Source organism: Spinacia oleracea, chromosome 5 (assembly GCF_020520425.1).
Source record: "Spinacia oleracea cultivar Varoflay chromosome 5, BTI_SOV_V1, whole genome shotgun sequence".
NCBI classification, from domain to species: Eukaryota; Viridiplantae; Streptophyta; class Magnoliopsida; order Caryophyllales; family Amaranthaceae; genus Spinacia; species Spinacia oleracea.
Genome location: NC_079491.1, coordinates 17,944,775 through 18,016,863, shown reverse-complemented (window position 1 = coordinate 18,016,863; position 72,089 = coordinate 17,944,775). Strand labels below are relative to the sequence as shown.

General features: G+C 37.2%; 5 protein-coding genes across 7 annotated transcripts in view; 2 read left to right on the top strand and 3 right to left on the bottom strand.

The window, feature by feature from the left end:
- The window catches only part of LOC110787293 (uncharacterized), a 12,105-nt gene extending 51 nt beyond the window's left edge, over positions 1-12,054 (bottom strand). Inside the window, exons 1-6 of the mRNA XM_021991901.2 lie at positions 11,856-12,054; positions 6,527-6,572; positions 3,947-4,043; positions 3,646-3,722; positions 603-706; positions 1-227 (exon numbers count right to left, since the gene is read on the bottom strand). The exon at positions 1-227 is cut by the window's left edge and continues 51 nt beyond it. Of these exons, the coding sequence (XP_021847593.2) occupies positions 189-227; positions 603-706; positions 3,646-3,722; positions 3,947-4,043; positions 6,527-6,572; positions 11,856-11,993 (501 nt within the window). The 5' untranslated portion in view covers positions 11,994-12,054 and the 3' untranslated portion in view covers positions 1-188. The remainder of the gene's footprint in view (positions 228-602; positions 707-3,645; positions 3,723-3,946; positions 4,044-6,526; positions 6,573-11,855) is intronic.
- Positions 12,055-19,585: 7,531 nt separating this feature from the next.
- LOC110787292 (SNF1-related protein kinase regulatory subunit gamma-1) lies at positions 19,586-24,277 on the top strand. Its single transcript, XM_021991900.2, has 6 exons — positions 19,586-20,033; positions 21,755-21,924; positions 22,612-22,797; positions 22,881-23,150; positions 23,238-23,401; positions 23,619-24,277. The coding sequence occupies exons 1-6, from the start codon at positions 19,808-19,810 to the stop codon at positions 23,917-23,919; spliced, it is 1,317 nt and encodes a 438-aa protein (XP_021847592.1). The 5' UTR covers positions 19,586-19,807; the 3' UTR covers positions 23,920-24,277.
- Positions 24,278-26,716: 2,439 nt separating this feature from the next.
- Positions 26,717-29,233, bottom strand: LOC110787291 (exocyst complex component EXO70B1). Its single transcript, XM_021991899.2, has one exon. The coding sequence runs from the start codon at positions 28,956-28,958 to the stop codon at positions 26,997-26,999; it is 1,962 nt and encodes a 653-aa protein (XP_021847591.2). The 5' UTR covers positions 28,959-29,233; the 3' UTR covers positions 26,717-26,996.
- A 19,012-nt stretch (positions 29,234-48,245) lies between these two features.
- Positions 48,246-60,264, top strand: LOC110787290 (uncharacterized). Its single transcript, XM_021991897.2, has 7 exons — positions 48,246-48,702; positions 49,660-49,843; positions 49,922-50,172; positions 50,303-50,417; positions 51,170-51,262; positions 56,051-56,194; positions 59,767-60,264. Exons 1-7 carry the CDS (start codon positions 48,317-48,319, stop codon positions 59,875-59,877), a joined length of 1,284 nt encoding a protein of 427 aa, XP_021847589.1. The 5' UTR covers positions 48,246-48,316; the 3' UTR covers positions 59,878-60,264.
- A 9,103-nt stretch (positions 60,265-69,367) lies between these two features.
- LOC110787289 (cytosolic Fe-S cluster assembly factor NBP35) overlaps positions 69,368-72,089 on the bottom strand; it is an 8,243-nt gene continuing 5,521 nt past the window's right edge. For all 3 annotated transcript variants that reach the window (XM_021991894.2, XM_021991893.2, XM_021991895.2), the window contains one exon: positions 69,368-70,456. In XM_021991894.2, the coding sequence (XP_021847586.1) occupies positions 69,540-70,456 (917 nt within the window). In that variant the 3' untranslated portion in view covers positions 69,368-69,539. The remainder of the gene's footprint in view (positions 70,457-72,089) is intronic.

Below are 72,089 nucleotides of genomic sequence, written 5' to 3'. Positions count from 1 at the left end.
CAAAAGTTGTGACATTACACTAGCATCAGTAATACAAGATATATGCACCAAATAAACAAAATACTACACCAAGAATGTAAACTACGACCAACTTCATTAAATTAAATTTGCACTGTCCATGAACTCCCCTGGCAGTCTAGCACCTGCGTATTCAATCGTACTTCCCTCTTCTAATCAGCATATTTAAATCATTTACTTGAATTCCGAAGGCGTTCAATCAGCTCATCCTACATAAAAATAAAAATAAAAAAAGGTGACAATCTCAGCATGCATAACATAAACAGACAAACTTCACTCATCAGTACCTGATGATCAAACTCACCGTAATGCACAAAAGAAGACAACCAATTTCCCAACAGAAGCAACTTGCTCAATTTAGTTAGAAGCCCAAGGCTACAATACAAGGTTAAAGTAAAAGAAAATAGGAGACCCATTTATCTATCGGTACCAAGTTCTAGTGAAAATTGCTTTGGTCAGCCTAGAGGGTTGGAGTAAAAAGAATCGGGAGAGGGAGAAGCAGGACAGCTGTAAATCAGGCAAGTGAGACAATTACGATGGAGCAAAGTTTACTGGAGAGAATTGCAATAAGAAACTTCACTTGCCTTCTTCCCTTTTGGCGAAAGTCCTTTTTCCTTCAGAAGTGCACGAAGCCTCTCCACAGTCAAACCCTGAAATTTTTTATCTGCAGCACGACTACTTGACCCACCTGCAATGGATAGGTAAGAAATCAGATATGCTTCATTGCAAATTCATGGAATTTGTGCACTGAGGTAAATCTTAAAAACTATGAAAACTTTTGTAAATTCATGTTGGTGTTAAGATCACATTGTACTCCGTATTTACTTTTTCCTTTCCAATTACCCCCCGCCCCCCATGCATAACATCAATAAAAGATCCATTGAAGTACTGAACATAATACATAGCCACATTCGAATCCATCTTTTTGCTTTCCATCTACCTCCCCACTAGGGCACCACTCTACTAATCAGTAATCACCAAGAGAAGACAACAAAGAGATACAAACAAGTTTAATATCATACTTCATAATGTCAATGTAGGGTATAATCACACATCATATGAAAAGGATAGAGAGGACTAAAACCTCAATCTAAGGGGTGGTCTTTGTTTCACTCCAAAAAGAGATCAGTCTGAGAATAAAATTTGGACACTAATAGAAGAAGAGGATGTAAAAACCCATCTCCAAAAGGTTATTTTCTAAACCTAGTCATTGTGTCCTCATCAGCCCCCAATTCCCTCGCCCCCAGTACCCCAGGGGAGGTCCCTCCATTGCTAAATTCCTAAATTGCAATATTTTACTTCCCTTGATTAAAGTTTATCAAATTCCACGCTGACATCCTAAAAATTGCCGACACAAAATGGAACAGTCTGTGGTTGCTGCTGTAATAACTTGCTTAGCTATTAACTGAATTCAGACAAAGTAAATTGGACAAACATTTTGTATCTTTCCAATTGTTTTGATACTTTTTTGTCAATTTAAGAGACACAAAGAAAATATTATTCCAATACGTATACACTTTCAGCATACCTATACTCATGCAACTTGAACAAAATCAGAAGGAAAAAAAAAATCTTGAGCTGTCATAATATTAACGAATCTCTGTCCCCCAAAAATCCCGAGGTTCAACAACCCTCCGTATTAAATTAGATCGGTGAGTTCCCACAAGATGAGAAGACATGGACCCATAAAAGCCTAATTTGGGCAGACATAATAAGTAAGTTGTGTCATTCTCAGCTCTCTTACCAGTTTACCATGATCATGAACACAACAGTTTCAAACTGTGGAAGGACAAAAATTGACTATGCATTAGTGGTCATATGTGACCTTCCATGAGAACAAAATGTATCATAATCGGTATCCTCTTCAATGGGTTCTACTTGAGGGGACCATGAGCATAAGCTGCATGATGACTGCATTCACAGGAAGGACTAAGGAATCCTATGAACCAAGTGGGAGATAACCGAGTTCAAAATAGCGCATTGCAAATCTGAACGGTAGCGTAACCATCCCAAGTCCAAAATTAGGTAGGTGGTTTTCTCCAAGTGTAGAAGGAACGACACTGGTGACTGGTGCATACTCCACAGTCCGTGATGGTCCAATGCACACAAATGCATGAGATATTATCATTGATAACATACGAGCTTGGTGCGTTTTTAAATGCTTGCATGGGCACTGACGTGAATCCAAAGCTCAAGTAGAAATCCAGAGCTCAAGTGAATAAGGAAACTCATGGCTATTACACTTAAACAAGCACCCTAAATTCAGACCTGCAAATATGACAGTGTTCAAAACCCTAAATATGAGATTAGAGTCAAGTCAGGAGTTATGGACAGTAGGAAGTAGGTACTCCTGAATCCCGATTGTGAATCACTTGTCATGACTCATGAAAGGGTTGTGTTTCTTTGACAAACTATCCCGGGTTGTGAAACTTTCAGGGCATAAATTTTATCAAGGAAACTTCATATGGATGAACATGGTCTAAGGGCATGTACATTGGGGCTCTTGGAGTGGCTCTCCGAGTAGCTCTCCAACAAGAACTATCTCTTGGCCAATATTGGGGCTCTTGAGTGGTTATTGAGGGGCTCTTGAGTAGCTCTTCATGGAGAGCTACTTCAAGGTAGCTCTTGCCAAGAGCCCTCCAAGAGTTGATTCTTGTTGAAAAGTGGGGAGTAACTTTGAAAAATGGATAATAACTTTGGTTAAAGACAATTAATTATGGACCACCAAATGGTAAAAAAGAGATTGGAGAGCTCACTTGAGGAACCAACCAATGTTTGGTGTTTTTATGAATGAATTCTTGAATGTGTCTTGTAGAGAGGTTTGGTAGAGAGAGAGTGGAGAGCCCTCCAAGAGCTCTTTTGAAGAGCCAACCAATGTACATGCTCTAAGTGTCTTTAAGTTTCATGGTCAAAATACACTGTCATAGCAAGAGCCTGGCACATTGTCATACTCCTATCTGAACATCGGAGTATGAGACGAGTTAGGGAAATTATAGAATGAATAGGTAGACCGGAATAAAGTGTAGACATTATGTGGGTGAGAAGAAGTTTAAGGGAATTCCTGAAGTCAACTGTGAATCTGTGATCCTATTCCATACCCTCATTTATCAACCTATGCCCCAAAGTTAACCATGAAATGAATTTGGGATGATCCAATAATCCAGTAAACCCGAAACAATGATAAACACTGAGGTGCGACACGATTAAAATGTCCACCCAACAATGCTAGTAACTTTGTAGCACTGCTAAAGAACATATATAAACCTCTTGTGATTAAAGAAGCATCAGGCCATCCAGGGATGCAAACAATAGCATTTTGAACCTTGGCAGGATTGAGGTTCATCGAATAAGTAGATGCAACAGAAATGCTGAATACATTTTTGGTGCTCATGCTTTACCTCTACAGTGATTAATTCATCTAGGAAAATAAATCCAATCAGAATATTTCAAGATGGAGAAAAATATAACACACACTTATTTAGAAACTTCTTCAGGCAAATCTGCTCCGAAGTTAACGAATAAAACAGAATGTGAAAAAAGAAAAGTACAAACACACTATCCATATTTTCAAAGTTACTATTGATCAGGTGAACATAACAACTCCAAAATCAAACCAAAACCACTTACCCTGTCGAGCACTATTCTGGCTACTAGTCGATGCCCTCTTAGCTGAAGCCCTTCCATCAGCAGCTCTGTCAGCAGCTCTGCAAATACAAGATAACAATGCAACCAATTAATTTTATCCAACATGGTTTAACATGTATACGGATATAATGAAAGATAAATGAAATTTTATAAACATTACCACGTCAAAAAAAACAAAAAACATGATATTTTAAGCAATAACAAGCTAACTTGAAAATATCACCAAAGCGTACACAAAATAACAAATAACTAGGCTAGAGGCTAAAAAGATGAGATAGAACACCTCTTTCTTGAGTTATCAGTCGCTTCACCCTGTTGCTTCTTCAAAGTAAGTGATCTGATCAATATGTTCATCTGATCAGTCTTTATTACTTGGTTCTCTGCATAAATAAATTTCAAGAACCACTTCCTTGTCAGTTACTTTTTAATATCAGTCATGGAGGAGGATAGTATTAGATCTGCAAGCATAATGCTTTTAAAGAAGTTAAAGGAGTAACTAGCACAGATTCAGGACATTCTCAATAAAGAAGACCATCAAATATAGGCTGAACAGCCCTTGAATGGAATTCGTAACTTCCACCCCACCCCCATGTTCGAGTCAATTACTTTTAGCAGTTAACCTGTTCACATGCCTCCAAGTAGGGCTCTGTAGTTTGAAAAAACCAGGATTACTTAATGAAATGAAAAACTTCTTTCGTCTATTCAAATTCATTAGCCAGATTCAGACATTGGTTTGATGGTTTCTGTGTAAGAGCCGGAGGAAGAAAGGCATGTAAGAGGAAGGAGAGAAAGAGAGAAGGGTAGAGGAGGAGAGGGAGGTGTTTATAAATTATAACCAGTTGGTGGTTCTAATGCTTAGGAGAGCAGTCCAGTGACGGGTGTAGTGGATCTACCAGTTGTCTTCTTTCGGCTATTCAAATTCATTAGCCAGATTCAGACATTGGTTGAATACAATATGTTCTCGTTAAAAAAAAAAAATTAAAAATGTGGGTTAACAAAAACCAAAATCTTTTAATTTCTTTACGTTTCTTTCAAGTAAATCATTACTTCGTTTTATTTACTGACCATATATTAATCTGATAATCAAAACACATCAGAATAATATTTGTGCAGGTATCATGGTTTACATAGCAAAAGTAAAGATTCCTTAGCATCACTGATGCCCTTCTCTAATAGTGTGTTTGGATTAGGGAATTTGGAGGGAAAGGGAGGGGAGCGAGAGTGACTGATCTATATAACCCTATATTTGGGTATGGAAAAGGATATAAAAATCACCATTTCTTTTTCCCTTTTAATAGACCAATTTCTTCCACTATTGGAAAGACTTGAAATGAAAATTGAAGCACCCTCCGTTTTTCACCTGACCTCCCTGTTTCTTCCCTCCCCTCCTCTCCCCACAAATGCTAACAAAATACTGTAAGTGAAAAAATTTCATTACAACGCAACACTGCATCACCAGAATGAAATTATTCAAAACACGTGATCACAGCAGTAGATCAGTAACTGAGTCATATAATCAGTGAAATAAGTATCCTGGGATGTCTTATTCCGGGAAAACTCTTCCCCTGCCTAATGTTTGTATACTAAAATGATCAAGAATCCTCAAATGGGACGGCTGAAATATTTTAAAGGATTACATCGCTTGTTTCTCTTAATTCACCATCTAACAGCCTTATTACAGAATTGCTACTCTGTATTTTTCTTTTGTTTTAAACAACTGTCAGCCTAAATACTGATAAAATGGAAAAGAATAAGAGCACCACAACCCTGCATCTGTCTATAATTGATGAGTCATAATAGATATTGATTGAAGAAATCAGAATTCAGATTGCAAACTCCAATCGATCTAAAGATTGTACAATTCAAAGGTGTACAGAAATATCACATGTAAGATTAGCCTAAGCTACATAAGCGTATATTGGTTCCAGTAAATGAATCAATGTGGTAAACTGTCGATAACTAATTAGTACTCCAGGTTTTGGCATCCTCTCTTCAAAATTTAAAGAGAACTTTCAAGTATAGGATCATTTTGATCTTTAAAATTCATTTAAATCAGCAAATTTCAGTTTTTCTGAGTAAAAATAAGTAACACATAGAACAAAACACTTAACACTTAAGCGAATAGAAAACATCAGTTAAAATCAATACACCGTATTTCAGTACAAAATAGGAGACAAGGGAAAGGCTTTCCTGGTTAATGGTCTCTAGAAATTGATGATAAATGGAAAAAATAATGATGAGAACTAAGAGTCGTACACCAAAAGAGAACCAAGAGTTCTCTTAAAGAACCCATAAAAAGAAAAATTATGGCCGACAGTGTCTAATATTCATTAGGCCTAAGTCAGGAAAAGCGCCATTAAAGAGCACAGAGAGACATGACTGAAACAAAAGACTACAAAACACATCAGACTACAATGGAGAATTGGAGATCCCAAACAAGAAAGAACTGAAAGGAGGCAGTCTGCTGAAATTTGAAACTTGATGAGTAAGCTCAATTTAATGACCAAGGAATTGCCGAATTGACAAGAACCTAGTCAGGAAACAGGGGTAAATTATAAGGATGAGGGTTTTGAAGTCCCACATGACCGTTTTAACCGAAACTGAGGACCTGACATTTAATCTGTGAAGCCCGCTTGATGCCAATTAGCCATTAGAATGATTGTCAGTAGGATCAACAATTGGGAGACAACAAGTGAAAGCGGCAAAGAGAAAATCACCCGAAAACAAAAACTATTATCAGAAAACTTTACACCCACGAATAATTCCCAACAACAAGCTCGTAAGAGATATGAGAAGCCAAGTAAATGTATGTCAACATTATACTAGTCATGACACTTGCTGATTTTAAAAGTTCCAAGCAGACCTGGGGGTGCTGTTTCATGGTCACAGACGTAAATTCGTATACCGCCCTGCAAAAATGTTTCAATACATGAGTAACAAACTAAGAATCCTAAGAAACAATTTAAATCAATTGGGAAATTCTACATGGTACTTCCACTTTTGACAGTTCAATTTGGTATACCAAGAAGATTTGTACTCTTTAAAGTTCAACAAAATAGCCACCAACATCCACAAGTTTCCTTCAACTTCTCCATCATTTTTTAACTCCCTCTAAATCTTCTAACCTTATACACAACGGCAGCTATCCCTCCCACCAGAGAAAGCTCTCCTACCCTTAACCCCTTGTTTAATAGAAGTTCAAAGATAGGACGAAAGGTCACATACATTGAGTACCCAAAAAAAAGTTACAATAATTTATAAAAAAACGTAACCCTATAAGTAAGACGAAAGTCCCATTGAGTACAAAAAAAATTATAGGAAAATACTATTCCACAACCGTATGAAGAAACAAGAATTGACAATAACATAAAACAACAGACTTTGCTGCATTATGCTACATTTGATGGGGAAGTCTAACTTCAAAGCGCAAACAATAAATGAGGATTAAAGAAGAGTAGCAGACGGTTGTAGATATCTTAGAAATACAGGAATATGATTGCGCTTTCAATGATCCAATCATCAAAGTAAAAAGTCGATGGGTTTGGTAGGACTGGGAGGATGGTGTAGTTAGGGGGATATTGACGGAAAACATAAAATAAATTCATGGTACTAAGCTGGGTCTTGCTTCACGTTTCGGGAACGGTTCCTTACGACTATTCATGTTAATGACCCCAAATCATTTTGGGACTAAGGCTTTGTGGTTGTCCTAGTTGTTGTAAAGTTTAAAAAAAAAACTGTGGTCTACCAAAGGAAAAAGGCACAAGTAGATGGAAAGGTTTAGAATTTCCAAGATTCATTTTAACCTTAACCACTAACCAGATGTTTAAAATGTAAAGATGTCGATAAAAAAATATGACTGCTAAAATCAAAGGTTAGTAAAGCATCAATGTAATTGTAAACTAAACAATTTGATCAGACTATAAAGAACATACAAAATACACACAGAGTGTCCTATATGGTGTCTACAGCAGCTTACCATAAGAAAGCTATATTCTGGCAGGTAGCATGTCCTGGTTGGGCTGCCTAGTTAGTCAGGAAAGTATTCACTTGTATGTAACAAGTTATGATTTATAAGGTGGATATAGTCAGCGAACTAGCTGAAATTGATAATAATAATCTCTAACACTTTGTTTGGATAAGAGTAAATGGAGAGTAAGGGAGGGAAACAAACTCCCTTGTTTGGATAAAAGGTTGGGGAAGGAAGGGGAGGGAGAGGGAGAAATCCATATTCCCTCCCTATTTAATGAACACCCTCCCTCCAAAATTGGAGAGGTTTGGAGGGAATATGAAGCACACGTTCCCCCTCCCGTTTCCCCTCTCTTTCCCCTCTCTTTCCCTTCCACCTTGATATTCAAATGCCTACATTCTTTTATTTTAAGGAAGACCACAATCATTAACGGTATGTTTGGGTAGCAAGATAGAAGGGAAGGAAGGGGAGAGAAAGAGGAGGGAGGGGAAGGGGAACTGGGGAAGAAAGAGAGGGGGAAGGTGAGCTCCATTTACCTCAAAATCTCTCCAATTTTGGAGGATGGTGTTTATTAAATAGAGAGGGAAAATGGATCCATCCAATTCCTTCCCCCAGCCTTTTATCCAAACAAGGGAGTGTGTTCGCCTCTCTTTCCCTTCCCTCCCTTTCTCTCCAACATTGCTTATCCAAACAAAGTGTAAAGGAATAATTATATGAGGTGATCTCATCATACCCAACGCCAAGTAAATAATTCAAATTCAGCAAGAAACTTTCCTAGAAAAGACCTAGTGGTAAATATGGAATTTTTTGACCTAGTGGTAAATATGGAATTTTTTGACCTAGTGGAAAATATGGATTTTCTTTGGCCTATTAGTAGAATGAGGTACTTTCTATAAAAAAAAATGATCTTCCTTTCATATGAGAGATTGTGCGTAATTTTTTTATTTCAATAAAAAGTGCTACAAAGAAGCTCCCAAACTTTTTGAAGATACTCTACGTCAAAAAATGATGCCATGTAGGCAAGAGAGTGGACAGAGATATTGCACTTGATCGAAACAAATGAAAATAAGAGACTACAACAGGTTTGATAATATCCAAGTAAAGTGAACTGGTGGTCAAACTTTTTCAGAAAAGCTCTAAGATAAAGAGATAGGGGAAAAAGTTGTTAATAAAAGGAGGAAATGGTAAGAAAACAACCAAAATAATAAGGGTAAGGACTAGACAAAAAAAATCACCCAACCTCATACAAAGTTGAATTTTGAAATAAGTTACAATTTGCACAACCAAAACGTACCAATCCCCAGAAACTTGCAAGATAACGGATTAAAACAAGCCCACTTTAGATTGCCTCGAGGGACAGGCTTTCACATTCAGAATGTCGTCAAATTATTTGAACCTAATTTTTTTTTCTTTTTGACTCCCACTTTTATCCTTTCCTTTGTCACTCTCTATCCAATGGACATAATTGTGTAGCTTCTCTCTTCTTTCAAATTGAATAATGAAAAATGCCAACAATCAAAACAACCCAACATATCGATGACCGAAACCAAAATTACTCTACTTGACTAACCTATTTGCCACCTCTAGTAAAAAGTTGCATGGGAATAGAAGGTACCTAATGTTACAGTGAAGTGTAAAAGAGGACTGCATGCTACAACAATATTCCTACGGTACCAAAATTTCTTGTGAAGTCTCATAGCCTCAAGAAGCTCCCAAAAAAACAAGTTGGATCTCATCACTAATTACCTTACCTAAACTATTCACAAGTGTAGCTCTTCCCTCAACACAATCCCTCTAGACTTCTTTGAAAATGCCCCGCTAGACACTACATAGATGCCATCTTTCACTAAACTTAAAACATCTTCATCTGATAAACATCTTTTATGATATTCAAGTCTTAAGTGTAAGGGAAACAAAGCCATAGAACTGCCAAAATGATAAATCCATACACATGTCAAACTCATCTCCAATGGTAAAACTCAATTTAGAGAGCCGGGGAGAAGAATAGAAGATTGTTAATACTATTTTGTTAAACATTGCATCACTTTGTCAATGTGTTTTGGTCTTTCTGGATATGAAAGTTTTATATCAAATAATTATATCTTGCCCATCCCTAAATAAGTGAATATCAATTAACCTATAACCTTCAATAATGGCTAAGAAAGTATAATCAAAGAGCGTCAGTTACTCAGTTATACACACAAATTTCTGCAATAACTCCAAAAGCTGACAAGCCTATCAAATACAACTTTAAAGTATCCATCCCCTTAGTGCAAAAGTAATTACAACACAATATGTGGAGTCCAAGAAAAAAAAAAGTAAAATTTCTAAAACCGCAGTCAATTATAGAAACAATTTTGAATATGCCCAAGACTTATATTACTCATTTTCTCGTTAACAAGGGTACTACTTGATAGTTCACTTGCTGCCTCCCATTGACATTGACTACTCCACTATATCAGTTGTGTGATTGGGATTCACATTTTTTTTATCGGATTGGAAGACCACTCATCTCTTCTTCCTCCTTGCTCCCAAGTCCCAATAAGAAAAGATGACGCAGATTTGTGTCTTGATCAACTGAGGTTTTCCTATTGAACTTAAAATTAAACTGCTTCCAACTGATTATTAATGATTTAAACTTAATTCCACTAATTCACTAGTATATTTTCTTATATGGAATTACAAATAACTCATTAGATGATTTTAAGTGTCAACACTGATTTTTTTTTTTGTATTTTTTTTTTTTTTGACAAATTAAAACTTACTTCCTCCGTTTTTTAATACTCGCAACATTTGGACTTTTTACACTATTCATATATTCTATTTTGATTATTGTGGTGATTTGTACATAAGATAAAACATAGTCATGTGAGATATTGTTAGATTCGTCTCAATGTGTATTTTCAAAATATCAACTTTTTATAATATTTGCATAAAGAGAATTAAAGATATTGATGGTCAAAGTTGGGCATTGGGGCATGCGTGAAAGTGACCAACGTTGCGAGTAAAAACGAACAGAAGAAGTATATTTTATTGAAAATTACGGGAGAACTTATTTAAGGTAAAGAGAACAGGGCTTAAGCATTAACAATATTTTCATAAATCACAAAGAATTCAAATTGTGATACTTTGGAACAATGTAACTATTATATCTAAGTAAAACAGTATATTAACCAAATATACTCTTTGGAGTTGATACCATTGATGTGATAGCTTGTTAATTTGTATTATTCATACAGATTCAATCTCCTCAAAGCAATGTCTTATAAAAGTGAGATCAAGTGATTCAAGTTAATGTTAAATCAAAAGTCACAAGCCTTTGTAGCCAAAAGACACCTCTTTTTTCATGTACATGAAACATGATAACAGCTTTAACAACATAACTTCAATGAAATCTCAGCGAAATTGAAATGACCCCTTCCAACACAGTTTCTAATAGATGAAAATCATGAAACCAGAAGAAATTTTCGCGCTAAATACAATGTAGCATTTAGGGAAATTGCGGATGCTGACCAAGCTGAACCCACCAACTTATAATATATTTAAGAAAAAATTCTCAACATGAACTTTATGTGATTGACAACTAATGACACAATTGTTTGATCTTTAAATATAACACAAACCTGATAATGTGTAACAACATAATAGCTCAAAAAAACTCTAAAACCCAAATGTTTTTCCAATAAAATACGGAGTGAATGGAAAGCATCATGACAAAATGAATCCCAATCCTGTCATTTCAGCATTTTCAAGCAAAAGATATTTACAGTGATGAGTAACTTTTCGTCAGTATCGTCACACATTGTCAAGTTCGCATTATGTTAAAGACCAAAACTTCATTATAATACTTGATAAATGCACAAAGTTCCTGTAAGAAGTGCTCAAAGTTCTATATATTAAGCAAATTTCCCAAAATATTAACACAGTTGTAAGTTGTAGAACCAGAACATCTAATACATTCAATTATGGAAAGATTAACAGCAAACAGCAATTCTATCGACAAAATGAACATCAATTAATTAGATTGCAAGCAAATGAAGCAATTGTAAGACTTTGAATGAAGCAAAATTAACCAAATTAATCAACGAAATAGGCATCAAAATCAATAACTACGGTAATCTAAATGAGTCAATGCAATCCAAATAAATTACAGCAAAAGATTAACACTATACAAAAGAAAAATAGAACTTAGGGCTAATTATAGTGGAGGAGAAACAAAGAGTACCGGATTAGAAGAGGAAACGGCGGTGGAAGAGAAGAGGCCGCGAGATGGAAGGTCGGTGAGAAACTCGGCAACCGTGCCACTAGTTGTCGGAATGGAATCGGATGGCGGCGGAGATGCGGAAGAAGAACCCTCTTCCATGGCAGACACTTTTATTGGCGGTGCTTTCGGTATTAGAGGCTTGGATTTGTAATAACGAAGCCGCATGAGAGCTATATGGCGAGCGTCAGCGCGCTAGCAGCAAGTGAGAAAGGCAGTAAAACTGTCCCTTTCGGGGAATTTTTTGGGTTACCGCGGTAAATCAAGGCCCTGTTTCTTTTTGCTTAGGCCCTGTTCTTTTCGGGTTAATTTCAGTTTCAGGATTTACTAGTATTGAAGCCCGTGCGAAGTTTGATATATTTATTTATTTGAGCTATATTTTTTCTGAAAACTATTATGTTGATGGTTAAATATGGGCTATAAAGTCATACATTTATAATCGGAAAAAAATATAGGTTTAATGCAAATAGAATTCTATTATACACTTAATAATAATTATTATAACTATTACAAATTTCTTTCGTGGTTGCACCCAAAAAGAACTTTTTAACTAAAATTCTATCATGACACCCTTTTTGGGGTTTTATGTAAAAAAAAAATCTATTACAAATTTCTTTTGTGGTTGCACCCAAAAAGATTATTTATCTAAAATTCTATCTGTGAAAACCTGAATCGTATTGCTTATGATAAGAGATATATATAGTACAACTGATTCCAATACTTCTAGTTGACTTAGGTACTTAATATTATTATTATTAATATTATTATTTATATTATTGTATTACTTATTAATTATATTTATATTATTATATTATTATATTACTTATTATTTATATTTATATTTATATTATTATATTACTTATTATTATTATTTATAACTAATTACTTAGTAATAATTAATATAATTTATTATTATTTTTATTAAGTAGTTACGGATTATTAAATATAAATTATTTAGTTATTAGTTATTAACTACTCCGTATGAATTATTATTATTATTATTAATATTTATCATTTATTGTAATTATTTAGTAATCAATTACAAATTATTATTTATCATATAGTTATTTAGTTATTAATTAATCATTATTCTTTAGTTATTAGTTAACATTTTTTATATGAAAATCAGTTTAATTCAATTCAATTGAACTTATTATTTTTTATTTTCCTGGCTTTCCAGATGTGGTAAACCAACCCAGCTACCACAGTGTGTGTCACCTTCCTTCTAAACCCACCCTTTGAGCATCTCTGAGCCTTCCTGAGGAGAGCAAGAGTCTTTCTAGTACAGTAGTGAATGGCAACCCACTCCAGAGCTTTTTTACAACATTCAGTGTTGTAGTAACAGTCATAGAATAAATGATCTATGGTTTCAGGAGCAGTGCCACAAATGGCACAAGAAGTGTCACTGCTTATGCCAAAAGAGCCAGCCTTGTTCTGGTCTTGCGTTTATCTTGCAAAGCCAACCACAAAATAAATTTGTGCTTTGGGATTGTGAGTCTGTTCCAGACATAATTATGCCAATGGACTTTATCTCCTGTATCACTCAGTTTGGAGTACATCTCCTTGATGGAGAATCTGGTTGAGCTAAGCTAGTGAGTTGAGAGCTTTTCAATGCATCAATTTTTGACTTTACACATGTATTTCACCACCCAGCTTGCAGTGACAGTGGGGGTGAACTCAGTCCACACCTTCCTTTTTACATAGACTGCATGAATCCACCTTACCCAAAGATTATCTTGCTTTTGAGCTACAGCACAAGCCAGTTTCCCCACAGCTGCTTGGTTCCAGATTAGGAGATTTCTGAACCCCCAATCCACCATGAGTTTTAGGCCAACATAGCCTATCCCAAGCAACAGCTTCAGGTCTGGGATCCTCATAAGAGCCATGCCATAAAAATGATCTGCAAACAGAGGTAATTTTCTTTAGCACTGGTTTAGGAAAAATAAAGATATGTGCCCAGTAGACACTAATACTCATCAGAATTGAATTTATTAGCTGAGCTCTTCCTGCAAAGGAAAGGTTCATATAGCTCCAAGTCTTAATTCTTAGAGTCATCTTATCCACCAGAGCATCACAATCACTAGCTTTGAGCTTGCCAGCACTGATAGGTACCCCCAAGTATTTGAAAGGCAACTCTCCAAATTGAAAACCAGTGATAGCTCCAATATCCTTTTTAGCTGCTGAATTAATACCACAAAAGTAGATAGAAGACTTAATTGCTAGCATTCACCTTTAACCCTGTAGTATCAGAAAACAGCTTAAACCCTTCTAACATTAGTTGCACAACTTCTGGATCTCCTTTACAAACATTAGCAGGTCATCAGCAAAATATAGATGGTTGAGAGACATCAACTTGCACATGGAGTGGAATTTAAACCGAGGGTGCTCTCCCACAGTTGACATAAGCCCTTGAAAAATACTCCATACACATTGTGAAGAGCAGGGGGGAAAGGGGGTCACCCTACCTTAGCCCCGTAGTAGGTTGTATTAATTTAGTAGGAGTACTATTTATCAGAATTGAATTTTGTTTTGTTGTCAAGGTCATGATCAACTTTGTGAAATGAGAAGGGAAGCCTAAATCCACCATGATGTCTTCTAGAAAACTCCATTCAACAGTGTCATATGCTTTCCTTAGGTCCAGTTTCATAATGCAACAGGGAACATGTTGGCTATTCCTGTACATCTTCACTATATCCTGGCAAACCATCACATTGTGTAGAATTGACCTTCCAGAAACAAAAGCTCCCTGGTTGGGGGAAATAATGTCAGGAAAAACTGAATTCAGTCTCTCACACATAAGCTTTGAGATGCATTTATAAATTACAGAACAACAAGCTATAGGTCTGAAGCCACCAACAGAAGCAGGCACACTTACTTTAGGAACAAAGGTTATAGAAGTCACATTAACTTCTTTGACAATTTTCCCAGAGTTAAAGAAGTGAGAAATGGCTGCATGTATATTAGTTTTTATACTGTCCCAAGAGGTCTTGAAAAAATGGTTGTTAAAACCATCCATTCCAGGAGCTTTTGAGCTAGGAATATCATCCAATACTCTTTTGATATCATCCACTGAGAAAGCACAAGTTAGAGCTGACTTGTGTGCATCAGCCAGCCTTGGCCCCCTATCCATTTTGCAAAATAGTAGAAAAGTTTGTATTTTTAGAATTTTGAGGATTTTGAGAGGATTTGTTAATTGTAGATTAATTTTGGCATTACGACGTTGTATTGTGTTTTTTGATTTTCTTCCTCTTACATGCTCAGAAAATAAGGGTTTATGTAGAAATGCGGCTGAAAAACCGATAAAAGGCTGGCGTCTGGCGCCAGTGCCTGGAGCTGGTGTTGAGCTGGCGTTTGACGCCAGCAGACGCTGCCAAAAAGGGACGATGACGTCATCCTTTTGAGGCGCGTCTTGATTGGTACCTTGTACCTTTTTGTTTTGTAGCGGGGAAGGTTTTCTTAAGGAGGTTGCTTTGCTTGTTTTTAGACGCAAACTTTTTGCGCATTTGTACAATTTGAATCCGGTTTTACAGGTCGGAGCCATGGATTCTCGGTTTTGTGGGTTGGCGCCCGAATTTGAATGGCTTAGTGTAATTTTGACTGGAAATGTGGCTCTCGGAGACCAATAGAGAGGTCCGTTTTGAGAGTTTGCGCTTGGAATTTTGAATTTGTACCAAGTTTTGGTATGGGAACGGGCTTGGGGGTTGGATTTTGGATTTTTGGACTTGGAATATTTTCATTGTATTTAAGCAATTGGACTTGCACTCGGAGTTGTACCAATCTTGGCACTAGGCTAATGGTTTCGTCATCGGTCCTAAGGGGAGACACGAATTTGGTGTCTACACTATGGGCGTACAGTATAACAAGCAGGAAGGCAAGCAAATATATAGCAAGCAGAAAGTCAAGGAAATAGCGCACAAAAGCCATGATTACCAAATATCCAAACCCATCATTCCCATGAATGGCCTAAAAGTTACAAAAATTAACATTGTTTAAGAAAATTTAGAAAGGCATAAAAACAAAGGGGAAGTTAGGAGGATTCGACAGTCTTCTCAATAGGGTCAGCAACAACATCATCCCCCTCCTCATAACTGAGCCATCAACACCAGCTAGATCCGCTTCTGCTCCAAATCCTGTCGAGAGCTCCTAAGCAGCAACCACCTTCTCCTCCTCCTGATCATCCTCCACGAAACGAGCGGCTTTGAACTCACCTCCTCCTCTCCATAACTCAAGACAGTCTAGCCAAACACCTTTGAATCAGCAGGGAACATGGTGTCAAATGCGCTCTTCTCAGTGTCGTAATCCCACTTATCATGATGTTTAACAGACAGTTTTGCAGTTTTCCTCTCTAAATTGAATGATTAGATTGAAAATTTGGGGGCTATTGTTGGGCCCAGATTCCGGTGTAACTTACGTGGCAAAGTAAGGGCTCACGTGGCAAAGTCAATGTATACATGTTAAGGTCAAGCCACGCCAAGTCAGCAAAGCAGACAAGATCTCCTCAATATACTACAAAATCAATATTGCCTTTAGTATAGAAAACGTAAGCCCTTCTGAGTTATCCGTGGAATAGTTATGAGTTATTTTTGGAAGCTATTCTGAATTGAAAGTCATCCTAAGAATCTTTCCAAATATAATGACGTGTGATAGTAGACTTGGGCAGAAAGCGCCTAAATCCCTTGATTTAGGGAGAGAATCAAGAAGATTGCATGTCAAGATATTCAACTTACCAAAACAACAAAGATATTATTCGCCAAATCATGAAGATTGCTCAATATTTACTTATATTAGATACATCACTTATTAGTATAAATACATGTATTCATCTTCCATTGTAATTAACTCATTATTCAATTAATAATACTTCTCTTTCACAATTTCCCTATCTAGCTCTTTAATTGATCTTCATTAAGTATACTATCCAGTTCTGCTCGCAACATTTAGTATCGCCTGCAGTATCGACAGTCAGATTGAGTTCATCTATTCCCTTCTTCTACTATATAGAGTATTCCTTTTATTTAATTATGTTCTTAATTTATTATTATCTTATTTACTCTTTTGATCCAATCATCGTGTTTAAAATCTTTGTGCTATGATTATTAGTTTTTCGAAAGCAAGCAAATTACACATATTTATTCTATGAAAATTTTCCCCGAACACTTCCCTCAAAAAACATAAACAACAAATTTTCCTAAAAGATACCCACAGCTAAAACATGTAAAGAATAACGTCAATTGTTCTATATAAGATCGCGTACCAGATATTTATGCTATATATTAAAAATATTTTTAAAGAAAGTTTGTGTGGCACGCGAAACTCTATATATGAGTCTTTCATTCCATATATGTAACCGTCATACACATAAAAACTATTAAACATGATTTGTATAAGGTTTGAATCCTCACCTTGAGTTTAAACAATAGAACTTTTACCACTAGCATATGACATATTTCTTGTTTTCTTTGCAAAAAAAATCCAACTAAATATGAATATTATTAATATAGTAATATGGAGCATTGCCCAGGCCTAAAAGCTAGTTAATTGAACTATTTTTTGTAAAATGAAAACGTAACTCTCCATCGTCCTAAAAAAAATACGGAGTAACAAACTTATCATTTTTAAAATAACTAATCCTTGTTTTACTGGACTTTTTTGAGAAAGTTGTTTTAGACTAAATGGGTCTGAACGAACTGAAATCAAATTATGAATTTATGAATACTCCTTCTTTTTCTAAAATATTACCTCATTTGATTTTTTACGGTTTTCAAAACACGATTTAAAACGTACTCCCTCCGTATGTAATTAAAAGATACAATTTGACCTCACGTAGTTTTAGGAGGGTACGTCGGATTTATTAAAATAAAATGAAAGTGGGGTATTGGGTTATTATTGTAAAAAACTGATAGTAGGTGAAATATTTATTCCAGTAAAAAGAAGATGTGGATAAGTGTTGGGACCACAAGAGAAAGAGCAAGATTAACATAATTGGAAGTGGGGACAATGCCGTGACAAAAATAAAAAGTGTATCTTTTAATTAAACACGACCGATGACGAGAAGCAGGGGCGGACCCAGAAATTTATAAATGGGGGTCCAAAAAAATTTTGTGATTTGCTTTTTGATTTCTTATATTTGCTCTTTATAGAGGGTTAAAAGGTGAGAGGTAAGTACTCTAAATATTAAAAACACTATAAAAAAATATGTGGAGGATTTATGAACTTTAATTTTGGATTTTCATAGCAATGAAACTCAACACCTAGCCCAAATTGCAAAACAATAACTTGGCGCAATTTCAATTTAAAATGAAAAAAACGAGTTTTTCATACTTTGAATGAGATTTACTTTATTATAATAATTACCACTAGAAGTACATCTTATGGAAAATACAAAATATTTTTGAAGAAAAAAATAATTTTGTGAAATACTACCTTTAAGTTTGGTGGTTTTGTGAATTGCTACCTTATAAAAACTTTTTTTAATTTAACTACCTTATAAGTTTGGTTTGTTTGACTAACACTACCATTTGACGTTTTTCGTTAATGTTTTCCGTCGTGTATTTATTCTATTCTTTTAAATATCTCTGTTCATTTGTCATTTTGTGCATTTGCCATATTAAATAAGCGTTGTAGTGGAGTCCAAAGACGTAAAACATTCACAAAAAACGGCAAATGGTAGTATTTGTCAAACAAACCAAACTTATAAGGTAGTAAAATATAATTTTCTTTTTAAAAGGTAGCAATTCACAAAACCACCAAACTTAAAGGTAGTGTTTCACCAAATTTCCAAAAAAATAACCATTACTATTTTTTTTTTTTGTAAAAGCAAAATCATGAACCATTATAGGGGAAAATAAAGCTATGAAGAAAAAAAAATAAACATACAGAATTTAGATGATCATCGAAGGGGACAAGTAAAAGACAAAAAAAAAATGAAAAAAAACATCTTTATCTTCACTTAAAAAGATTGAATCTTGATCACTTGGGTAACATTGTATTCAAGCAACCATTGTGCTTCAAGTACATTTCATTGTCATTAATGTAAGTTAATTATGCATAACTTAACTATTTCAAGAGTAATTAATTACCCCTAATATTAATTTTACAGTTTTTTTTTTTAAAAATAATGGGGTCCCTTTGGACCCCTTTAAAGCTATGTAGGTCCGCCCCTGACAATAAGTATATCTTTTAATTAAATACGGAGGGAGTAAATATCTCTAATTCTATAAGCGTAAAGATTATAAAAAGTTCATAATCCGAAAATATATATATTGAAACGGATAAAACAAGATCTCACATAACTATATTATTTTTTACTAATTAAAATTCATAGAATATTTTTAAGTTTAACCTAAAAAATTATATTGAGACAAATTTTTAAGAAGGAAGAGATCTACAGTAAACCTTTTTTTTTTTTTAGCGGAAGATCTACAGTAAACTTATTGGACTCGTTTACATTGCCATTTTCACAAACCAAAAATTTAGCACACTTGTCCAAATGACAAAACAAATCCCCAAAATAGAAAAAACAAAAAAGCCACGTGTAAAACAAATCCAAATAAACCCCCGATTATTACTATGGGCGTACAGTACTGTACTTGAACTTAGCCACAATAATTAACGGACCATCCAAATCAACACAAATCTAAACGGATAAACTCTCCAAATATAGCCATTACACGTCAACCACCTCATCACACTCCCCATTGACCCAATCATTTCAACTTTATCCCAATCAAACGGCTTCAATCCTCTTAAAACAATCACCCTCATAATAACCCCATACACCTCTCCACAGAGGATGAAACCACCAATAATAGATAAATACATCACTTTCATTTAACTAATTTATCCATCCATCTATTCAATCAGTTGTCTCCCTTTTTGTTTTATTTATTGAGAAGATATTTTGAAGGTGATCAACAATGGAGGTGCAGTTGAGGAGGAGAGAGAATATTGATGATTATGGTTGTAATGATCAGGTAGAGAGATTAACGATGATGGAGGCGTCGAGTCCAGAGGCTAAACTAGGGAAGCGTGTAGAGGATCTTTGGGATAATCTAGAGCCTCAGCTTAGTCCTACTGATAAACTTAACGCTTGTTTTGAGAGTATTCCTGTTTCTTCCTTTCCTCTTGCTCAAGCTTCTCAAGGTTTTTTTTTTTCTCTCTCTTTTCTCTTTCTTTTATCCGTAGTTCGCAGTCGTTTTTTCTAATTACCGTCTACCAAACGTGTCGTTTATTGGTTTGTGATGTTTGATCATGTGTGATTTTATTAGTATGATATGATCATGGTTGATTAGAGGCTGATTAGTATAGTTTAGGCTTTTTAGTGGCAGATCATTAAAAGTAACGATCATAAATTTCATACTTTATACATGAAATTGGAATGTATATGCTGCAGATCAATTTGTGAATTTTTATTTTTCTTGGATAAATTGACAAGAACAATCCCAAGTTTAATTCATTTACTTCAATCGTTCTATGAATATTTATTCACTTTGATTATTTATTAAAATTAGTATTTGATTGGCTCGGGCTATGCCTTGGATTATTACATTCGTAACAATAGTTTTGCAAACTTGTATAAAATTCATGATAAAATCCTATTTTTATTAAGGTATCATTTGGTTGATCATAAGATCGAATTAAAAATTTATACTCCATAGGAAGAAGATTTTCCCGTGTATTTGAAATCTCCTAGGACTTAGAAATGTGGTAGGAAATGTGCTAATTTTTGTTTGTTACTCCCTTCGTCCCAAATCATGTACCAAAATTATAGTCCTGTTTTCCAAATCGGACGTCTCTTAATTATAGTCTTGTTTTCTTATTTGAACATAAAACATTTTCTAAGTTACCCTCACTTGGGACCCAAAACAAATATAAATGTAATTTATTTCTTCTTATATGTACTATTTTCTCTTGATCATGTACTTTATTCCTTTTTATATGCATTATATTTTACTTTTTCATCATCAATATAGTACTATTTTTCAATTTCTCCTACACTATATTTTGATTTTCTTAAAATCTGTGTTTTTAGTCAAATAGGACTATAATTTTGGACGAAGGGGTATATTGTCATTTACGGAGTATTAAATTTTGTTTGCACGTGAAAGAGTCAGATCTATGTGAATGACATAGAATGAGATTCAATGAAAGAGATAGACTTGCTTATGGGTGGTTTTTACTAGATCAATGTACCTTTTGGTACCTTCTTAAAATGGTCCAAAGTGTTCTGGAAGGACGTTTCACTTTCATTGCTAATTTATTTGAAAACGTAGAAGAAGTCTCTCAAAAATGGTTATTTTAACACCGTCTTATGTAGTTATGTAATCCTTGCCATTTTTCTGTTCAAACCATTTTGAGCAGCTTTCGTAAAACTTTGAGACTATTCCAAGTTAATCAAAAGGTGTATATGTCATTAATTTAAGAAGATGAGTTGAAATGTGAAATGACTATTATTTATCTGTTTTTCCCTTTGTTTTGGGAAAATTGTACACTGTAAGACTTTTACATGTACTTGTAAACCATTTGAGTGCAGAAGTATGATCTAAGAAAACTACTTTAAACGATGGATATGAATGGCCATTCAATACCTATTTGACAAATTGATGATTGTAGTCAGCTAATCAGCTTGGTTTGATCATCAAAGAGAAATCTGCCTGTATTGTTTTGGAATTTCATTCATATTCATGCGAAGATAGCTCATAATCCATGTTATGTTAGACTTTTTGGCTATTATAGTACATACATTTGTTACATATTGCAATTGGTTGTTCAGAAATAGTCTGTGTTGGTGATGTTCCAGTTTCTAGTATCAATGCCGTAGTTGTGTCTTCTAACGTAAAGTTGCAAAACTTTTTGTTATGCAGTTGAAATTAGATCGGATTGCAGTTTGGCAGAAGCTGTTAGCATACTGTCTCAGCATAAACTTCTTAGTGCGCCTGTAATTGATGTTGAGGCGCCGGATGATGCTACGTGGATTGAGAGATATATTGGGATTGTGGAGTTTGCTGGAATCGCAGTTTGGATACTGCATCAGGTTTGTTAAACTCTTACCTCATTTCTGAAACTGGTTTATGGAAAAGGTTTATATATGATTGTTGGATTTGGTGATTTAACACATGCTATTTCAATACATTTACACGGTTAGACCTGGTTTTTTCATTCTCTATCTGAATTTTGTATGCTATGTGCATTTAGTTGTTTCAGAAGTCAGAACTGTACGATTTCCTGTCCTTTTCTCGTCTGTGTTCATCCGTTAATCTTTCCTCCATGTTGTTGAGAATTCTGACATGCTACCTTTTAACAAAATAGAGGTGAAAGTCTTCATTGTCTAGTACTGACAGGAAGTTTGATAACTTCTATCTATTTTTATTTGACTATCCCAAAAGCATTACTGTAGGGGCCTAGAGGAGAGGATAATGCGTATGCTGATCTAGTAGTTAGTGTGAGTCCTAGTACTATGTATTGTCCATTTTCACATGGGCAAACTCTTCAACTATTATTGCAATCGACTAGACCTGGATCAAGAGTATAAAAATGTGCAGGTGTTATCGAATTGGATAAAGATATGGTATTCTATGCTAGTACTTTGTTAGTCTAATAATATGCAGGTGTTATCGAATTGTAGCACTTAATGATATACTCCGTACTTGCTACTCCATTTACTGATGAATATTGAATCCTATTGATCATCTCCTAAGGTTTATTATGACTTTTCTGCCAGTCGGAAGATGATGAATCAAACAGAATCATACCCTCTCCCAAGGGAAATGGCACTGCAGCTGCAGTTACCTCAAATGGAGCGAATCTGGCCACAAAACTAGAAAGCATGAGCCCAAGATCAGCTGCAATGACTTCTGGAAACTTCTTTGGGGCACTTACTGCTTCAGAGCTGTATAAGAAAACTACGGTGAATCTTGTCAAATTTCATGTAGTGAAATTCTTGCAAGTGTCATTATAATTCTTGCATTCAACTAACTTGTGTATCAACAGGTTCGAGATATTTCAGGTACATTTCGGTGGGCTCCATTTCTAGCCTTGCAAGAAACTAACTCTATGTTGACTGTCTTGTTGCTACTCTCAAAGTACAAAATGAAAGGTGTTCCTGTTGTTGGTGATGCAAAGGTTGAGAATATAATCACTCAGTCTGCTGTTATCCACATGCTCGCTGAGTGTTCTGGTCTTCATTGGTTTGAGAACTTCGGAACCAAGAAGCTTACTGAGATTGGTCTTCCACTGATGAGTCCTAAGCAAGTATTCAAGGTTTGTGGTTCTTTGCTGGTTCTATATTTTGTAATTCTTTATCAGGGCATTGTTTGTATTGATTAGGTGTTTGTTATTTTCTTCTAGGTCTATGAAGATGAACCAGTTCTACAGGCCTTCAAACTGATGAGGCTAAAGGGTGTTGGAGGGGTTCCTGTTGTTGAACGTGACGGTACTAAAGCAGTTGGTAATATTAGTATCAGGGATATACAGTTCCTTTTGACTGCACCAGAGATTTACAAGGATTGCAGGTTTGTTATCAGATACTCCCTCCACACATTTCCCTTTTCCCAATAATTAAGGACTAAGATCACCACATCCGTTGTCTTCTATCCATCCCCTATCTACGCTGCTTCATTTAAATTACGAACATCATATCCCTGAATTGCATATGTGAAATTTGGACCGGGGGACGGGTGGTGGTATGTTATTACAGTTTTCATAAAGTGACATTTTCCTTTGGTGCAGATCCATCACTGCTAAGGACTTCTTGGTTGCTGCAAAGAAGTACAGAGAAGAGCACCATGAAGGATCAACACCTGCACTAAGTGGGATGATAACATGCAAAAAGGACGACACCCTCAAGAAAGTAATCCTCACCCTTGATTCTCTGAAGATCCATCGTATTTACGTAGTTAACGAAGTTGGAAGTCTAGAAGGGGTCATTACACTAAGGGACATCATCTCAAGGCTTGTACACGAACCACGCAACTACTTTGGCGATTTCTTTGATGGTGTAATACCAATGCCGCCAAATAGTAGGGTATGAGCGCGCAATCAACCTTCTTAACATGTTTTCTTGGTAAGATTCTGAACTTGGATCATCGGCAGCTAACTGGATAAAGGAACGAAGATTATAAAAGTGGTGGGAGAGGGAATGATAAGATAAAGGTCTCTGAGAAGTGGCCATTGTATTTAGCAAAGTGTTGATATCATTATGACGCCTGTTGTATTATAGACCTAATAATAAATTAATAATAGGGATGCATGATACCTAACCCGATGTATGATATGAGCATTCTTGTACGTTTTCCTTTTGTAAGTATGGGTGGAGTTCATACATCAACACTCTTTACTGAATGCTACTCAGTATTATATTCAATAAAGAAAATCATGGTCAACATCGACGAGCTTTGATCCTCAGTAAAAGGGATGAAAATTCATGAGGGTGGTCGTCTATGAGTTTTCGTTTGTCTTGACATCTAATGTTTCTTTGATTTTTCTTTATTACTCCGTAGAAAACATCCCATGCGATGTACAAATGGTGCCACGGCTACAAAAGTGATTTCATATATTATACTCTTCCCGTCCCATAATTATAGTCCTGTCTGTTTTTTTAATTAGCGTTCTAAAATTACAGACATGTTTTTATTTTTGACCATTAATTTTTTTAATTTCTTATGTACTATAATAACTAAAAATGTGTAGAAAAAACACAACAAAACAAAAATATGTATCTTTTCTCTGTGATCTACCCACTTTCTCATGTAAATTAATTATCAATGTACGGTATTTTACTTTTCCATATGCAATATTCTTAAAACCTTGTATTTTACATCAAACGGGACTATAAATATGGAACGGAGGGAACATGACTTTTTCTTTCCTTGTCAAAAAAATCACTTATAGATGGTGTTTGATAAGAGGTCAGTATAGATTTATTTAGAGGTGGCGAAGCAACTGTTCAAATTGAATTTTACTTGGTCATATTTGACCTAGATGATAAGTCAAATACACATATCCCATGTTTTTCGATAATCCATATTGTATGGAGTAAATTTCCCCTGATTTCGGGCTAGGTAATAAGTTAGCTCTGTTTTATTTTTTTTGACGGGGATATTTGACCTAGATGATCAAGTAAATTACACATATCCCATGTTTTTCGATAATCCATATTGTTTGGAGTAATTTTCCCTTGAATTCGGGCTAGGTAATAAAACCTGCAATTAGTTAGCTCTGTTTTTTTTAATCTTCCCATATAGGCTATCTCTATATTTTTTACTCCGTAAATTATAAACACTTGCACTTACTACAAATACCTTTTAGTAGTCGTATCAAGTTCAAAATCATTGAGGGGTTCAGAGATATCAACTTAGGGTCAACCTTAACACGAAGGAGGAGGAACCCTGTTTGTTTCTCATCCGAAAGTAATGCAATTACTCCGTAATTTAGTCTGTATAATGAAGCAGCAAAGTCAATACACGTAGGGATGCAACTTGTTTACATGGTTTTCGAAAACGGACATTAAGGGCCCGGAAGTGGGGAATGCATAAAGAATTAAAGACTGGTGACTAGGGGTGTCAATTCTCAATCCGACCCAGTGAACCCGATGGGTTTGTCCGACTGGTGAAATAATGAGATTGGTGTGAACAAGTAATCCTCCATCATTACAGCACAAACATACCGACAACATCTATACTGCTTCAACTTAGTATTATTGAAAACTCCCCCGTGCAAACGCTCACCAACAAGTCCTTTCAACAATCAACATATAGAAGAGAAATCCCAACCTCAACAAAATCATCATTTCTAGCCATATAAATAATTAATTATGCCTACAGCATAACACCACTTCTTAATCTATATTTGCTGCAGCACTAGAATCACATGGAAACATTACAGTCACTAAAAAATACGAAATAGGTTCTCTCTTTTTTATGAGCAAGGTATCAGCTTAACACAACTAAAAACACTGAAATTTTTTAGAACAAAAAGTTCTATAAACAGAGGATCAACACTGTGTACTGAAGTATGAAATGGGCTTATAATGAAGCTCTTGGTGCCTACCATGCCCATAAAGTTTATGAATAAGCATCTTAGTTATACTGCTAAACGGTGATACAGGATACTTTTAAACAGAATGTTCAAAGAAAGGTGTTATGTGAAATTCAACCGCGAAGGAGCTAGACACTCCCACAAGTAAAATTTTGTTTAGCACAAAGACATCGTACTAATCTAATCCCACAAGTAATCTAAGCATGAACAATGTATGTAAGGCATAAAATCCTCCACCACAAATAAAAGAAACCCTGTTACTTACAATTCTTGAATTCTGCACTATTTTCTCAACCAACCCTAACAAACTGCAAAACTTTCCAACCCTCTCTAAATCCCTAAACTCGGAAAAACAGATAATACAGAGTAAATTAAACTGATACCATGCTCTGTATTTTTGTCACTGAATACACCACAAAGTCCTCTATGTTTAATCTTCCAACAACATAAATCAGAGAAACCACTACTTCTTTGAACTTATTGAAAAGAACAAATCTATTTTCAGGCAATGAGCTGTAATTCGAAAGATTCAAAATTTAAACCCCCAATAAATGCTCAACATGTAACACTGTTGTTTCAAGTACATAGAGACCAGCAGCAAGTGGCAATTACATCTGAGAACTTTTAGAAAAGTTTAAATTCGCCCGAGTGCTTAGAAATAATGCACAAGGGGACTTATTCAACAACTTCTAGACCAGCATTAGATTCATAATATACAGCTGAAGGCTATAGCTAATAAGTCATGCTGCAAGTTTGTCAAGGACAAGAAATAGAAATAGCAGACGCGTTCATAAACTAACGGTATTTGAGCATTTCAGTGATGAAACATGAAGTATGACATAGCAAACATGAGAAATCCATATCAAATTTACAATATGATTACATTATGTCGTGCAACAGCCATATTCCACTGGGAAAAAACTAGTGATCATAGTTTTATAACATTAACAGAAACCAAGTAAAAAGGAAAGAAAAAGCATGTTATCAAGCCTGATCCAACAGGATACAAAGGGGATCCAACAAGCCCTTAGTTGAGAAAAAAGGGCATTACCTACTATACAGGTGAGAGCTCTATGAAGATTTGCGTCTCGTAAGGTTGAGAACTGCAGGCGTTCCTTCAAACAAATCAGACAAATAGCCATCTAAATCCTCAGCTGTGTATTTTATGTATTTCCAAGAATGTCTTGTGCTCTCTAATTGGGGACCAAACCTCCCCAAAAACGAACGGTATGCAGGTATAACTTTCTCGGATATAGATATTCGAAGTTCGGTTCTAAGTTGAGGATCTGGTACCTTCCAAGCAGTCTGACTTCTGTAAATATCTTCGAAACAAGCATTAAAATTCTTAAACCTTTCTTTTAGTGCCATCTTGAAGGCACTGCTTGATCCACTCCCAATTCCTTCATCCCTCAAACAAGCCAAAACCTTGCTCCAAGATGCTCTGAGGTAATTTGTTGCATATTTTCGAATGATACCACGACGCCTCTTTACCCAATCATCTCCCAAGAGATTGCCAAGCTCTGAATCTTTCACCTTCTGCAAGATGTAAAGTTTATTATTCAATAGGAAAATATACTGCATTGCACTATCATCATAGAACTTTGCCTTCTCCTCTAGGTTTGATTCCAACGAGCTTATAAGAGATGTCAAACGATGCCCAAGAGGCGACATTTCCCTAACTTCATCCCCATCAGACCTACCTTGTGAAGGACTTGCCTCTTCTTCTTCATCTTTTACATCATGTTCCAAAAGTTTATTCAAGGTAACACTATAATCAACTAGTAACTTTACATAATTCATCACATATCGGGCTAGCGGGTGAATCTCTCCTCCATGAACTAACTTTCTTGAAACTTCACCCTTTATAGCACTCTCAAACTCAATAAACGTTCCCCTAGCTGCCTCACCCAATCCATCCAAAACCCCCCTAGCTTCGGCACAGACAAACTCCCCTGATTCATCACAAAACAAGGCCCTCAAATACCGCAATGTATCCTCCAAAGCCTCATACATATCCAGTATTCTAAACAACTTCTCAGGGGATCTCTTTCCTATCGCCACAGCCTCACCGAAATTCAACAACTGCAATACACACCCTTTGGCAGTCTCCACAAAACAAACCTCCTTAATCAATTCGGATTCAGACCCGTCAAAGATCAACTCACAAAGATGCTTCTCCCCTGTAAGAAGAACCCTAACAAAGATCTTAACAGCTTGAACCCATTTCTTCATCTTCTCATCTAAAGCAGTCCACTCAATCCTCTGAACTTCCTCAATACTCAACCTTTCAACTCCTAAAACCCCTAAATGTTCCTCTAATGCATCCCTCCTTACACTGCTATAAACCTGGTAACATTCTTTCTCATACCCTGCTCGAATCATGCGATCAGCGATCTCACGAAGGTCTGAAATCACGTCCGGATGAATCAAATCAACCGATACATCCCCTGCCAAACTCCCCCCTCTTTCATGGAAGGGGTGATTGAAATTCCCGAACTCCTCATCAATTATATCACCGTCGTGCGAGGTGAACGACAGCGAAACCCGACGAATCGACCCGTACATCCTATCGGCGTCTAACGGAACGGCGCTCCGCGATAGAACCCTCCGAAGCTCGTCTTCAAGCTTCGACATCGCCGATTGAACCGCCGATTCAGCGCGATCCATGAAACTAGGGTTTTCCTGAACCTTGAGATCCGCAAACAATTCCAAAACCTCATCTACGGCGGCGAGAAACTCACAGCAATCGTCTGGAGAATCGTTGAACGGGTTTTCATGACGGAGGATGACTTTTTCGGCATAATCAAGGCGGGAGATCTCAGGGGATATGGAATTCGTAGCGGTAGCAGATGAACTACCAGCCACGGAAGCACCACCGCCGCCAATAAGGTCGGAGATATTGGAGAGTCGGTTGTCGAAGGTGGAGAGGATGAGAAGCATATCATCAGTGACATCTTTGGAGGTTCTAAGACTTTTTACTATGTGTTGAGCTGTAGCGAGAACCCTATCTTCTCCCTCTACCGTGGTCGCCATTGCTAGGGTTTTCAAAGGAATTTTCCCGAGATAGAGAGAAGAAGATGGGAAAAGAGAAGAGAGAGAAAATGGGATCAATGGGAAAATTGAAAATGGGGATTTCGATTTTGCTAGTTGATTTTATGTTTTTTTCATTTTAAAAATGGAAATTTTACAGTGTTTTGTTTGGGGAGATGATGATGTAAGAAGAGGAGTTTGAAGGGGTTTGTTTCTTGATTTTAAAAGTCTGTCTTAGAGCGTGTTGGCTATGCTGATATTTTAAAATAACAATTTTAATGTTATGATATCTCATATCTCTTGCAAGTTTTTAGAAGAAAAAAAAAATACTACACAATTTCATTTTAATAGTTTTCATCAAAAACGCATACGGAGTACTCTTTTGTTTAAAAAATTATATTTTATTTTTTCTAAGATAAAAATATATTCATGTGGTTTTTTTTTTTGGAAAAATTGACAACAGTAGTCCAAACTATAGACGTTTATCTTTAAAAGGATCCAACTACAGATTATTCCTAGTAGGTCCTAACTATATATGGTGTCAACTTTGCGTGGTCCCATTCTAAAAATGACCGGCAAAAATTGGTAAAAGTGATGACGTGTAGGGTAAGTACCACGTATCACATGCCATTAAAAAAAACCCACCCGTTTCAGAAAACCACCCGTTTAAATCAACTACCCACCAACCCATTTGAATTAAAAAACTAGCCTCCTCCTTCTTCTTCTTCTTCTTTCTTCTTCCATCCTCTTTCATTTTTGCTCCTCTTTCTTTTTCGTTCTCTGTTATCTCACTGTTTTACCTTTTTTTTTTAATCTCAGTAGTTGATAGATGCTAATAAAAATAAAAATAAAAAATTAACAAGATTATAATCAAATTATAAAGAAAATAATAAGAATCTGAAAATCAAGAAATTACAACCAAAAAAAATTAAAAGTTACCAATGCTTCATTAAATTAGCCAAAACCTTTACCTCAAAAGAAAAGCCAAAACCTAAGCAACGTCTACATTGTGAGCATCAGACTCACATTTAATATTCGCTCACCCACAATATTTCTGATAATTATTGTTTATCAATTCATTAATCACATCATTATTTAGAATACAATTTATCAAATATGAACAATGAAGTTATTGGATTGTGATTTTGAATTAACGGGATGCTCAAGCACGCATGCTTGCTTGTATGAAGAAGATTGTCCCAAATTTGTAAATCAATTTACAAAACACTTCTTGCCTTCGTAATTAAGGAGCAAAGATAAACATCAGGAGTTTCAGCTATATTTGCATCCCCCGTGCTCCTTTGCGACCACCCAAACATCCACTTCTCCCCAAAAATATGAATTGGGTTGAAAATCCCAAAAATCGAAAACACTAACCGGCAAATTTTGCTCCAATTAACACACAATTTCTCCCCAATAAACCATCGAAATCAGTTAATTAAGGTTCCATCTAAAAATTGGGGTTTATATTTTTGAGCACCATCTTTGAATTCAAGAAACTAAACAATAATCAAAATATTTCATGATTAAATTTGAATTAAGTGGTGCATTGTTGCGGGCTTCCGGATTCATAGGCTCTAGCTATTTAAGAGAGAAACAAGGGCATGAAATGCAAAGAGGAGAGATGGAGGGCGGTGAAGGAGGAGTGAGAAAACTAAAAGGAGGGGGAGGAGGAGGAGAGATACGGGTGGAAGAAGTACTGAGTGGTGGTGACTGGTGAGGTTACTTTCTGAAGAGGAGTAAATGGAAGTGGAAAAAGGGGTTGAGGAGTAATAAAGGATGAAGAATGAAACTTACTAAATACTTACCTCAAATAATTTGGAATAAAAAGGTAAAATTAAAAAGATTTAAAAAAATGTTCAATGCTTTGACATATTTAACCGGTTACCGGTTAAAAGACCCACGCAAAGTTGACACCATATATAGTTAGGACCTACCAAGAATAATTCGTAGTTGGGTCCTTTTAAAGATAAACGTTCATAGTTGAGACTGTTATTGTCAATTTTTCCTTTTTTTTTTGTTAGGAATATTCATGTGGTATCTTGTTAATCTTTTCTCAATAAATCTTACTTAATGTCAAAATATTTATTTTTAAAATTTTTACTTATTGATAATAACAGATACTTCCTCCGTTCCTTAAATATTGCACCATGTTGACTTCAACACGCGACTTTGACTCGTTATCTCTCGAATTATAAGTAAAAAGTATTTCGTATAAAAAATTGATATTTAGAAAGTATATATAGCGATACTAATCTAATAAGATCCTATATTATTACATATTTTTTTATGCATATATTACAAAAGATGGTCAAACGCACAAAGTGAATAGTCTAAATGTCAATATGGTACGATATTTGGGAATGGGAGGAAGTATTAATTTTTAAAGGTATGCATCGGCAAAACTAATTAACTCAAGTTGGTAAATCAACCATTTAAAGGGTGGTATAGGTTTCAAATTATAAATTGAAACATGAAATGTTAATGGTATGAGTTTGTAATCCTGATTGAAAAGAGATGACCCTGTAGGATTTAAATTTGATTATATATGATAAGTGGGTAAGGAGACACTTGCTTCAAGTGGAGAGGGAGGCGTGATACACCCCTAGTAACCAACGGGTCTTTAACCTCATACCCAGGGCAATTTAGGTATTTTGCGTGTTGTTGTTTGACAAGACAATAAAAGTAACTTCCAAAGACCCAATTAATGACAGTATTTATAAAAACAATGAAAGTATTTATTAACATAATGACAATAATTATAAAAACAATGACAATATTCTTACTTGAAAACATAATTATTCTAGATACAACTAGAAAACAAAAAACAAAACTACCGGTAACCAAATAATCAACGATGGAATTTTAATACATAGTGACAGTAACCAAATAATCAATGACGAAATTTAATACAACAATGATATTAACCAAATAATAAATGACAGTATATTCAAATGATATATTGTAGCCATAAATACAATCATTCCAATTCCAAGATTTAACCATTTTGAAAATCATAATAATGTTAAAATTACACGATTTTAACAAGTGATGTTAGATTCACATGAATTTGTTGAAATTCACAATTGTTTAAGCTAAAGAAGGATGGAATTACCGTAGGAGAGGAAAATGGAGAGAGAGTGGAAGATGATGGGCAATGGAAATGCAGAAGGGAAGAGGTAGAATGTAAATACAGAAGAGGAGAGGTTGAAGATGATGGAGAATGAAAATGCAGAAGGGAAGATGTAGAAGATGATAGGGGTGGACCAACTTTTTCTTTTCGATCATTTAAATTTTCTTTTAGGGTGGGTATGGGGTGAAATACTCGTTGGTTACCATCGATGTACCCTCCCTCGTGGAGAGGGTGTCATGACTTTGATAAGTGTGAGCAGTAATGGATATCACAAGTCTAATCCTCAATGATAAGTGGGTTGGTGGTTGAATCCACCTAATATCGGTCATCCCTTCTCCATCCACTCGCCCACTCCATGTCCATTTTCTCGCTAGTCCTTATCTTGTATTCATAATCTTTTTATATATATTTTCTAAAAGAAATCTCAACCGATTATAGGCAAGTATACGTGGTTATAAGTAGGTATTGGGGGTTAGTAAGCATGTAATAAAAAGGTATAAATTATAATAAACGGAAATTTCATGAAATACCCCCGAGTTTTGCAATAATTCACCAAACGCCCATCAAGTTTCAATAATTCATAAAATACCCCCTCACAAATGGCTTAATACACCAAATACCCCCTCACAAATGGCTTAATACACCAAATACCCCTCCATGACGTCATCATCCATAATTAACTCAACCACCCATTTTCCCGTTTTTCCTAATTAACCCATTTTTTACCCATTTACCCGTTTTTTCTAATTAACATCTAATTTACCAATTTTGCTCATAGTGTCTAAATGAGCAAATATTTTAAAATCTTAGATTATTTAACATTCAAAAAATTTGCTCATTTTTTTAGTTTATAAAAATGAACATATATTTTTGCTCATTTTTTTTAATTTTAAAGTTCGGGTTTGTTAATATTCAAAACTTTTTCTCATTGTGACTAATTGAGCAAATATTTTAAAATCTCAGATTACTTTACATTCAAAAAAGTTGCTCTTTTTTATAGTTGAGAAAATATTTTTTCTCATTTCTTATAGTTTACAAAAATGAGCAAATATTTTTGCTCATTTTTAAATTTTTAAAGTTCGTGTTTGTTAATATTCAAAACTTTTGCTCATTGTGACTAAATGAGAAAATATTTTAAAATCTCATAATGATTAACATTCAAAAAATTTGCTCATTTATTATAGTTTACACAAATGAGCAAATATTTTTGCTCATTTTTAAGTTCGTGTTTGTTAATATTCAAAATTTTTGCTCACTGTGTCTAAATGAGCTAATATTTTAAAATCTCAGATTACTTAATATTCAAAATTTTTGTTTTCATGATGACAGACCAACAATGACATCAGTTGTTTTCATGTTACAATATGGCTCCAAGGTAACTCTCAGCCACCTGAAGAACCCGCGTTCTTCTTCCTGTGTGATGCAAAATCAAAAACTAGTATTGGTAAAGAAGGAGAAAACAAAATCCCCTGTACTATAAATACTGCATCAATCTCTAATGGTTCGCAACCACAGATGGTTTATCAGCATAGGTGGTGGTGTAGAACAGGTGGGAAACTGTCTTCTAATATTATGACAAGAAGCGTGGATCTTGGTGATAGAATTACAAAAAACTTCGAGTTCTTCAATTCCTAGTATTGGTGCACCTTCAATAAGGAGACTGTCAGCTGACATTATTCCTAGATCGTTGCATAAAACTTCAAGTTGTGAGGGGGTCGAAAAAGCACGAGGCTAATGCGTGACCTCGTCCCTCGTGGGTGTGACGATTCTTTTTATTCAATCAAGTGTAATTGGATTTCCTGTGAGTTTACACCCAATTGACTAGTAATATAGGAGTCGCCATTCAGTTTTTAACGACAATGAGAAAAACTGACAAAACCCGGTTATCGTGACATAAAGGGAGTGCAATTATGTTTGACCACGACGACCGTAGGTTCCCTTGTGATCCCTGGTGTGGGGATCTCTCAACATACACCCTCAAGGTAGAGATTGAGGGTTCGGGGGACTGTAACTACCGAGAGGAGTACTTCGCTCGTCGATAACTCCAGAGGCAGGATATCCTTACTAGCTCAGCATAAATAATTGAAGGGACATGCGTTAACTATTAAACTAATCTGAATTGATTTTAGCAATATGCAACATATAATACTAGATCGATCGTGATTATCTGATTTAAATAGTATTAAGGGACCTAGCATGATAATCCAATTTCCCAAAAATATTATATTTGTTAGGCGTGATAGAACAATCAGATTTAGTTAGTTTAACAGTTCATAAGAAGGGCGAGGAAAGCAATTAAATCATCGAGAAGGGACACATTACGACGCACCCTTGAGAGGTGCGTCACGGTTCTCAGAAAACTAACCACTTTGACTTTGCTATTTCTCCTTTTTATTTAACGAATCTCAATTATGGGACAGGATACGTTCTGTTCGATTTATGGATCGATTGCGACAGAACACGTAAACAATTTCGCAGCGTGAGCCTTGGGCTAAGGGTTGGAGTCAATACTCAGAATATAATTGTGTTTTGTGTGTGTTTCACGTCGAATTTGGGGCTGTATTTATAGGGAAGAGTTCGTGGAAAGATAGAATTGCAGAGTTCTAATCCACAAAGAATTAGGAAAAAACACGTACCCAGGTATTTTCAGCGCCCAGGCCTGGGCGCCGAAGATTTCGGCGCCCAGAGCCAGGCGTTGAAAATAGGGTCTGGGCTGTTTTCTTTAGTCAGATTCGGATTCCTGAAATCCGTAGAGTTTGAGACTTAATCGAGCTTTTTAGTGCGTATTAACCTTGTGACGGGATGCGTCTGGGCCCGTTACGAACTCCAGGTTCGTTAGGATTTTAATTATTACGTAACTCTTATTTCCGAATCATATTAGGAATAAGATTCTCGCAGTTTTCTATCTCGTTTAGGATTTACGTTGGAGTGCAACACCTAATTCTGACAGGTTTCTATCTTTTATGACTTTCCACTTTTAGAAGCTACCCTTTACGGCAGTTACTATTTTTAGCAGGTTTCCATAAATAGCAGTTTTCTATAAATATCAGGTTTCGGGTGAAATGAAAAGGGGAATTGAGATTCGTTTATTTTATAGGAGATGCGTTGTCAAGTGGAGATTTATGCTTTCATCATCGAACCTTTCCCTTTCGGGAATGGGGACAAAAGTAGGTGTCTACAGTTAGCCCCCACTTTGACTGAGTCTTGGAGTAAGACGATGGTCAAAGTATTAGACGGAATGCGTCACACAAGCCATGGTGTATGTGACCTGTTTTGCGAGGGTCTCACGAGCCCCCGAGTGATAACATTTGACTTAAGGGTCATCACTTGAAGTGTCGACATATCCCTCACGTGTCATTGGAAGGATCTAAAGGTGCGTAGAAACTCCCTCACTTTGTCATTGGGAGTAGCTACAGATGTTTTCAAAATCAAAGCTATAAAGTGTAATTGGGCCTGGCCAAGCCCAATCACGAGGTAAAAATGTTTTTAAAGATTCTCATTTTCAGGGCTAGCTAAACGAGAAAACCCCTTTGCTTTTATGGGACGTAAAACGAAGGAAAATCCAGCACATCGCTCTTTTTTTGGAAAAAACGGAAAACCAATCCTTTTAATTTTTGGAAAAGGGAAAACCAGAAAAAGTTATCGCTGCAGCGACTAAGGACCTGCACGGTTAGTGATGCAGACCCCGCCGGCTAAAGATGGCGAGCCTGTCCGCTAAGGGTGGACACCCCGTCCGATAGAAGTGGACGAATCTGTTTTGAAGTTTGTTTGCTTTTTTTTGAAAATAAGGACCTACGTGGTTTGCGCCGTAGACCCCGCCGGCTGAAGATGGCGAACCTGTACGCTAAGGGTGGACACCCCGTCCGATAGAAGTGGATGAATCTGTTTTGAAATTTGTTTGTGCTTTTTTAAAATAAGGACCTACGTGGTTTGCGCCGTAGACCCCGTCGGCTGAAGATGGCGAGCCTATTTCATTTTGTTTTTGAAGACTTCATTTTCGGAAAACTGAGGACCTGTGCGGCTAGTGACGCAGACCCCGCCCGCTGAAGGTGGGCGAGCGCTGTCCGCTAAGGGTGGACGTCCCTGAATTCGTTTTTTCGATATGGGAACTCGCGCGGTTGGTGACGCGATCTTGCCGACTGAAGATGGGCAAGTTCCTATTTCTTTGGTTCTTTGTGATTTCTTTTGAGAATTTCTTTTTATTCATTCTTGCAAGAGCGAATTCTTTCGAGGGATGCTCGAATTTAGTTGTAACCTGAACGTGGGCTGACAACGTGTTCGGACGGATCTTTGTCTTGCGACCGTCTGCTTTCGTGATTTTGAGCTAGTCTTTACGGCTCGACTTGGTCTTTGATCAGAGGACCGTGCACAAGTGTCAGTGACGTCCTTTCGATGAGGTCGAACCTGTTGTTGTTCTTTTTTGAGATATCCAAACATGATATGGTGTATGGCGCAGTCCGGGAATGTGATTTTGATCGTGCGCTCCTTGTTGGAGTCTATTTTTCGTGAGCCCCCAAGCACTGGGGCTCGTCGGCCGTTTTTCGCATCTTGTAATCATGTTTGGGGTCATACTCGTATGTGCGAGCGACCCTTTATAGTAGTGTGCTACTTTAGCGAAGCCGTGGAGTGCGACTTTAGTTTTCAGGCGACATCCGGTTTTAGCTTGGCCTGGATTAATCCTTTAACACACAAACATTTTTTATTTGGAAAACCAACGACTTGACGACACATATTTTTGGTGTTTCGAAGAATGGCCATGATATTTAACTTGTTTTTTTTTTAAAAGTGTACATAAGCATTTTCTGAGACGAGTCTAAGTTTCGACCAAGTTTTAATGTTATTTTTTTTTCTTGCTTATTTGGGAGCTAAAGGTGCTTTGGGCTTGATCCTACTTGCAATAGGGCCTCGTGTTTAGCAACACGGTCTTAAGTCCTTCCCTGTTCCGTGTTTTGGGAAATCTGGGCCTTGGGCTGCATTTTCAGCGCCCAAGGCCAGGCGCAAAATATTTCGGCGCCCAGCCGTGGGCGCTGAAAGTCTTTTTCTGGTAATATTTGACTTTCGGATTTCCTAACACGTTTCCGAATGGGATCAGGATGTCATTGGGTGCGTTCAGCTATGTATAGGGGCTAGATACGTCCCTATTTTCTACTACTCTCAAATTCTTTCTTTTCTTTTTGTTGTGCTTTAATTACTCATTGCTTTTGACATGTCGATCCCTACTTTCTCACTCCAACGGACTGTTAGGCGTTGGCTACGGGCCCTTACTTCTACAGAAAAAACTTTGTTAAAAGAATACCACTTAGAGGCACTTTTAGGCTTACAACAAATTAATATTGATTATAACTTTCTGCATGCTGCCCTAAGCTTTTGGGACTCCGATCATCATGTTTTTGCCTTTCGGGGCAACGAAATATGTCCTTTGCCCGATGAATTTGCTGCGATCCTTGGTTATCCTACTAATGCTACTCCTGTTACCCCTGGCACTATTGAAGAGGGTAAAACAACCATAAGGGCTTTCCTAGGACTAGATGATAACATGTTTGCTGAAATTGTTGTAGATGATAAGGTTAACTTGGCAAAACTTGTAAAACATCACTTTAGGCCTAGTAAGAATATGACCGAACAGAAATCGAATATTCGAGCCCTTGTATTTTGCTTGTTAAATCACTATTTGCTATCGAATAACAATGGTGAGTTCGGTGACATAAGGTTGATCCCCTTGATTAGCCAGATGGAAAGTTGCTATTCTATCATGCCGTTGGTTGTTGCCGAGACTTTGCTGAGTGCGGATGAGCTGAAGAAGGATGCCAAATCTGAACATTTTAAGGGAAGCCCCCTATTACTGCAGGTAATCAATTTTCTTCTTTGCGCACGCATAAGCCACCTTTGCATATATTTTTTTGCCTGGGGCTGAGTTTCAGCGCCCAGGGCTGGGCGCTGGAATTTTCGGCGCCTGGTCCTGGGCGTTGAAACTGCGCCCCAGGAACCGTTTTTTTTCATTCTTTTGATTCGATTGTACCTGTTTTCGCAGATTTGGCTTGCGGAACGGCTTAGACTTTTGGAAGCTCCTGCCGATCCTAAACATTATCGCCCTATAGCCTTGGGTAACCGAAAATACTTGCACCAAGGCCAGGACGAGGCCGAATGGACCTCCTTTTTTACTTATGGCATTTGTTCTATTAAGTGGGTGGTACCATGGTGGGGTTTGACTACTATGACAGGGGGTTCTGATGTATCAGTTTATGTTTCTTTGTTGGGGCTATCTCGTCCCATTTATATTTTCCCTTACCGAGTCATGCGTCAATATGGTTTAAGACAGACTATCCCCTTTTCTGATACGGTACCACCTAAGGTAGCGGCCTTTTCACAAACACGGGTCCTAGCGTGGGCTAAGTATTATGATGGTCTCCCGCGTTGGGTCGTAGCTACAAATGGCTTTGTGGGTCTTTCTGAAAACTACAAGTTGTGGATGAGCTCCGATGATAAAGATGTGAGGACCGAGGCTCGAAATGGGGAGCCGGCTGAGCTTTTGATACCTCGTATTCGTGTTAAGTACGAGGGTCCTGATTCTGCCAGACCTCGTACCTATAGTATTAAGACTGTGAAAGCTCGTCCTGATCGAAAGCGAAAGGAAGTTCCTCCCCGCTCCAGTTTCAGGCCTAAAAAGATGCCTAACATGAAGGGGCCTGCTGTTGTTAAAAGAAATGCAAGCTCTCGCGGAGTTCGTTGCCGGAACAATGTATGGGTTAGGAAGGCTCAGCCGCCTGTAGAAACAGTGGCTAGTCTAGTTGATGATAATAATCCTTCTCCCACCATTGTCTGTGCCCTTGAGGCTGAGCGGGCTATAACTGAGAATGTTTCTGAAGCCTTGGCATCTTTGGAAGTTAGTGTCCAGGAGCCGGTTCTTATGGAGATTGACATTGGGGCAGCGCAGAAGACTGTGGGGGTGGATCCTGCGAACATTGCCCTCTACAAGACTTTATTTGATGATCCGGAAGAACTAGAGTAGTGTAGTTCTTGCTAGGGTGTAGGTACCCTCTATTTATTTCAGTTGTGTTTGTTTTTATTCCTAGCACTTTGTTTTCCTTCTTATTATTTCTCAAATAAAGGCGTATTTTTATTTTTCATTTTCATTTATTTTTGTTTCTCCTCTTTTTTATGTATTTTATATGTCTAACACTTTTTTGCACAAAGAATATTTGTTTTTTTTATTGGACCGAATCCTTGGTAAGGATTGCCTACATATCTTGTCAGAATCAGGTCGCGCGTAGTTCTAGCTTTAGAATAAGTTCTAGTATGCCGGATTCCGGTAGATATGCCCTGAGGTGGAACCATAGTACTTGATCGGTCAAATGAGTGAAGTATTATCATTATTTTCATCTGCCGTTCTTTTTTTTTTGCCATAGGTCGCGTAAAATTCGACTAATTTGTATAGCTATATTCTTGGTAAACCTATTTGGATACGTACTGTACCCCCCAAGTGTTCGTTATTTTTCCGTTGTGTGCGGATAAAATGACGAGCACTTTCGAAAAGAAAGTTTTTGGCAGGCAGAGAGTTTCAACGCCCAGGTTGGGGCGTCAGAAATTTCGACGCCCAGCCCTGGGCGCTGAAAATGACTTGGGCGGTCAATTTTTGACGCTTTGCTTCACATGTTCTTGCATTTATTTCTTTTTTTGTGCCTTGATATTTTGCTCGTATTTAAAGTCAATTTTGAGGCTATTTTGGAGGCTTTTTGGACTGTTAGCGTGAAATGCATTTTTGTCCGGATTAATTTTTCTATTCGTGACTCGAAACAGTTTTGAAAATGGAGTTAGGGTGCGGAAGTTATGAAGATCTTTGTGTAGGCTTTTGAGTGGGCTGAGGTGCGTGTTGATGCCGGGGGCGGCGTTTATTTTTGTGAGTTTTTTTTTGAGCAACATTTGTATTGTTTGAATTTTGACTTCCTTTTGATTTCTTTGGGTTGCATGGGTTAGACCCTCATGTTGTGGCAATATGATAATGTGGTTCTTTTGGGGTTTGATGAATTTCGATGTCACGATTCAAGACCGAGTGGGCCTTGTTTATTGGGCCTAGAGTGGGCCGCCTTTTTTGTATTTTGCAAGTACATTTGGTGTTTATTTAGTGTTATAGAAAATTTTTAGGAGAAATATTACGCCTTTATTGATTCGGAAAGTAAGGAAAACACACTGAAATAAAACTGACCCATATTCTAAGGAGTCTTAGGACCATCTAAAGTCTATATTATTTTTTCTATCAATTTAAGAACTACTAGGCGCTTTTTCACTAATGGTGCTCTATATGGCTCAAGCCTGGGGTTTAGTCTCATAAAATTTCGGTCCTTCACCGGTACTCATCTTGAATTCCATTCCTTTTGCATTGACCCACTGATATGTCTTCACCCATTCGTTCTCGACCTCTTCTAGTGTTGATGTAGGAGAGATTAACCAGGTTGGATCGAAACCTTCATCTTGTAAAGCTAGGGTAGTCATCACAGTCTCGTTCTCCATAGGCCTCGATTCGTTAAACAATGTCCATAGAGCCTGGTTGTCCAATATTTCAGCTGTTTAAGTCTTGGTGAGGTGGGGTGCCTCATCCAAGGTGTGACAGTCATGGAAAATTTCAAATTCGGGTTTTAGCAAGCCATCCTGAACGAAGGGTTCAGGGAAATCACAGCATGGGTGTTCTTCTCCTTCCCGAACGAACATCCCGTTAAGGGTCCTTTGATACGGGGGAAGGAGGGTGGTTTGTTTGGCTTTGTTAAGGCGTAGCCTAGACAGGCGGTCAACAATATCTTCCTACGTTGGTTCATAGCCTAAGCCAAAGGGAGTAGATTTGTCGGGAAAAGGATGGAATGTGTATTCCTTCTTCCTTATGCCCAATGGGGTTCCTGGGAAATAACCTTGAGCTAACAACATTCTAGGGATGACTCGGGATGCATGCGGGTCTAGGAATGCTGGATCATAGTCTTCAATGAACTGGATTGTTTCTTCCATTTGAAACCCGTAAAGGTCGTATGCAGTTTCGGCCGTTCCAACCATAGTGCAACTGACGTCGAGAGGAGGGGCGCGGATTTCTAGTATTACCCCGTTATGGTTAAGTTTAACCATTTGGTGCAAGGTAGAAGCTACACCTCCTAAGTCATGGAGCCAAGGTCGCCCCAAGAGGAGGTTGAAAGTGGTCTTGATGTCGATTATTTGAAACTCCGTGGTGCGTGCCACAGGCCCGGTTTGTATGGCAAGGTTGATTTTTCCCAATACAGGCCTTCGGGAGTTATCATAAGCTCGTACCCCTTGCGTGGAGGTTTGGAAGTCATCGTTTCCTAGCCCCAAGCAATGGGCGGTTCGCAATGGGCAGACAATAACCGCCGAACCATTATCTACGAGCGCTAGGGGGATGTTTTGTCCTTTGCATCCAACCACTAGGTAAAGGGCTTTATTGTGAGCACCCCCCTCTTTGGGTAAGTCTTTATCAGTGAAAACTATGGCTTTTTCTCCGGCATCTCTCGTGACATGGCTTAACCAATGAGTCAGGTATGATATCTGTAGGTACTGAGATGAGGTCAAGTGAGCGAATAAGCTTTTCGCGATGTTCCTTTGAAGTGCACATGAGATCCCAGATGGTAATCTCGGCCTTGGTTCTTTTCAGTTGTTTCAGAAGAGGATTTTCAATGACTTCTACGACGGTGGCGTGCCGTCCATTCTCAGGAGTTTGCCTAACCGGGATGTCGTCCATAGGAGGTGGGTGAATATCCGGTTGGTATATTCTTCCGGATCGGGTGAGGTTGTCGACCTCGGGCTCCTGAGGGGTGGTGTCAATGAGAGCATACCCGGGCCAAGTTTCAGTGAAGAGGTCCTGGCCCGACACTTGAGATAGGTAAATATCTTCAGCATCATCATTCCACCCACCACACACTTCTCTCTCGATTCGATCCATAGGGACCACAACGAGTGGTGCACCTTGAGGTGTAATATACACCGTGGGGTCGAAATTCTCTGGTTGGTCGAGAGAGATGTGACAAGAGCCGAGTGGGCTCTTGTTGTTGTTGGGTTTGCCAACATTAGGGAGAGGTATCACTTCATCCTCTATCATGTCCTGGATCGTATGTTTTAGATTCCAGCAGTTTTCAGTGTCATGCCCATTTCCTTGATGGAATTTGCAGTAAGTACCTTCGACCCAATATTTGCTTTTGACAGGAGGGTCACGGGTGGGGCCTATAGGTCTCATCTTTCCTTGATTGGTTAGTCTTTCAAAGGCTTGTACCAAAGTCGACCCGAGTGGGGCAAACTTTCAGTCTCAGACCCATCTTCCAAGGCTTCTTCGGGCGGGAGTCTCTTCTACAGCATGGACTTCTTGGGCTTGGGATGTGTTACCCCGATTATAGGTGTTGCTCTTATATGTGGGTTTGCTTTGTATGGTTTTGGCGAGGTCGTCCTCAATCTTTATTCCCACATCATAAACTCTTTTGAAAGTGTCAACTGTCAAGTCCCAGGTACCTAAGGTGTTGTCTGTAAGCCGGGTCCAGGTTGTCAATGATTTTTTGGACCAATTCTGTTTCGGGAGGCCTATTGATTAGCTGGGCCGCCTGGTCCCTCCATCTAGCAAAGTAGGTCGTGAAACCCTCATTTTTCTTTTGGAAGAGAACTTCCAGCTCGCGCATGGTGACCTGGAAATCCATGTTCGACGAGTATTGCTTGATGAAGACATTGACAAAGTCTTCCCAAGTGGGGAAGAGCTTAGGGTCCTGGTGATAGTACCATTTGAGCGACACAGGTTCCAAGGACAAAGGAAAGGCAGGTAAATACATGGACTTGTCCACGCCTTTCAAGTTCATGGCATTCACAAAGCTCAGTAGATGATCACGGGGGTTGTCCGTGGCCTTGAACTTTGGTAAGTCAGATGAACTGAACTTTTCTGGTAGATTGCCAGGAAAAGGTTCAGGATCGAGGGAGAAGTATTTGCTCCCCATGGTTTGCTGTAGGACCATTTTTTCAATCCTCTTCTCGTTATCGAGGTCATTTTTGGCTTGCGCAGCCGCTAAAGCTTCATTTTCCATTTTCAGTTGGCCCATAAGTTGGGTCATTTGGACCATCTGGTCTCGTAAATCTTCGATGGACATGTTTGAAGGTGCGAATCGAGGTTGGGGAAGCGGAGATCCTTGCAATGAGGGACGACGGACGGAGCTTGGAGTCACTAAACCTGATGTTGGCGATGTATCTTCGAGACGCACTAACCGTTGATTCCCTGATCGGTACCAAGTGGCAGGACCAGTCTTAGGCATAAGATAAGCTAAAGTTTAGGTTCCCAAAGTTTCAAGCATTACTTAGTTTAGACTTCGACTCTCTCTATTGGTTTTTCACTCTTTCTTTGGTACACTTTTGGGGGTTTTTTTTTGGTCATTCTTTGGATTTTCAAAACACTTGCCCGTGTGACATTCATAGTTATTAGCATGTTCGGTTTTGGTGCCGAACATTGTCGTCGTAGGAGGCCTAATAACGACACAAAGAGTTATTAAATTTTTTCACGAGTCGCTTTTGAAATCGAGTGCTTTTCTTGCGCCCTCGTAGCAATTCTTTTTATGAACATTTTTTTTGTGCTACGTATTTTCCTTTCGCGCGGGCACCGAGGCTGATGCGCCTGACCAGAAGGCCAAGCAGCAACTTCAGCGCCCAGCGAGGGGCGTGAGAAATTCTGGCGCCCAGCCAGGGGCGTTGAAAATGCGTCCCTGGCTGGTTCTCGTTTTCTGTCTTCTGTTTATGCGACTTCGATTTACGTGCTTGCCTAATAACGTCCTTTACGCATAGCAGCGTTTGTGGGATTCGTTACAGGCCATCCCGAGCGTCGCTTATTTTTGTGGCGATCATTCGGGTTTGCGGAACACGTGTTTCGGTATAACTCTTTGGCAAATTAGTCTATGAATGTTTGGGCAATTTTTAAGGTCGTTGGTTTTCTAGGATAGTTTGTCACACACAATCACATATTTCGCTACACATAACTACAGTACAAACATGGATTTGAAAATTAAATATGCCACGTAGTTTATGATAGGCTTCTATGGGTAGTTTATCTGCGCCTGGCTTGGTACCGCTTCTATCGTAGATCCAACACATGCCCCGGTCGAGGTAGTGTCTTCAACAGACGAATTTCGCCCAAGAGGCCAACCCGCAAGTGCAAGCCAAGGGGGCATGCAGGCGAGAGGGACCTAATGGGCGAGCGATTGGGTTCGGGATAGGTGTACTACCTGCACAAGTACCGAGTGGGCGATATGCGCGGCGTATGCACCCCCCTATTGGCGAAAAAAAGGTATCCTTAGTCCCAACTCCCGAGGGAGCCGAGATTCGTTATGATGTTCTGCCCGTTCACATTAATATGCTGATTTTCAGGTCGTCCCAACTTGATGGGGAAATAAACGCAGGGTAGGATCGTTTCACCCTTCGGCTATTTTGATTACCTACAAGCACGAGTATTTCCTTCACTATCCCCAGTGGAGTCGCCACTGCGAGGGGTCGAAAAAGCACGAGGCTAATGCGTGACCTCGTCCCTCGTGAGTGTGACGATTCTTTTTATTCAATCAAGTGTAATTGGATTTCCTGTGAGTTTACACCCAATTGACTAGTAATATAGGAGTCGCCATTCAATTTTTAACGACAATGAGAAAAACTGACAAAACCCGGTTATCGTGACATAAAGGGAGTGCAATTATGTTTGACCACGACGGCCGTAGGTTCCCTTGTGATCCCTAGTGTGGGGATCTCTCAACATACACCCGCAAGGTAGAGATTGAGGGTTCGGGGGACTGTAACTACCGAGAGGAGTACTTCGCTCGTCGATAACTCCAGAGGCAGAATATCCTTACTAGCTCAGCATAAATAATTGAAGGGACATGCGTTAACTATTAAACTAATCTGAATTGATTTTAGCAATATGCAACATATAATACTAGATCGATCGTGATTATCTGATTTAAATAGTATTAAGGGACCTAGCATGATAATCCAATTTCCCAAAAATATTATATTTGTTAGGCGTGATAGAACAATCAGATTTAGTTAGTTTAACAGTTCATAAGAAGGGCGAGGAAAGCAATTAAATCATCGAGAAGGGACACATTACGACGCACCCTTGAGAGGTGCGTCACGGTTCTCAGAAAACTAACCACTTTGACTTTGCTATTTCTCCTTTTTATTTAACGAATCTCAATTATGGGACATGATACGTTCTGTTCGATTTATGGATCGATTGCGACAGAACGCGTGAACAATTTCGCAGCGTGAGGCTTAGGCTAAGGGTTGGAGTCAATACTCAGAATATAATTGTGTGTTGTGTGTGTTTCACGTCGAAGTTGGGGCTGTATTTATAGGGAAGAGTTCATGGAAAGATAGAATTGCAGAGTTCTAATCCACAAAGAATTAGGAAAAAACACGCCCAGGTATTTTCAGCGCCCAGGCCTGGGCGCCGAAGATTTCAGCGCCCAGAGCCAGGCGTTGAAAATAGGGTCTGGGCTGTTTTCTTTAGTCAGATTCGGATTCCTGAAATCCGTAGAGTTTGAGACTTAATCGAGCTTTTTAGTGCGTATTAACCTTGTGACGGGATGCGTCTGGGCCCGTTACGAACTCCAGGTTCGTTAGGATTTTAATTAATACGTAACTCTTATTTCCGAATCATATTAGGAATAGGATTCTCGCAGTTTTCTATCTCGTTTAGGATTTACGTTGGAGTGCAACACCTAATTCTGACAGATTTCTATTTTTTATGACTTTCCACTTTTAGAAGCTACCCTTTACGGCAGTTACTATTTTTAGCAGGTTTCCATAAATAGCAGTTTTCTATAAATATCAGGTTTCGGGTGAAATGAAAAGGGGAACTGAGATTCGTTTATTTTATAGGAGATGCGTTGTCAAGTGGAGATTTATGCTTTCATCATCGAACCTTTCCCTTTCGGAAATGGGGATAAAAGTAGGTGTCTACACAAGTGATTCTTCAGAGCAGTCAGAATTTGATGACCATGTGGGGTCATCGGAGTTAAGGAGAAAGTCAGTAGATGATAGTTTTCTGAGGATATCTGCACGGCGCAAAGCTGTTGGTTTGGGTTAATCAGAAAAAGCAACATCAGATGTTTCTTCAGTCAGATCTTGGTCATTGCCTGGATCACATCTGCCATCACCAAATATGACCTCCATGTCTAAAGTTACGCCTAGTCCATCCAATACAAGACCGTCTACTCCAACACAATCTTGGGGGGCAAGTCTGTCCAGGATAAGGCAGTCTAGTCCGACCAAACCGTCGAGCAGTACAACTTCAGTCCTCTGTTTTGTTGTTGATAGTAAGAAAGGCAAGAAAACCAACCAAATGAAGGAGGTTAATCAGTTGCGCATGTTGTACAATCACAGATTACTTAATATTCATAAAATTTGCTCATTTTTTATAGTTTACACAAATGAGCAAATATTTTTGCTCATTTTTTATATTTACACAAATGAGCAAAAAATTTTGCTCATTTTTTATAATTTACACAAATGAGCAAATTTTTGCTCATTTTTTAAATTTTAAATTTCGGATTTGTTAATACTTAATATTCAAAACTTTTGCTCATTATGTCTAAATAAGCAAATATTTTAAAATCACAGATTACTTAATATTCAAAAAAATTTCTCATTTTTTATAGTTTACACAAATAAACAAATATTTTTGCTCATACTTATATTTTAAAGTTCGGGTTTGTTAATATTTAAAACTTTGCTCATTGTGTCTAAATGATCAAATATTTAAAAAACCCAGATTACTCAACATTCAAAAGAATTGCTCATTTTTTATAGTTTACACAATGAGCAAATATTTTTAAAATTCTAATTGAACTTTTTTTTTTTGCCCATTTTGATATTTTACACAAATGACCAAATGTTTTTAAAATTCTGATTGTTTAACTTAAAAAAAAAATTGCTCATAATTTTCCTTTTGTTCAATTTAAAAGTAAATAAACTTATAAAAGTAAATAGAATTGATTCACAAGTAAAGAATAATCAAGTAGGAGAACTAATATCATAAACAAAATACAAAGAGTTGCCTATGTAGGATTCGAACTTATACCATTGTGCAATCGCACAAAGCTCTACCGGTTGAGCTAATAGGCATTACTTGCATGTTGGTACCAACACAACACGAAACCATTTTGAGTTCCGTTAAGGGGTAATGGAAGACCAAGAGGTTGGTGGTGCAAACTAACTGATGATACACCTATGACTGATGATACGCGAAAGCACAATGATGATACGCGGAACCACAATGATGATACCATTTTCTCGTCGAAGGAACTCGAATATGTTGACCAAAAGAGGCAAGATAATATCAAGATATTGCATACAATATTACGATGAAAAATATGATCAATGGTTCAATTATATAAGCTTTATATATACTCTGTATATAGTTAGGCCATGCATAAGTGCCAAAGTTATTTGAATAATAGATAAATACGTTGTTTGACGAAAGACAGGAGATATCATATTTAATAAATCTGATTTTTTTAATAATATCCTGTACATTGCACATGTTTTTTAATAGTTCAAATAAAATTGTATGAAATTCTAAATTTCTACTCCGTTTCTAAACAAGCAATAAGTAAATTATAAGTTTTTGTTAATAATCTATTACTATATATTACTATATACTAAAAGAGACACCAGGAATGACACGTGTCAATTCCTGGTGTGACTTTTTCCCGTTAAAAATCACTTTTCTAAAAAAAGTGTATCTGTTTTATTTTATTTTTATTCTCTACCTTTTTTTTATAAACTACTCCTTATTTATGTATGGAAACAAATTTTAGTTTATCAATTATGACAATAATAGATACGACGTAATAATAATTATTCCAAAATTTGTAATATTTTAGTCAAATCGCTATATTAATATTGGAAAATATATCACTCAATATTTTGGTCAAATTGTCATATTAGCATTTTAAATATGCATATTAAATAAATAAATTTAAACGAGTATGTTAAAAATGTTATAACTACGAAATATGCAGTAGTTTGAGAGATATTCAATTAAATATTTTGTGAAAAAAAAATATATCAAAATTCGTGCGTGCACGGGATCTAGTCTAATAAGTTCCTAAACTTAACATAAAATTGGCCCTAAAATGTGATAATTTTGTCCACCAAAAAAGTATTTGAATGTTCAAAATTTTGTTGCAAATCCAATTGAAGCCCCCTCCCCCAAAAAACAATGCCGACGCACGAAATCCGGCGGGCGTACAAGCGGCCAGCAATATCAGACCAACAAAAGCGAAGAGAACTCTCTCTCCTCCGCCAGCAGCAAAGCCGTTCTGACGCCCAGTCCCAGGCTCGCCGCCTCGCCTCCACCCTTTTCTCTCTCAATCAACCAACCCCCTCCACTTCCTCTGCCGCAACCGCCGCCGCTGACGACCCTATTGATGTCGATATCGATTCTGAAGAAGAGGATGATCAGCAGAATAGCCCTCAACTTGAAAATATTAAGGATGTTCGACAGGCTTCCAAGCTTCGAGGCCAAGAGTCTCGGCGTTGGTTTGCTCGTCAGTTGATGCTTCCCGAGTGGATGATTGACGTCCCTGATCGCCTTTCTCAAGACTGGTTCGACCTTTTGCTTATTTATCTGTTTATTTTAGTGGGTTCGTTGTCTTTCTGCTTCTATTTACTTCTGTTGGTGGGTACTTTTTGGTTTGCTTGGAATTGAACGACGGTAGGGTGGGTTTAAATGCCTTTTAGTAAAGGGTTTAAGGTTTAGTAGAGACTGGAGACTGTTTTGCCGGTTGGGTTATCTACTACAAATGGCAATTGAGGATTTTTAAGGGTTTAGTGTTAGAGCTCGGAAATTTGAGTTTTCATCTATTATTGCTTTGTGAATGTTCCCATGGCAGGGAAAAGAAAATGTATTTATCTATAAATGTGCTTTGTGAATATTGCAAATGACACATTTTCGTAATTAAATCGGTAAGAAAAATAAAAAATGTGGAAATAAAACAGAAACAAAAAAAGTGAATAAAATGAATAAAATGAATAAAATTTGAGCTTAAATGAAAACAAATTGAGTTTAAATGTATATCTTGAAAGTCTATTTAGTTACAATATGCCATGTGATTTGTACTATTCATCGTTAACAGTTATTGATTTGGAATCACCCGAGAAGGAAAAAGTAGACAATCGTTCATTGTTATGTTAATCCTGCCTACATTTTGTTTAATTAGATTAAGTGAGCAGTAGCGAGATGGAATACTCGTGGTTGTACTGAATTTGTATGTATTAGCGGAACTTGAATTGAATCAATAAAATGCCAGCTCATGTTCCCCCTCAAGAAAAAAAGGACCAGTTGTTAAGTTTTGAATCTTGATTACGCTTTTCTTTCTAGTACCAAAAGTATTGAAAAGAATTCAAACCTTATTCTTATGAGCATAGCTTCATTCTATCCAATTTGATAGCTAATTGAGTTGTTTTGGATGAGATGTCGCGATTATACGATTTCTTTTTAATTGGTGGATATGGTGATATTGGCTAATTTTTTAATTCATGTATCGAAATATGTTTCTGCAGGTTTGTATTAGCTAGGCCGGCTGGGAAGCGATGCTTTGTGGTTTCCACCAATGGGACAACAGTTAGTAGACAACGTAATGGCATAGTATTGCATCATTTCCCATCTGCTCTACCTTGTGGAGCTAGAACGAGAGGGAATTCTGCTGCTCAGTCATATTGTATTCTTGATTGCATATTCCATGAGGTAAGGTTGTCATTCTGAATATTTTTATCAGTGATTCTCAGCATTTTTTGTTTTCTTATCTGATGAATGTGAATGCAGATGGACCAGACGTATTATGTGATTGACATGTTATGCTGGGGAGGATACTCTCTTTACGATTGTAATGCCGAGTTCAGGTTTTTTTGGTCGAACTCAAAGCTTGCTGAAAGTGGAGCTTGTGAACCACCTTCACAGTACCACAGATATCGGTTTAGTCCAGTTCCTGTCTACAACTGTGACCAGAATGGACTGCTCTCCGCCTATACAGGACAAGTACCTTATGTCAAAGATGGTCTCTTGTTCTATAATAAGTAAGAGTCTACTGCCTATTTGCTGGAATTATTTGCTTAGGGCCTCTAAATTTCCATTTATTTTGACTGCATATTTTACGTAATAGGATCTTCCAGTAATCTAGTTCTGTGCTACTTCTGCCTTTCTTAGGCATGCACACTATCAATCTGGAAATACACCGCTGACATTGGTCTGGAAGGATGAGAAATGTAGCCAATATGTTATCGATACAGACAGCAAAGGTGAAGTTCCAAGCAAACAACAGGTATATTGCTATTTTCCATTCTAACAATTTGAAATTCACCTTTCAATCCTCGCAGCCTGTAGAAGCGCCAAATAAACTAGATCTGTGTTGTTGCCATGACGTTTTGACATTGTCTTCTGAATTTGTTCTCTGGAGATTTCACTGCTATTCCAGATTTAGGAGTTGTGCTTTTGTTAGGAACTCAGTTGCAAGTAGTTGATTTTTGTAACTTTTTAATTTTCCTGATTCCGGTTCCAGTCTGGTTTTTTACCGGTTAACAGTCCTAGATAGGGGTATTCCAGTCCAGGTAACATAGATTATGGAACAACCTTAAGAACATATTTTGTGTTGTGAGTAGCACAAGAATCTGTCAACTAAGATCAACACTAAGTGCAACCTTAGGTGAATGTTAGCAAGGAAAAATAGAGACGGTCTTGGTCTATTTTGGTCGACTAGCGCGTTCCAACATGCAAATGTAGCTTATGTGGCTGTAATATTGTTATTAGGTACACCAATTGCAAGAAGACTATTTACACCACTTCTTGATTAGGCTATATACGCCACATGGTTTTAAGGTGAAACCTTCTTTGGACTCTCCGTCCTTGTGATGAGTGCGGCGCAGGCCCATATTTAACATAAAATCATATAAGTTGGATGTAAAAATCAATTATTTCTCTTATTTTCTGAGCTTATTGTGTCATCTTTTTTGTACTTCGTATCCCAATGTAAAGTTACTTGTATTTCACAACTTATCGCTTATCTATTATGTACAGGTGGTCTTAGAGCTTCAAAATGATGGAACCGTGATTACTTCTGATGACCCTCCTGTTGTATTTGGCTGCTTAGATCAGGAAATTCTACAGAAGGTACGTGCATTTCTGTACGCGTGAAATCAATTTTTGTTTTTGTTTGTGTAGTATTTTTAAGCTCATGTTGGTGAATTTTGTTAGAAATGAGTGGTGTTTTATCACTACTTGTGTCATTGTGTGGGGTTCATTGTTAACCTAAAGTTGATTACATTGCCATTTTCTTGTGTGTCTTAATTTAAAAAATACCCAAGAAGTGGCCTTTGATTCATATAGGTTAAAAGGAAGGGGAAATGAATCAAGAACGAGAAGGACAAAATTTATGCTTAGTTAACAATACCTTACCCAGAGCCTCAGTGGGCACTTTAATCCCCCCCCCCCCCCTTTGTGAATTAGGTGGTCACATTGCTCTCCCGGGCATCACTTCTATGACCACCATCTTTATATTCACTTTTCACCACTGCCTCCGATCTTGCCTTACTTTACTCTCAATCACATTTTCCATGTCTATGGTGACCTCCATTATTTTAATGATTTTGTTAGCTACCACGATGTATGTGGTCTAGTTTGACTCTTTGGTGGTCAAACTATCCGGAGGTTCTAGATCGTGAACCTTGGAGGTTTGGTGATGTTCGGCTCCCTTAGTCCCTTAGTATTGAATCTTGATCATCACCTTCACTATCATTTCTTGCTCCCATCGATGCATTACTTCTCGATTTCTTCCTTTCTACCATGTGTATTAATGTGTATATCAGGGGTTGTGGTTGTTTTGATGGAATCTAGCGTTCTAGCTACAATGTCTGTGGGTAAGAGAGTGAAGACAACATTGGTGAGATGGAATGTATGGTCGTGGTGGAATAGTCACCGATATGGGCTGTTTGGATGGGCCAGTATTAGGCTGTTTGGGTGAGGTGAAGCTTTAAACATGATAAAGCAAAGGCAAGGGAATGGACAATTTCCTTTTCACGTACCTCACCTCTCACCCCCAATTAAACTGATGTAACGCCCTTAAGTGTTGCCCAGTGTTGCCTAATTCACAGTGCATTTTTATACACATAACACAATTCGCTACCTAGTTATGTTAACTTAACCTAGAAGTGTTATGCCGTACCAGTAAACGCATTCCAATACTCTTGTTCCCAATACGCAATTCGCTGGTGAACCGGGTGGGTGGGGTGAAGCATTAAACATGATCAAGCGAAGTTAAGAAACTTGAAAGGGAAGGACAAAAAAAATTGAACTAAAAAAGCCTACAAAGGTAAAAAAGGAGATAATTTTATTTTCTTGAACCCCTTACCCCAATCAAATAGCCGTAGCTCCCCTAAGTGCTTGCCAGTGTTGCCTAATTTGCGGGACACAATTCACCACCTAGTTATGCTAAATTAGCCCAAAAGTGTTTCGCCGTACCATTATGCACATTCCAAATACTGGTGTTCCCAATACGCAATCCACGAGGGGAACCAAAGTATTAGGTAACACCGTGCTTCCTGATCTGGTATTGTGTTTGAAACGATGTACCTTTGTGTTTGTGAAAATTATGTCGGGCTTACTAACTTAACCGGTGTGTTGGGGGGTGGGTGGGGGTGAAGCATTAAACACGATCAAGCAAAGCTGAGAAATTTGGAAGGGAATGGACAAATAAATTGAACAAAAGCCTATAAAGGTAAAGAAGGAGATAAACCAAACCCCTTGCCCCCGATCAAACAGCCTCAACGCCCCTGATTGCTGCCTAGGGTTTCCTAATTCGTTGTGCATTTTAATACGCGGAACGCAATTCGCTACCTAGTTACTTCCTCTGTTCTTTTTTATTTTAGTTGACACGTTTCTTTTATCAAATTTTCCAATGCACAAGTTCAACAATAATTTCTTTAATTATCATATAAACTGTAAAAGTTGATATTTTGAAAATATATACTAATACAAATTTAACAAGATCACACATGATGACATGAGCATAACAAAAGACAATCAAAGTAGAGCATCTGAATAGTGTCAAAAGTCAAAACGTGTATACAGATGGGAAAAGTGAGATTGTGCTAGATCCTATATCTGTTATCGTGCCGAAATGAAGTATAGGGACTATGGAGGCCAAAGATGACTTTGATGGAGGGAGTTACGAATGACACGAGTACAATGGGTTCATAAGATCATGTAGCACTAGCTAGAAGTGAATGGGGGAAGAGGTTCTTTGCGGATGAGCACAAACTTTTGGTTCATGCAGAAAACTCCATCCTTCTGGGAATAAGGCCTATGATTTTGTTGTTTTTGTAAGTATGTTCCTGTCTCATGATAACTATTATGTGAGACATTGTTGGCAAGAAAGGGTGAAATTTCACGGATGGGCATGCGAATCTAGTATATGTATTAGGTAGAAACTTTCTGCTAAAAATTATATTCGTAAGCCAGGCGAGAAGAATAATCGTATCGCACGACATTGGATCGTCAAGTACGAAACGATAAATAAATTGTCGAAGGATAATTTAATCGCAATACGAAAACAACCCACGAGCCGGCTTAAGCACAAATAATGGCAGAAGATAGGAAGAAGATGCTTATTGTATTAAGAAGATGGAAATTACAGAAAATGTGGAATGATAATTCAACTTTCGAGAGGTAGATTCCATCCGATATTACTATATTAGCTCTCTAAGCTAACCCAAAAATACTCAATCAATATTCAACATGCCTTTCCCTTTCTCTGATGTGCTCTATATATAGCACTTCTTCCCAATTAGCTCCAAAACCTATTCCCCAAGCTACCCATAACAAACTTAAAAATATACTCCCTAAAAAGCCTCTCTCCCTAATATTGATTAATGGCACTTTCAAGACAGATTAAAAATGAGTGTTTTAGCATATTTGGTATTGTGGTGTCATTTGCAAGTAAAATGAGATGCTTAATTAGCTTGCATTATAGTATCACAAATTCTTATTTACATGGGTGTACGATAAATATTGTAAACCAAAGTTAAAGTTGACGTAAAATGCTTAAAAGTTACCCTTATATATGTAAAAGTTATCTACTTTTAGGTAATAAAATTTTTCATTTTAATAAAAAATATTTCTACAAAATCACTAATAATGTATAAAATTAACGGTTTTTTCATGAAATACCCTCGAGGTTTCATATAATGCACCAAATACACCTGCGTGTTTCAAAATACATAATATACCCCTATTTAAACTTATTTGCACCAAATGCCCCTGAACTTAACGGAAGTCTAACGCCGTTAGTAATTAACCTCTAATTAATCTAATTAACCCCTTAATTAACCTAATTAAACCTAATTAACTCTAAACTATCCTAAACTAATCCTAATAACTACCTAACTACAACAAACACCAATCCACCATTGTCGTCCTAATACCATAACCACCGTACCTGCAAACACCTTCGCTGGCCCTTGCGTCACGTCGGCATACTCCGGCTCCCTCGCTTGACATGTCAGAGCCGCCGACGCACCTCACCGTCCCCTATTCTTGCTCCCTATTCATGAACCCATGCCTCCACAACCCAACCCAATTCTGTTAACTCTCCACGAAGTATCTCATTTTTCATCTCTCCACCTTTACCCCATCACCATTAACACTAAATTACGTGTGGGCTTCGTCGAAGTCGAACGCAGTTGCTGCTAGTAGTGGAGGGAGTTGTGAGCTTTACTACGACAATGGTGGAGGATCTGGGCTTCGATTAAAGGACATCCATGGTTAATTACCATGGAATTGGCTTGAACGAATGAGAGGGGAAGGGATACATTACAAGAAATCAGATAACAAATCAAACCCAATTCTAATATGAAACCACACAACACCAATTTACAAGAACAAACCAAAATAAAATTAGAACATCCCAAATTCAACCGCCTTCAAAGTACCGCCGGGAACACAAATTTTGTTTTTCCATAATCCCATTATTTGTGCTTAATCATCGCAAATCATCACAAATCATCCCAAACACCAATTTTGTTTTTCCATAATCCCATTAATAGTATGGGGAAAGAGAAGAGAAGATGAAGGTTAGGGTTTGATCAATTAGGGGTTAGGGTTTCTGGGTCTTCAGATTGGGCGTTGAGGGTAGAAATGAGCGAGCCGATCCACCATGCTTGGGCCCACATGAAGTAGCGTAGGTTGGTTTGCCGGCGGGGTTTACGGGGGACTTTTGATTAAGGGTGGTGGCGGTTGTGGGTAGAAATGAGCGAGTCGAACCACCACCGTCGCTGCCTCTGCTGCGGTTCCCCAGGTAGGTGGAGATGGGCGTGGAAGTTCGGTAGTGGTGGTGGTGGGAGGTCGGTAGTGGTGCCGCCGGTTGGGGTAGTGGTGTCGGGTTGGGATGCTGGAGAATGGTGGTGTTGAATTGAGTGATGGTGGGAAGGAGGAGGAAGAGAAGCAAGGAGATGAAGTTAATTAGTTAATTGGGGGCTAATTAGTTAATTAGGAGTTAATTTTTTAATTAATTAGGTTTAATTAACAGATTTGGGGTTAATCACTAACGGCGTTAGACTTCCGTTAAGTTCAGGGATATTTAGTGCAAATAAGTTTAAATAGGGGTATATTATGTATTTTGAAACACACGGGTGTATTTGGTGCATTACGCGAAACCTCGAGGGTATTTCATGAAAAAACCGTAAAATTAATCATTTAACACTTTAAAATGTTTATCTATTAACTTTTTCTTTAATAATATAAAAGTTAGAGAAAACTGGGTAAAAGTTATGTTGGTGCACAATAAATTTATTGTACACCTTGTGCATGCAAGACTTTTTGTTATAGTATTGCTGTTGTGCTTATTTCTTGCTGTTAATGATTTTAGCAATTTTTTGGTTAACACATTGGTTTATCCGTTTTCAGTCAGGATTTTGTCAAGGTAGTCTTCTGCGATTTTCAATCAATGATGGAGGACTGACATTTATTGATGGGAAGCTAGAGAAGGCCGATTTGCAATTCCAAGACAAGCCCAACCGTGCTCGTGCTTTTGCCGATAGTTACTCAAAGGTCAGTTGGAAAAGTGATATTTTTATATAGTGCACATGTTAATGAATATGGTGAATGAATACATTTGTGAATCAGCATTGTCATATACTTCTATTTCCACTCAAGTGTACTTTCATCATTGGAACTTTAGTATTTTAGTCATAAATTACTACATTTTAAAAAAATTCTAGGCCCCCCCTACTTCCCTCGCTGGAAATTTTGAGAGCGGAAAAGATTATTGATTAGGTTGACGTCATCAGCAAAAATTGTTACGGCGAATACAATCGTGGTTTTTTTTCTTGCCAGATGGCAGTGTCAGTTAGCACTTTATGTCAAGCCATCACCTTTACATAAACCACTGTTCGACTTTTATTTACTTCTGTACCATTGCCAATGTAACATGCTTGTTTTATGGGATTCAACGTATGGGAGAACAAGAGTGGGGTGAGGGGATATAAATAGAGGAAAATTAATAAGAAAACTAACTCAAAACCTCCTAAAGTAAGATAATTCATCTGCATTTACCCCTTTTTATTTTGTCAACAACGTTGTCATTAATCTCAGCAAATCCCATTGCCTTGTTAGTTTTTTACAATATTCACTTATTAGTTAAAAGAACCTTCCCTTCCATCTCCTCTTCTTCATCGCTCATCATCAATCATCGGCCAGGCTGGACCCAGTTACCACTCTCCTTGTTCTTTCTCTTCCCATCTTCTCTTCTGTTTCCTACATATGTCACCTTGTTGGCTCTTTCACCATCTCCTCCCATGCCTTAACTCTGAAATCTAGATAGAGATCAAGATTTAGTGGAGATTGATTGAACTTTTGAAGTGAGGAATCGAGTAAGAAACTAGGAAATTCCAACTCCGAGACGTAGAGAACTAGAGATATAGGTCATACTTCAAATGCTTCTAATACTAGTTGTTGGATCGTGCGCTGGCGCGCACGATCCCCCAAGGTATAAAAAAAATATTTCATAAAAATATTACGTAAAAGACGAGATATATAAATTTATGGTAAATGCTAGAAAAACAGTGCTAAAGTTCTATTTGCACGTAATTGATAATACGAAATTGATTACACGCGAAGTCTTGCTATAATGGATACTTTTCTACACAACTATTATGCCTTGTACTATTTACATTACATTGTCTATAAGTCTATAACCACGTAGCGTTGATATACAATAAAATCTTACTTTAATTCTTAAACAAAAAAATCATAACTATAAATACTTATTTTGCCGTATTGGTAGGAGTAGGACATTGAAGCAATGAGAAAGGACTTAAAATGAAAGGGCGGGGAAAGGGTGTGGCAGCAGATGGAAAGGAAAGTGGCACATAAGATTGTGATGAAAAGGGAGGGGTAAAACCATAATCTCACTATTACCAAGGAAAAGACAAAAATAAACAATGAAGGAAATGGGGGGTATATTTGTAAATCCACTGTTACATGAATAGTAAGCAATGTTCAAGCCTTTAAATGTGTTAGGATTTCTCTTTCTAAACCAGACTGTCCTCTAAGGCACTACTCTAAACCATTACCAACGTTCACCACCCTCATCCAAAATTTTAGGAGATGTGGGGAAGGGGAGGGGAGACTGAAGCTCACAGCCAGCCTGCATTTTGTGAAAGTTGCTGCAGTGCAACATCTGAATATTTCGACCGCCAAGGTTCTAAATATGAAATTTTGGTAGCCTAATTGGCTAGTTCTCCACTGCTAGGGGTGATTCCCAGTTCCCCATAGTACAATCCATATAGGTGCTATTTCGATCATTTTTGAATTTTTGGGATTTTAGGAATACTTTCGATTCTCCATTTTGATATGGGCCTTTAGAATTTGAAAAACTCTGTCCTCCCATTCTCTCTCACGAGTCTCATCTGATTTCAATGGTTTAACGACTTTAATCTCTATCTCATTCCCGTATATCTCTCTGACTTGCTATTTGAGGCACGGAGGATATGGCAAGGAAGGGATCAACAATGAACATTTGAAATAACTATATTGGGTGGAGGGGAAAAAGAGTCATCATGAAGTCAAAGTGGTAATTATGTGATAAACTCCATCTCATGTTTATTGATATGGGAATCTAGAGCGGTTTCTGTATGCCCAACTCTTGCTTATAGCTACTTTGCCTTTGGGATCAAAGAATCTGCCTTTTCATACTCACTTTGCTTCTTATAGGAAGAAGATGCTTCTAATGGGAAGATATCTTTAGTAGTTGTCCATTTTGTGATGTGCACATGAAAACCAAGGGTTTCCTTTTCTTTGTCCAAAGAAAGTGTGGGTTTTAGAAGAACTTGTCCTTCTCTGATTTTTCCTTTCTGAGGCGCATTTTTCTGCTTTGAATCCCTAGGCGTCCGAAGCTTACTACATAATATATTACCCTTGTCCATAATGCCAAAATTCAAAAGGAAAGGTGCTTAATCTCATCAATGAGTAATGACTAGAGTCCTTGGGTTATAAGTTGTCTGTATAAGACTTAAAGTCCCGTTTGGTGGCAGTAATAATTGGTGGGAATGGGAATGAATGTAAGTGTTATTTGGCAAGAAAATAACATCATAATGTCCATGGTAAAGAAATTTTGTCTCAAACTTGTTGTTTTTCTTCTAAATTTGCATTCCCACCTAATACCACTCCTCAAATGGTAATGGATGGTAATGGAAATTTATAAAGAAAAAGAGATAATTTTCAGTAAACTAGCATTACCATGGGAATGGATATTGATTTTCCTTACAAATTTACATACAAATTCATTCTCATTGACCCCATTTATGGTCGGCTACCAACACTCAACTAAATGAAGCCTTTCTTTTTGCATTTAGCTACTGTCTTTGGAAGTCCCTTGAAGTAGGCAATAAACCAGCTTTGGCTACATGAAGATTGAAGTCTTCTGCCATTTCAAGTACTGTGAAGATGATTTTTGTTCTCTGGGTACTAGAGTCAATTGCACTTTTCATGTTTACATTTGAAACCGTTTTCTAAATTTCATTTCAAATGATGGATTTGGCCTAATTCCATACACTTAGTTAGGATCAGCCCAGATTGAGAATTTGAAATTCTTCCTAAAACATGTCATTCCAAATTCTCTACTGCTTGTTTGATTGCTTCAAGGATTCCTAATTTTCAAATGAATCCTTCAACTTCTCTTTCCAAAAATTGCTTTCCTCTCACCTACCTGCATCTTCACTCTCCTCTCCCAGCTTTTTCACCCACAGAAGTAGACGACGGGTTAGCGTCGTCCGACATTAACATGGGCTTGGAAGATGAGCAGTACAGTATAAGTTATTTTTTAAATTTTCCTTTTATTTCTTCGTTACCCAAGTAATTAATGTCAGAAAATTCAAAACCCTATTTTGGTATCATTTTACTTTCCTTAGTGATTAGTTGAAGAAAATAATTAATTGTGAAATTCAAATACTATCTTTTGAAACAACAGTTAATTTGAAATTATGGATTTAGAATTTAATGGCTGGATTTGATATCAAGCAATTGAAATTTAATCCTTGTATCCAAAACACTACCTTACGTAATTGATTATTTGTGATTAAGATTGGGGAATCTGTTTCCTAACTGTTGTGATCTGCTTGCAGGTTGTATTTCAATACATGGCTCGGCATTCGCCTCTTAAGATTGACGATTTTTTAGGAACCATCAACTCACAGAGTGACCAAGAAAGTAAAGATGTTGAGATGTCGGGCTGACGAAATTCAGACACACAACGATATAATTTTTTAACTCAAGTAGCCAATATTTGAAGCTTGGTATGGTCGAAGAAAGCTGATGCGCCGATTAGTCATTTTCTAGCATCACGGACTTGGCGCTCAGAAAAGAACAATGTGAAGGCTGCCCTGTGCAATTGTGCATACATAGTTTGGGACTTCTTTTAGGTTGTCACTAAAAAATGTTCTCTGACTTGTGTATTATATTATGAAGGACGATTCATAGTAATGCACAGTAAATGCTGATCTTTTGCTAGTGCTACCCAGGAAGCTTTAGTAATCCTTTTTATAGCATGAATGTTAAGTATTAATGTTGTAGAATTGTGGATGTCAAGAGCTTAATTCCATAGTCATTCAATTCGTTTTCAAGTTTAGGTCATATTTAGGTTTAAAGTTACAATTACGTAACCTTATCCTCAACGTTAAAAAAAATTTTAACGTTTTAAATAAACCAAAGTTTTTTATATTATACTCTCTTGGTCCCTATATAATCGTCAAAATAGACGTTCTACGGAGTTTTATACGATAAGTTATTGTAAACTTATCCATTGTAGTTTAATAGAAATGTATGGTGGAAGGCAGTAGAAGAATTCTTTTAATTGAACATGAGGATGTTAGGCCGTAACTTTTGGTAGTGAGAAGAGATGATAATAAAATATTAGTGGGTTCATGCATAAAGAAAGTATGACAATTAAATTGGGAAGGATGAAAAAGAAAATTGCGATGATTAAATTCGGACAGAGGAAGAAATCAACCTTATATTTGTTGGTAATCCAATATAATGTAAATAAAACCTTGATGATTTTTTATACGGTTTTTTCATGAAATGCCCCCGAAGTTTGCAAAAATGCACCAAATACTCTCGCGTGTTTCGAATCACATAATATACCCCTATTTTTTCGTACTGTTCATGAGATGCACTTGGAGCTAACGGGCGTTAGTCTACCGTTAGTTGCAATTTACCATTTTGCCCTTAATGATGTTTTTCGACATAAATTCCAAAAGAATCTCAAACTTCTTATCTTTCTCTCTCCTCTCCCCTGTTCTTCCTCTTTCTCTCTCCTTTCCCTTGTTCTCTCCTCTCCCCTGTTCTTCCTCTTGCTCTCTGGTCGGCGGTGGTCGATCTCCTTCGCGCGCCACCGCAATGTTCTTCGGTGTAGATCGAGATCCTTCACGCGCCATCAAATTTAAATGGATTGTTCTTGAATTCACTCCTCCCTCAATTCTTAATTGTGCTCTCTACCATTGTTGACCAAGGTTGGAAGCTTTAACCGTGATGACAGGTAATCTCTCTCCTCAACTCCTCCCTCGATTCTTTTTCACTATGTTCTCTTTGTGATGTTTTTGTGTTGTGAAATTGGGGGTTTCTTTATAAATTAGGGTTCTCTTATTGGGGGTTTTAAAAATTAGGGTTCTTCGATTGGAGGATTGGTTAAACTAGGGTTGTTTTATTGAGGTTTTTTCGAAAACTAGGGTTCTCGACTGGGGCTTTTTCGGTAATTGAGTTTTGGTAATTTGGGGATATCATTGTCGATTTGGGTAGTAATTAACAAAAAAAGGGTTGTTGATTGGATTTGTATATTAGTGTTGCAGGTTAAATTGTGCCCATTAAAATTTGGGGCTTTGACAAAACAAGAACTAAGATACTGAATTACTGGGGCTTTTTTGTGTGTTGCAGTGCCGCACCTGCTGCAAGAATGGGTTTAGATCAGAGAAGAAAGGCCGGGAATGGAGAAAAACAAGACTGCAGAAGAGAAATTAAAGGGAAATCGTATTGATAACCAACCAATGAAACCAGCTTGCATTCGAGAGGCTAGACTATCCCAACCACAAAGCTGCTAAAACATGATTTATGAATGGATCTACTTCTCTTTTTCTTTTGTTTCTTTTCCTTGCATTCACGCCAAGTGCATCCAGGCTTCCAGGTAGGGCAATATAGATTTTCAAAGGCTCCTAACAGGGGATGTACTAAAGAACTCTTAAACGCTATATAAATCTTGTTATTCCACAATTTTATTTGATTATTACTTATATTTCTGTTTTAGGTTTAACTTTTAGGTTGATTAAATTGATTTAGGTGAACGATTTGTGGAAATCAAATTCTGCAGTTTAAAAGCAGTTTGGTATTTGGTGCAACTTAGTTACAAAATAGTTGTATTTTGTGAATTATAAACACGACTTAACGGAGGAATAACGGAAAGTCGGTTTAGGGGTATATGGTACAAACTTGGGAAAAAATAGGGGTATATTATGTGATTCAAAAGACGCGAGGGTATTTGGTGCGTTTTTGCAAACCCCAGGGGCATTTCATGAAAAACCCGTTTTTTATAAAGTAATGAAACTTGTTAACATTGGGATGACGACAGGTTTAAAAGTTTATTTACTTTTGCAACTACAAAAATACATAATGTAAAATTGAAATGCTTGGGTACAACATAAAAATCAATGAAACACAAGTATAATAGAAAAAGTGTTGTGAAATAGAGAGAAGAGAGGAGAAATTGGGAGAGAATAATTGTATGTTTTATTCCTTGAACAATAGGGTATATATACATACAATATAATAGGGTTTTCTTGGAGAACAATAAACCCTAGATCTAGAATATTCCAGATAGATACTAGGGGTATAATGGGCATCCACATAATATTTCATAACACTCCCCCTTGGATGTCCATTATTGAAGATTATGCCTCGTTAAAACCTTACTAGAAAAACCCTGTGTGATAAAAACCTAGTGAAGGAAAAAGAGTACATCGCTCTTCATAATACGCTTGAAATGTTGCCTCATTAAAAACCTTACCAGGAAAACCCAGTGGGACAAAACCTTGGTTAAGGGAAAAAGAGTGCAACGCGTATTTCTCCCCCTGATGAATACATCAATTGAGATCTTTTTGTGCAATCCATCCAATATTGTTGAGTAGCTTCTCAAATGTAGCAGCATGAAGTTCCTTGAAAATTGATTCTCCAAAGCTTAACTTGAATCTTCAATTGTTTTGAAAATAATACTTGTAAGACCATGTGCTTTTCTCTATCTCATTCGATACATTTGTTTTCGATTTTACCGTGCATGATATAATAATTCTTTAGCTTTACCTGAGATAAATACATTTTCTTGTTATGTTATTACAAGAGTTATCCATACATATTGGACATATATACCTTCTTCTGGAGGTCATAAATTGTAGTTTTTTGATCAATATTGATCAAACTTTTTTTTTTGGTCATACTTTCATGGCACTACATGATAAATAACAATATCATCGTCCACCTTGGAGGTATAATATAGCTAATAATGTTATTTATGGTTCTTCTGGACCATAACATAATATCCATTGGAAGGACATTACATACCTTTATCTTATATTTTAAGATGATTCATATTTGTACAAGAATTCTTTCATGAATATATTAATATGTATATTTCAAAACTCTCAAATACTCAAGCTACTGGTTGAGACGACATTCCAAAAACACTCTTTTAGAGTTTTGATAATATCTCATCAATGTTGGGATGTTTGTATGCAAAACTCAAAAGGCTAGATGTTTAAGAACATCATGAATAAGTTCTTCAGGAACTTTTCTTATTTGCATGATTCATAACATACTATTAAATCAATATTATATTCCTTTTGCAACTACTAGCCCAATGAAGCAGGAATCTCATCTTATAAATTTCCATAAAGTTGCAAATCCGTCTTACCATTATTTGGATTCATATTTCATATACGACATCATAATAGTTTTGAAACATGTTATATGAAATTATAACTAGATAATTCTATATCATACCATGATAAAATATAAAACAAACTAAATGTATGATGAATGATGTATTTACCTATTAACTACACATGTATATGAATGTAAGACTCAAATGCAAAACACTGTACAGTGTGGATATTTCAAATCCATAACTTGTTGGACTTCAGGCCCATGAGCTCATTTGATCATTATAGTTATGTCTACATCGAAACAGACATAGATTTACGATCCCCTATTCAAAATTCATTATTTCTCGCATATGCATTATATTTCGGTTCCATCATCTACCGGTATCATCAAAATTCTTCAACATATATTTTGCATGCTATTCATCAATGATATCTGAATACTTATTCAATAGGTACCATTCATTTTTTTTTCACGAGCCATCTATTATTTTTCAGATATCTATACCACTTCAAGGGTATTTCATACACTATATAATTAATAGTGTTTTCTTTATTTTCAAATATATCATCAACTGCATTATCTTGCCTTATCTTGCCATCTTTTTCATATAATCACTATGTTGGAACCGTATATATAATCTACACTTCAGGTGTATATATTTAAATAAATATTGACAAGATATATAATTCTCAACACTTAATATATGCAACGTCGAGCACTATGACTATCATATACATTATGTCTCTAGACATTGTAAAACTTAACATAATTAAGTCATAGATATTTATGTCCAAACATATTTCGAGGACATAAAGTTGGCATGTACACTTACTCATATGAGGATCAATTTATTATCTTTCAATTTTTCCAACTTATTTTTGCTCGTCTCCCCCTAAGTTGGGAAAATATTTTCAATATGTTATGGGGCATAAAAAATTTCACCAACTAAATAATACACTTTTCAGCGTGTATTTTGATAAATATTACATACTTTGTTCTCTTCTAGAGATCAACATTGAATATGGGGAGTAGATATAATATGCAGTTGTTTTCTTCATATTTTCTCTTTTCGTGCAGACGTATGATTGCCCCAATCAAGAGATTTATGATGCTTATTTATGATACTTAAATCAATCAAAACACTTGTAAACTTATTGGTGATCTTCAAGTCACCTACTACCATTCTGGTGAACTTCGGATCACTTACTATCATGGTGAACTTTAAATCACCTATCATTATACAATTTTTCAAAATCATTAATATCTCTTGTATTTATTTTCTCAATCTATTCTTTATAACTATTCGATTGAAATACAACTCAACCTCATCATTTTGTCCTGCCTTTGAATATATACAACATACGAGGGAGTATCAGCACATAAAATTTTATTTGACAAGAATTTTCAAATTCTCATAATTGGTGTTCTTAAACCCGGATGGCCTGGATTATCACATCATGCGTATATAACATCATATAAAGTATTTCATTCGATAACTGCTGGTTATCTTCTCAAAGTGATCAATGTAATTATAAAATACTGTAATTTGAACATATTGTGATGTGATATAACGACACAAACTGGTGTCTCAATTTTAACAGCAAGACAATCTAAACAAAACTTATGGAAGATAGCTTGTACTCTTCAAGAGTATCCATTACAACTTTGGTACATATCACAAAAGTATACATCTTCAGAATATAGTATAGCACTCATGCTCATAGAGCGAGTCAATAAGACATGATCAAATATTTGTACCAAGTTTAACATATTGTATTATAATCCTGATCATATACTACTAATTTTATTATGTTGAGAGCTATCTCCCCCTTATCCTTGCATGTATATAAATTTGGTTCGGAGGGCGTGCTACAATGTCTATTACACATATGTTTTCATTATCTTTATACACCATGTTTATCTATAATTTATTCCCTTGTGATGAGTATTAGTAAAGCTCAACAAGATGTTTTGGTGTAATGGTCCCAACTTTTATTTAATATTTTCTCCGCAACCAACCAAAAATATAACGGATATTTCATGAAATACCCCCGAGTTTTGCCTTAATTCACCAAATGCCCATCAAGTTTCAATAATTCACCAAATACCCCTCACAAATGACTTAATACCCCAAATACCCCTCTATGACGTCATCATCCTCATAATCGACCAATTACGATCTAATTACTCACCTAATCCCTCATTAACCCCCTAATCCTTAATTACCCACCCATTAACCCACCCATTTCTTTTTCTTTTCTAACTCCCCTTCCTTCTTCCATTAACCCACCACCCACCTCAATTGATTTGGTCACCCTTGTTCCTCATTCCCTTTCCTCCATGGAAGCCCCCTGCTACTGCCTCCAGCACCCCGCCATCTCCTTCGTCCTCGTCGAACTCAATGCCCAGGAACCCTAGAAACCACCATAACTCAGGGACCACAAAATCAAGATTCTACTCAAACTCTCTCCCTTTTTCTGGACCATTCGATCACCACCACCAATTTACCAAACCCACCTTGCACCGCCATTTTTGGCTGGAAAACGAGAAGGAAGCAACTAGAATTTTTGGCTGAAAATTATTCGATTAAGACGAATTTTTGGCTGGAATTAACTAATTGAAAAAGTGTGAATTGAATGAAAATTTGATTTGTGTGATATAGGGAGATGAAAAGTGCGAATCCATCCAAAAAAAATTGGAGATGAAAACCTAAATAATGCAAAGAAATCAATAATGGAAAAAGATGGGTTTATTTTGAAGAAAGATAGTGGATCTGGAGGAGGATGATAATTGGGTTTAGAGTTGTTCTTGGATGTCGATTGATGAGATTTGACGCATCATTTGCTTTGAAGAATTGGAATTTGCAAAGGAAATAAAAATGGTGATGATGAGTGGTGTTGGTGTTGTCGGGGGAGGAGATCAGATGGTGGTGATGAGTGGCGGCGGTGGTGGTAATGTAGGGAGGGAGGGCGTGAGGGAGGAGGAAAAGGCGAGGGGCTTCAATGGTAAATGGGGGCGAGGTGGTGGCGGCGGTGATGGGTCGAGGAGGGAGAAAACGGGTGCGATGTGGTGGCGGAAGAACGGAGAGGAAGAAGGGTTGGTGGCGGAAGGAGTGAGAGGAAGAAGATGGGTTAATTAGGAAAAAATGGGTTAATTAGGAAAAATGTGTAAATGGGTGGGTTAATTAGATGATAATTGAGTTAATTAAGGATGATGACGTCATGGAGGGGTATTTGGGGTATTAAGTCATTTGTGAGGGGTATTTGGTGAATTATTGGAACTTGATGGGCATTTGGTGAATTAAGACAAAACTCGGGGGTATTTCATGAAATATCCGAAAATATAAAGTTTGAGTTTTCTCATCTTTAACTTTTACCTGATTTTCATCATTTACAATCTCACTTCTGGTGTAGTTTGAAATTGCATTCATACTCATTTATTCCGCCATGATTATACTATGTTTTACTTTCACATCCTCGATCATGATTATTGACATTATCTTCACTATCTTTAGTTATACAATTTCTCATTCACTTCTGGGAATGGTTTACCTAATTGAACGTGATCATAATACTTTTCTTTAGGATTTCGTTATTTGTCTCATCCACCAAAAAGACAATATATAACTATTTAAAAACACTCTTAAATCTCTCTCAAAAATATCGTGTCTTCAGGACCACACTAGTTTCATGAAAGAAATGTAGGGTATCTTGACAACAAGATTTAGAAACTATTATAGTTTTTTAGGTTTTATTTTCTTGTACTTCTCCAAAAGGTCTGCGGGCCTTTAATGGTCAAATGTCCAGACTTAAGTCGTGAACTTATTTCAACTTGTAAACAACAATCAAGGGTATATTTACATTTCAACATATAACACCCTTGATAAAGAATTTTCTTCAGGGAAAAACAAGACCACATATTTAAGTTCTTCAACATTATCTAGTAAACTCTATTATAAATTCTACTTGTTTTAGTAGACCAATGGCCTTTTTCTCCGTTGCGGTAATGTACATTGGTCACATATCATTTTTATATTTCTCTTGTTTGTTACCATCTTTGTCCCACTTCTGGTGGGGATATGAGTTATTGAAAGAACCGCCTCGGTCTCGAACTCGACCACATTCGTATCCACGCCCACGTCCATGACCATGTCTTCGTCCACTTTTGTTGTGTGGCATTTTCTTTCCCATTATGGGATGTCACATCGCTTCAGGGAATAGAGCAGGACCAGTTGGACGTGATTCTTAATTTTTCATCAATAGCTCGTAATTTTTTTGTTTCAGCCACAAGAAGACAAGATATAAGTTCAAAATATTTCTTAAATCCCTTTTCACGGTGTTGTGTCTGCAGGACAATATTATTTGAGTGCAAGGTAGGATAGGTTTTCTCCATCATTTTTGCATCAATGATTTTCTCTCCACATAAATTCAACTGTGAAGTAATTCTGAACATAACTGAGTTATATTCAGTTACAGACTTGAAGTCTTGTAGTCTTAAATTTAATCAGTCATATCAAACTACAGGTAATGTTACAGTTTTCTGGTGGTCATACATCTCTTTTAGATTATTACAAAGGACTTGTGGATCTTTTACAGTCAACTACTCAATCTTAAGACCCTAATGGAGGTGATGGCGAAAAATTATCATAGTCTTAACTTTGTTTTGACTTGTTGCTTTATTTCCTTCCTTGATGGTATCACCAAGGTCTTTTGCATCTAGGTGAATTTCAGCATCTAACACTCAAGACAAATAGTTCTTTCCCATCAAGACAAATAATATCAAGGGCCCCAAAATCAAGTTTTGTAAGATTCGACATAGTTCACATTACAATTGAATATTGCAAATTAGGGCTTAGATAATAAACATATATTCCCATATCAAGTTGTGATTCAATACCGTAATTTAAAAGATCGAATTTATACACATAAATTATTTAAGTTAGTGACTACAAAAGGAATGTAATTCGAAACCTAATTAACTATAATAACGGATTAATATTTCGGGAAAATTAAAATTTCGGCGGACCAATTTATTAGCCCATCAAGCAAAACACTAAGAGTTAAAACAAATCAATCACTGTACAATAATAATAAGATATGCAAAGAAAGCAAGTGATTGTGACTAATTCATACGCAACAATTGATTGTAATTAAGCATACGAAGCAACTGATGGCATAATTCATTTACATATGCAAAACCAAAAAGTAAATGCATAAACTCCAATCAACAATTGATTGTAATTAAAGCATACAAAGCAACTGATGGCAACCAAACTAATCGCATAAAATAAATAGCCAATCTACATATAAAAACCAAAAAGTATCGCATAAATTCCAATCATCGTGTGTCCGCATATAATACTCCAATCAATATAAGTCGCAAAAATACTAACAAATTTTCAATCGCATATATGATCGCAGGTACACTATATCAATCTCAAATTTTCAATAATAAGATTAGTGAGTATAATAATATTTACCTTAAAGATGGATGCCTTCCTTTGTTTCTCGTCTGCTCAGTCGTGTAGGGTTTGGTGCTGATAACGTATTGTGAAATAGAGAGAAAGAGAGGAGAAATTGGGAGAGAATAATTGTATGTTTTATTCCTTGAACAATAGGGTATATATACATACAATATAATAGGGTTTGCTTGGAGAACAATAAACCCTAGATCTAGAATATTCCAGATAGATACTAGGGGTATAATGGACATCCACATAATATTTCATAACAAAAAGAACCTAAAATCGAAACTTGAGGCATTATAACTGTATGAATAATAGACAAAACAGGTGATGTCTTAGATTGGTTCAAACAGAAAGAAGTTGGTATAAAATCATCGAGCAAATGTCATGCCAATTGTACATAGAGAGTTTGAGGGGCATTCGTATGGACATACCCCCCATTTAACTAGAAGACTATCCTTACCTCATCTGTGAAGGGCAAACAACAGAACAAACAAAACAAATACACTATACACCATCCTCTGCAGCTCTTTTGGGGATAAGTTCATCTATGATGCTTTTTAGCGCAGCAGCACTCGCAGTGCATTTCTGATCTTCAAAACAGGACTTACCTTGTTCAGCAGCCTTGCAAAGTTGGGGATCCAATGGCACTTTACCCAGAAAACGGATCCCCATTTCTTGACACATCTTCATGGCACCACCACCACTACTGTCAAAGACTTCGCTATATGCCATCAAATTCAGTAACTCTGGTGCTTTCTCTTTCATATATTGCAATGCCCATTCAGTGACATCACTCGGTTGACCTGTCTCTGATGGCTTCAAGAATTTGACATCACTCAATGGTTGGCACAAGCCACTCATGTTCTCTACCACCCCAAGGATATTTATACCAACTTTTTTGCAGAAACTTATTTCTTTCCGTACATCAATCAAAGAAACTTGTTGTGGAGTTGTGACAATAATTGCACCATCTATGCCAGTTTCCAGGAGGTATTGAACGATTGAAATGTGTTCGTCAGAGGTGCCAGGTGGAGCATCAACCACAAGGTAGTCAAGCTCTCCCCAATAAACATCCTTGACAAACTGCTTGATGAGACTATTCTTGCGAGGGCCTCTCCAGACGACAGCTTCATCTGGGTTCGGAAGCATGAAACCAATAGACATGACACCAAGGTTGGATTCTACGTAACAAGGAGACCATCCAAGATTGCTCTGATGGATGTCCTGCCCTTCTAGACCAAGCATTTTTGGAATACTGGGTCCACAAATGTCTATGTCGAGTAGACCCACCTGATAATCCATGGCTGCTAAGGCAAATGAGAGTTGAGCAGAGAAAGTGCTCTTGCCAACCCCTCCCTTGCCTGACAGTACCAGTATTTTGTGCTTCACTGTTGCCATTCTCTCTGCTATTGGAAGCAAGTCTGCAAGAGGATAAAAAAAATTAACCATTAGTTTATTAGAGAAGGTTTTGGCATGATAACATTGGACAAAACAAGTTTCACGGAGAGTACAAAGAATGCCATCATGGGAACACAGGGCCAACACAATTCAAATATTTGATCATCGTCTTCATTTGTACTATTGCTTAGCATGTCAGAAGAAAATAAGGGTATCATTATGAAGTCTATTTGTACAACCACTAAGTTCTATAGAGTCCGATATGGATGAGGAAAACCCCCACTAAAGCCCAGATAGTAGCTACGTGTTAGCGGGAGGAAGAATCAAGTCCAATCAATTAAACTACTTAATTCTATCAGAATCGCAGAAAAAACACTCATGGAGAGAGAGGCTGCAAATCTATGGTCCATGTCACAGGCACTTGAGTTGCTTGATAACTCGCAAATGGGAAGTGAACAAGGTCTGAAATCTATACCCAAGTGCCCATTAATACCAAGGCGATGTAAATTTTGTGGCAATGAGAGAGGCTGCAAATCTAAGCATAAGATTCACCAATGTTGATGGAAGACTCAAGGACTCAACACTAAAGGCAACAAGGCATGCCAATAAAAGAAAAGCATGAAAGTCCCGATTTGCTTATGAAATTAGATGGTAAAAGTCGACTTTGTGATGATTTGGTCACGAACAATAAAGCAAAGATACCCAGCACAGAGTTAGTGGAGTTAAAGATCGACGAAGTACGTGGGCATAAAGATGCTTCCTTCCATGTCATGAGGGCAACAAGGTCAAGATATCTTCCCAATATCTAGCAACAGACTAATCAATCAAGGAGAGCAGTCAGCAGTGGCCACTATTAATCACGTTATACTAGAATAACCTGACTCCACAATGGTAACGTGTGCGTAAAGATCTAGCAAACAAGTCCAGGGCATGTGCTAATTCCAGGTCCAACAGAAGGTAAAGTGGTAAGGTTAAGGGATGTAAGGTGGACGGACAACAGCACCAACGAAGAGGTGTTGCAGCAATTGAGCAATATAATGACAAGATCGAGGCTAAAGACAACCGAGAGTACCAAGTAGGATTGCATATCATGGAACATACTGTAGCCCACTAAACTGCAGCCTAAAGGAAGGTGTAGTCTTGTGTTGTCTACCGTCTCCCCAAACAGCATTCCCCCCCACCCCCCAAAGGAAGAAATTTTAATTTATCTGGGAACAGGAATATAAATAAAAAGCCTATAATACTTAAGGATAAACCACTAGCATATCAATCTCACTTGCAGAATCAGAGACTTCTTAGAAATGGGAGAATCCTGATATAAAACCAAACAGTAATACGAAAGTTCTACATTACAGCACATTCTTTTTGCGAGCTTTTTGGAAGACCCAGATATTGAATTAATCAAAGTAACATCATAGTTATGTGTGAAGGAAACACGACTTAAGAATGGTATCAAACTTTAAAAAGTACCATCAAGTGGTAAAGTGATCCTCTCCTTTACCACTCAGCAGCTACCATCACCATCAGCCCCTAAATACCACCAATCCCCTTCAGTTGACACCTAAATTTGACCCACCACCTAGCCTAGTGCCCTCGCAATCTAACAGCACACCACTTGATGCACCAATAAAACTACTATTCTTATCCATTGACAAT

What these genes read in the sequence shown, in the direction of transcription:
- LOC110787290 (XM_021991897.2), top strand. Translation starts at nt 48,317, where the DNA reads ATGCCGACGCACGAAATCCGGCGGGCGTACAAGCGGCCAGCAATATCA. An exon ending in GGTCTCTTGTTCTATAATAA is followed by an intron (nt 50,173 to 50,302) that starts GTAAGAGTCTAC and finishes TGCCTTTCTTAG; the next exon opens with GCATGCACACTATCAATCTG. An exon ending in AAGTTCCAAGCAAACAACAG is followed by an intron (nt 50,418 to 51,169) that starts GTATATTGCTAT and finishes TATTATGTACAG; the next exon opens with GTGGTCTTAGAGCTTCAAAA.
- LOC110787291 (XM_021991899.2), bottom strand. Translation starts at nt 28,958, where the DNA reads ATGGCGACCACGGTAGAGGGAGAAGATAGGGTTCTCGCTACAGCTCAA.
- LOC110787292 (XM_021991900.2), top strand. Translation starts at nt 19,808, where the DNA reads ATGGAGGTGCAGTTGAGGAGGAGAGAGAATATTGATGATTATGGTTGT. An exon ending in AGCTGTATAAGAAAACTACG is followed by an intron (nt 22,798 to 22,880) that starts GTGAATCTTGTC and finishes GTGTATCAACAG; the next exon opens with GTTCGAGATATTTCAGGTAC. An exon ending in GTCCTAAGCAAGTATTCAAG is followed by an intron (nt 23,151 to 23,237) that starts GTTTGTGGTTCT and finishes ATTTTCTTCTAG; the next exon opens with GTCTATGAAGATGAACCAGT.